The following is a 72,089-nucleotide window of genomic DNA, read 5'->3' on the forward strand; positions in this document are numbered from 1 at the left end:
GAGAGAGAGAGAGAGAAAGAAAGAGAGAGAGAGAGAAAGAAAGAAAGAAAGAAAGAAAGAAAGAGAGAGAGAGAGAGAGAGAGAGAGAGAAAGAGAGAGAAAATAGAGAGAAAGATACAGAGAGAGAAAGAGAGAGAAGGAGAGAGAGAGAATTAGGCCGATACCCACTAATTATCAAAATCCAGAAAAGAGCCGTTAAATTCTACATTCACCTAAAAGGAAGCGATTCCCTAACCTTCCATAACAAAGCCATCACCTACAGAGAGATGAACCTGGAGAAGAGTCCCCTCAGCAAGCTGGTCCTGGGGCTCTGATCACAAACACACACACAGACCCTACAGAGACCCAGGACAACAGCACAATTAGACCCAACCAAATCATGAGAAAACAAAAAGATAATTACTTGACACATTGGAAAGAATTAACAAAAAAACAGAGCAAACTAGAATGCTATTTGGCCCTAAACAGAGAGTACACCGTGGCAGAATACCTGACCACTGTGACTGACCCAAACTTAAGGAAAGCTTTGACTATGTACAGACTCAGTGAGCATAGCCTTGCTATTGAGAAAGGCCGCCGAAGGCAGACATGGCTCTCAAGAGAAGACAGTCTATGTGCTCACTGCCCACAAAATGAGGTGGAAACTGAGCTGCACTTCCTAACCTCCTGCCCAATGTATGACCATATTAGAGACACATATTTCCCTCAGATTACACAGATCCACAAAGAATTCGAAAACAAATCCAATTTTGATAAACTCCCATATCTACTGGGTGAAATTCCACAGTGTGCCATCACAGCAGCAAGATTTGTGACCTGTTGCCACAAGAAAAGGGCAACCAGTGAAGAACAAACACCACTTGTAAATACAACCCATATTTATGCTTACTTATTTTAACTTGTGTGCTTTAACCATTTGTACATTGTTACAACACTGTATATATATAATATGACATGTGTAATGTCTTTATTGTTTTGAAACTTCTGTATGTGTAATGTTTACTGTTAATTTGTATTGTTTGTTTCACTTTTGTGTATTGTCTACCTCACTTGCTTTGTTAACACATGTTTCCCATGCCAATAAAGCCCCTTGAATTGAATTGAATTGAGAGAGAGAGAGAGACACACAGAAAGAGAGAGAGAGACAGAGACAGAGAGACAGAGAGACAGAGAGAGAGAGAGAGAGAGAGAGAGAGAGAGAGAGAGAGAGAGAGAGAGAGAGAGCGAGCGAGCGAGCGAGCGAGCGAGAGAGAGAGAGAGAGAGAGAGAGAGAGAGAGAGAGAGAGAGAGAGAGAGAGAGAGAGAGAGAGAGAGAGAGAGAGAGAGAGAGAGAGAGAGAGAGAGAGAGAGAGAGAGAGAGAGAGAGAGAGGGAGAGAGAGAGCAAATCCTCCTAGCAGGACACATGATGCTATCCTTATAGCAGGACACATGATGCTATCCTTATAGCAGGACACATGATGCTATCCTTATAGCAGGACACATGATGCTATCCTTATAACAGGACACATGATGCTATCCTCCTAGCAGGACACATGATGCTATCCTTATAACAGGACACATGATGCTATCCTTATAGCAGGACACATGATGCTATCCTTATAGCAGGACACATGATGCTATCCTTATAGCAGGACACATGATGCTATCCTTATAGCAGGACACATGATGCTATCCTTATAGTGGGACACATGATGCTATCCTTATAGCAGGACACATGATGCTATCCTTATAGCAGGACACATGATGCTATCCTTATAACAGGACACATGATGCTATCCTCCTAGCAGGACACATGATGCTATCCTTATAGCAGGACACATGATGCTATCCCTATAGCAGGACACATGATGCTATCCTTATAGCAGGACACATGATGCTATCCTTATAGCAGGACACATGATGCTATCCTTATAGCAGGACACATGATGCTATCCTTATAGCAGGACACATGATGCTATCCTCCTAGCAGGACACATGATGCTATCCTTATAGCAGGACACATGATGCTATCCTTATAGCAGGACACATGATGCTATCCTTATAACAGGACACAGACACATGATGCTATCCTTATAGCAGGACACAGACACATGATGCTATCCTTATAGCAGGACACATGATGCTATCCTTATAGCAGGACACATGATGCTATCCTCCTAGCAGGACACATGATGCTATCCTCATAACAGGACACATGATGCTATCCTTATAGCAGGACACAGACACATGATGCTATCCTTATAGCAGGACACATGATGCTATCCTTATAGCAGGACACATGATGCTATCCTCCTAGCAGGACACATGATGCTATCCTCCTAGCAGGACACATGATGCTATCCTCCTAGCAGGACACATGATGCTATCCTCCTAGCAGGACACATGATGCTATCCTTATAGCAGGACACAGACACATGATGCTATCCTTATAGCAGGACACATGATGCTATCCTTATAACAGGACACATGATGCTATCCTTATAGCAGGACATATGATGCTATCCTCCTAGCAGGACACATGATGCTATCCTTATAGCAGGACACATGATGCTATCCTCCTAGCAGGACACATGATGCTATCCTTATAACAGGACACATGATGCTATCCTTATAACAGGACACATGATGCTATCCTTATAACAGGACACATGATGCTATCCTTATAACAGGACACATGATGCTATCCTTATAACAGGACACAGACACATGATGCTATCCTTATAACAGGACACATGATGCTATCCTTATAGCAGGACACATGATGCTATCCTTATAGCAGGACACATGATGCTATCCTCCTAGCAGGACACATGATGCTATCCTCCTAGCAGGACACATGATGCTATCCTTATAACAGGACACATGATGCTATCCTTATAGCAGGACACAGACACATGATGCTATCCTTATAGCAGGACACATGATGCTATCCTTATAACAGGACACATGATGCTATCCTTATAACAGGACACATGATGCTATCCTTATAGCAGGACACAGACACATGATGCTATCCTCATAGCAGGACACATGATGCTATCCTTATAACAGGACACATGATGCTATCCTTATAGCAGGACACATGATGCTATCCTTATAACAGGACACATGATGCTATCCTTATAGCAGGACACATGATGCTATCCTTATAGCAGGACACATGATGCTATCCTTATAGCAGGACACATGATGCTATCCTCCTAGCAGGACACATGATGCTATCCTCCTAGCAGGACACATGATGCTATCCTCCTAGCAGGACACATGATGCTATCCTCCTAGCAGGACACATGATGCTATCCTTATAACAGGACACATGATGCTATCCTCCTAGCAGGACACATGATGCTATCCTTATAACAGGACACATGATGCTATCCTTATAGCAGGACACATGATGCTATCCTCCTAGCAGGACACATGATGCTATCCTTATAGCAGGACACATGATGCTATCCTTATAGCAGGACACATGATGCTATCCTTATAGCAGGACACATGATGCTATCCTTATAACAGGACACATGATGCTATCCTTATAGCAGGACACATGATGCTATCCTTATAACAGGACACATGATGCTATCCTTATAGCAGGACACATGATGCTATCCTTATAGCAGGACACATGATGCTATCCTTATAGCAGGACACATGATGCTATCCTTATAGCAGGACACATGATGCTATCCTTATAGCAGGACACATGATGCTATCCTTATAGCAGGACACATGATGCTATCCTCCTAGCAGGACACATGATGCTATCCTGATAGCAGGACACATGATGCTATCCTTTTAGCAGGACACATGATGCTATCCTTATAGCAGGACACATGATGCTATCCTTATAGCAGGACACATGATGCTATCCTTATAGCAGGACACATGATGCTATCCTTATAACAGGACACATGATGCTATTCTCCTAGCAGGACACATGATGCTATCCTTATAGCAGGACACATGATGCTATCCTGATAGCAGGACACATGATGCTATCCTTATAGCAGGACACATGATGCTATCCTTATAGCAGGACACATGATGCTATCCTTATAGCAGGACACATGATGCTATCCTTATAGCAGGACATATGATGCTATCCTTATAGCAGGACACATGATGCTATCCTTATAGCAGGACATATGATGCTATTCTTATAGCAGGACACATGATGCTATCCTCCTAGCAGGACACATGATGTTATCCTTATAGCAGGACACATGATGCTATCCTTATAGCAGGACACATGATGCTATCCTTGTAGCAGGACACAGACACATGATGCTATCCTTATAGCAGGACACATGATGCTATCCTTATAGCAGGACACATGATGCTATCCTCCTAGCAGGACACATGATGCTATCCTTATAGCAGGACACATGATGCTATCCTCCTAGCAGGACACATGATGCTATCCTTATAACAGGATACATGATGCTATCCTTATAGCAGGACACACGATGCTATCCTTATAGCAGGACACATGATGCTATCCTCCTAGCAGGACACATGATGCTATCCTTATAGTGGGACACATGATGCTATCCTTATAGCAGGACATATGATGCTATCCTTATAGCAGGACACATGATGCTATCCTTGTAGCAGGACACATGATGCTATCCTTATAGCAGGACACATGATGCTATCCTCATAGCAGGACACATGATGCTATCCTCATAGCAGGACACATGATGCTATCCTTATAGCAGGACACATGATGCTATCCTCCTAGCAGGACACATGATGCTATCATTATAGCAGGACACATGATGCTATCCTCCTAGCAGGACACATGATGCTATCCTCCTAGCAGGACACATGATGCTATCCTCCTAGCAGGACACATGATGCTATCCTTATAGCAGGACACATGATGATATCCTTATAGCAGGACACATGATGCTATCCTTATAGCAGGACACATGATGCTATCCTTATAGCAGGACACATGATGCTATCCTCATAGCAGGACACATGATGCTATCCTCATAGCAGGACACATGATGCTATCCTTATAGTGGGACACATGATGCTATCCTTATAGCAGGACACAGACACATGATGCTATCCTTATAGCAGGACACATGATGCTATCCTTATAGCAGGACACATGATGCTATCCTTATAGCAGGACACATGATGCTATCCTCATAGCAGGACACATGATGCTATCCTCATAGCAGGACACATGATGCTATCCTTATAACAGGACACATGATGCTATCCTTATAGCAGGACACATGATGCTATCCTTATAGCAGGACACATGATGCTATCCTTATAGCAGGACACCTGATGCTATCCTTATAGCAGGGCACATGATGCTATCCTTATAGCAGGACACATGATGCTATCCTTATAGCAGGACACATGATGCTATCCTTATAGCAGGACACATGATGCTATCCTTATAGCAGGACACATGATGCTATCCTTATAGCAGGACACATGATGCTATCCTTATAACAGGACACATGATGCTATCCTTATAGCAGGACACATGATGCTATCCTTATAGCAGGACACACGATGCTATCCTTATAGCAGGACACATGATGCTATCCTTATAGCAGGACACATGATGCTATCCTTATAGCAGGACACATGATGCTACCCTTATAGCAGGACACATGATGCTGTCCTTATAGCAGGACACATGATGCTATCCTTATAACAGGACACCTGATGCTATCCTTATAGCAGGACACATGATGCTATCCTTATAGCAGGACACATGATGCTATCCTTATAGCAGGACACATGATGCTATCCTTATAACAGGACACATGATGCTATCCTTATAGCAGGACACATGATGCTATCCTTATAGCAGGACACATGATGCTATCCTTATAGCAGGACACATGATGCTATCCTTATAGCAGGACACATGATGCTATCCTTATAACAGGACACATGATGCTATCCTTATAACAGGACACATGATGCTATCCTCCTAGCAGGACACACGATGCTATCCTTATAGCAGGACACATGATGCTATCCTCCTAGCAGGACACATGATGTTACCCTTATAGCAGGACACATGATGCTATCCTTATAGCAGGACACATGATGCTATCCTCATAGCAGGACACATGATGCTATTATAGCAGGACACATGATGCTATCCTTATAGCAGGACACATGATGCTATCCTTATAGCAGGACACATGATGTTATCCTTATAGCAGGACACATGATGCTATCCTTATAGCAGGACACATGATGCTATCCTCATAGCAGGACACATGATGCTATCCTCCTAGCAGGACACAGACACATGATGCTATCCTTATAACAGGACACATGATGCTATCATTATAGCAGGACACATGATGCTATCCTTATAACAGGACACACGATGCTATCCTTATAGCAGGACACATGATGCTATCCTTATAGCAGGACACATGATGCTATCCTTATAGCAGGAAACATGATGCTATCCTTATAGCAGGACACATGATGCTATCCTTATAGCAGAACACATGATGCTATCCTTATAGCAGGACACATGATGCTATCCTCCTAGCAGGACACATGATGCTATCCTTATAGCAGGACACATGATGCTATCCTTATAGCAGGACACATGATGCTATCCTTATAGCAGGACACATGAAGCTATCCTTATAGCAGGACACATGATGCTATCCTTATAGCAGGACACATGATGCTATCCTTATAGCAGGACACATGATGCTATCCTTATAGCAGGACACATGATGCTATCCTTATAGCAGGACACATGATGCTATTCTTATAGCAGGACACATGATGCTATCCTTATAGCAGGACACATGATGCTATCCTTATAGCAGGACATATGATGCTATCCTCCTAGCAGGACACATGATGCTATCCTTATAGCAGGACACATGATGCTATCCTCCTAGCAGGACACATGATGCTATCCTTATAGCAGGACATATGATGCTATCCTCCTAGCAGGACACATGATGCTATCCTTATAGCAGGACACATGATGCTATCCTCCTAGCAGGACACATGATGCTATCCTTATAACAGGACACACGATGCTATCCTCCTAGCAGGACACAGACACATGATGCTATCCTTATAGCAGGACACATGATGCTATCCTCCTAGCAGGACACATGATGCTATCCTTATAGCAGGACACATGATGCTATCCTTATAGCAGGACACATGATGCTATCCTTATAGCAGGACACATGATGCTATCCTCCTAGCAGGACACATGATGCTATCCTTATAACAGGACACACGATGCTATCCTTATAGCAGGACACATGATGCTATTCTTATAGCAGGACACATGATGCTATCCTCCTAGCAGGACACATGATGCTATCCTTATAGCAGGACACATGATGCTATCCTTATAGCAGGACACATGATGCTATCTTTATAGCAGGACACATGATGCTATTCTTATAGCAGGACACACGATGCTATCCTTATAGCAGGACACATGATGCTATCCTTATAGCAGGACACATGATGCTATCCTTATAGCAGGACACATGATGCTATCTTTATAGCAGGACACATGATGCTATTCTTATAGCAGGACACACGATGCTATCCTTATAGCAGGACACATGATGCTATCCTCCTAGCAGGACACATGATGCTATTCTTATAGCAGGACACATGATGCTATCCTTATAGCAGGACACATGATGCTATCTTTATAGCAGGACACACGATGCTATCCTTATAGCAGGACACATGATGCTATTATAGCAGGACACATGATGCTATCCTTATAGCAGGACACAGACACATGATGCTATCCTTATAGCAGGACACAGACACATGATGCTACCCTTATAGCAGGACACATGATGCTATCCTTATAGCAGGACACATGATGCTATCCTCCTAGCAGGACACATGATGCTATCCTTATAGCAGGACACATGATGCTATCCTTATAGCAGGACACATGATGCTATCCTCCTAGCAGGACACATGATGCTATCCTTATAGCAGGACACATGATGCTATCCTTATAGCAGGACACATGATGCTATCCTTATAGCAGGACACATGATGCTATCCTTATAGCAGGACACATGATGCTATCCTCCTAGCAGGACACATGATGCTATCCTTATAGCAGGACACATGATGCTATCCTTATAGCAGGACACATGATGCTATCCTTATAGCAGGACACATGATGCTATCCTTATAGCAGGACACATGATGCTATCCTTATAGCAGGACACATGATGCTATCCTCCTAGCAGGACACATGATGCTATCATTATAGCAGGACACATGATGCTATCCTTATAGCAGGACACATGATGCTATCCTCCTAGCAGGACACATGATGCTATCCTTATAGCAGGACACATGATGCTATCCTTATAGCAGGACACATGATGCTATTATAACAGGACACATGATGCTATCCTCCTAGCAGGACACATGATGCTATCCTTATAGCAGGACACATGATGCTATCCTCCTAGCAGGACACATGATGCTATCCTTATAGCAGGACACATGATGCTATCCTTATAGCAGGACACATGACGCTATCCTAGACATTACAGAGACAGACAGTAGCAGACATTACAGAGACAGACAGCAGCAGACATTACAGAGACAGACATCAGCAGACATTACAGAGACAGACACAACAACACTGTCTCAGACAGCAGCAGACATTACAGAGACAGACAGCAGCAGACATTACAGAGACAGACAGCAGCAGACATTACAGAGACAGACAGCAGCAGACATTACAGAGACAGACAGTAGCAGACATTACAGAGACAGACAGTAGCAGACATTACAGAGACAGACAGCAGCAGACATTACAGAGACAGACAGCACAATACTGTCTCAGACAGCAGCAGACATTACAAAGACAGACAGCAGCAGACATTACAGAGACAGACAGCAGCAAACATTACAAAGACAGACAGCAGCAGACATTACAGAGACAGACAGCAGCAGACATTATAGAGACAGACAGCAGCAGACATTACAGAGACAGACAGCAGCAGACATTACAGAGACAGACAGCAGTAGACATTACAGAGACAGACAGCAGCAGACATTACAGAGACAGACAGCAGCAGACATTACAGAGACAGACAGCAGCAGACATTACAGAGACAGACAGCAGCAGACATTACAGAGACAGACAGCAGCAGACATTATAGAGACAGACAGCAGCAGACATTACAGAGACAGACAGCAGCAGACATTACAGAGACAGACAGCAGCAGACATTACAGAGACAGACAGCAGCAGACATTACAGAGACAGACAGCAGCAGACATTACAGAGACAGACAGCAGCAGACATTACAGAGACAGACAGCAGCAGACATTACAGAGACAGACAGCAGCAGACATTACAGAGACAGACAGCAGTAGACATTACAGAGACAGACAGCAGCAGACATTACAGAGACAGACAGCAGCAGACATTACAGAGACAGACAGCAGCAGACATTACAGAGACAGACAGCAGCAGACATTATAGAGACAGACAGCAGCAGACATTACAGAGACAGACAGCAGCAGACATTACAGAGACAGACAGCAGCAGACATTACAGAGACAGACAGCAGCAGACATTACAGAGACAGACAGCAGCAGACATTACAGAGGAACTAAATGTCACTCTGTCAGGGAGGAGGGGAAGGAGACACGCTAGAAGTGGATTGAAATCTCCCCTTTGCCAAGTGCAGCTGCTGTCTGGGTGAGGTGTGTGTGTGTGTGTGTGTGTGTGTGTGTGTGTGTGTGTGTGTGTGTGTGTGTGTGTGTGTGTGTGTGTGTGTGTGTGTGTGTGTGTGTGTGTGTGTGTGTGTGCACGTTACTGTGTTTCCCCCTCTCACAAACACCATCGCCATGGCAGCCTTATCAAGCCACACCACACAATCAACAGGAGGACTTTACCGCCTCACCAGTGGCCAGCCCGCCAAACAAATCACAGGCTGCCGTTAGTGTTTTCTTCCTGTGCCATCGCCATGGCAGTGGTCAGTCTCAGAGCCAAATCACTGCTCTACCGCACTGACCATCTGGAGAGACTGTGTGTCCACTGACAAGACCCTCTCTCTGTCTGTCTGTCTGTAGGTAATACTCCTGTCTGTCTGTCTGTCTGTCTGTCTGTCTGTTTGTCACAATCCTTCCTTCCTTCCTGTCTGTCTGTCTGTCATACTCCTTCCTGTCTGTCTGTCTATCTGTCTGTCTGTCTGTAGATAAAACTCCTGTCTGTCTGTCTGTCTGTCGGTAATACTCCTGTCTGTCTGTAGGTAATACTCTGTCTGTCTGTCTGTCTGTCTGTCTGTCTGTCTGTCTGTCTGTCTGTTTGTCACAATCCTTCCTTCCTTCCTGTCTGTCTGTCTGTCATACTCCTTCCTGTCTGTCTGTCTGTCATACTCCTTCCTGTCTGTCTGTCTGTCTGTAGGTAATACTCCTGTCTGTCTGTCTGTCTGTCTGTAACTCCCCTACCACACAGCCAGCACACTGCTTCCCATCGTAGAAACACCTGTTACTGTACACGCACACACACACACACACACACACACACACACACACACACACACACACACACACACACACACACACACACACACACACACACACACACACACACACACACACACACACAAACTGTCTGGATGCTGTCTGGATGAGAGCCCAGCACCTTAATAAGCCTCACGGGGGTAGAATCCCTGGCCCCTGACAGAATCCCTGCCCCCTGCAGAATCTCTGGCCCCCTGCAGAATCCCTGGCCCCCTGCAGAATCCCTGGCCCCCTGCAGAATCCCTGCCCCCCTGCAGAATCCCTGGCCCCCTGCAGAATCCCTGCCCCCCTGCAGAATCCCTGGCCCCCTGCAGAATCCCTGGCCCCCTGCAGAATCCCTGGCCCCCTGCAGAATCCCTGCCCCCCTGCAGAATCCCTGCCCCCTGCAGAATCCCTGCCCCCTGCAGAATCCCTGGCCCCTGACAGCACAGTCTTCGTTGTGGAAACTACAGGAGATCCAGATAAAGGAGGATACAGGAGCAGGCGTTGTGGGAGGATTATGTATATCAAACAGGTGCTGTTAGATTAAAATATGATTATTCTGCCTTTTTGGAACAGTGTAAACAACACTAAATAAATGATAAGTTATACAAGTATCTTCTAATGAAGAAAAGAAACCGATTGGTAAAGCCTTTACTACAGCATTGCAAAGATTAAAAACAGCCAAATCTGTGAAATTGCTTGTTAGAACATGTTGTGCCATTGCGTGAGGCTTGGTGCTCATGGAATCAGTCGGCTATTTAAACAAACACTCAACCGAAGCAGGAACTGTCTTATTGCTGTAGATATATACGGATCATTTCTAAAGTCAGGCCACATTTAACAGTGAGGATATTGATTATAAACCTAATTAAGATAGGGTTTAATCTCTCCTCAGTTTTCTTTAGATAATTAGGCCAAGCCCAATCAGCATGTGACTAGTAGTACAGGAGAACGTTGGTTATGTAATTATTACCCCAAAATGCCCGTTATTCCAGAGTACGATTCGGACGGGATTCGTTTGTTTCCCACCCAAACTTCCCCCTGTAATTATTTATTTCCCCCCCCTACACATTAACAGTTATGACGGAAGCCTGGAAGTGCGTGCTTCTACACCTGCATTACTAGCTGTTTGGGGTTTTAGGCTGGGTTTCTGTACAGCACTTCGAGATATTAGCTGATGTACGAAGGGCTATATAAAATAAACTTGATTTGATCTTGATTTGAAGTGTTTTTTTCAAGGCGTGAAGATATTTCAACCAGTCCAGGTGATACCAAGGCAACACTGATAAATACAGGCTTGGTTCTCAGGTGTTACCAGGGCAACACTGATAAATACAGGCTTGGTTCTCAGGTGATACCAAGGCAACACTGATAAATACAGGCTTGGTTCTCAGGTGATACCAAGGCAACACTGATAAATACAGGCTTGGTTCTCAGGTGATACCAGGGCAACACTGATAAATACAGGCTTGGTTCTCAGGTGATACCATGGCAACACTGATAAATACAGGCTTGGTTCTCAGGTGTTACCAGGGCAACACTGATAAATACAGGCTTGGTTCTCAGGTGATACCAGGGCAACACTGATAAATACAGGCTTGGTTCTCAGGTGATACCAGGGCAACACTGATAAATACAGGCTTGGTTCTCAGGTGATACCAGGGCAACACTGATAAATACAGGCTTGGTTCTCAGGTGATACCAGGGCAACACTGATAAATACAGGCTTGGTTCTCAGGTGATACCAGGGCAACACTGATAAATACAGGCTTGGTTCTCAGGTGATACCAGGGCAACACTGATAAATACAGGCTTGGTTCTCAGGTGATACCAGGGCAACACTGATAAATACAGGCTTGGTTCTCAGGTGATACCAGGGCAACACTGATAAATACAGGCTTGGTTCTCAGGTGTTACCAGGGCAACACTGATAAATACAGGCTTGGTTCTCAGGTGATACCAGGGCAACACTGATAAATACAGGCTTGGTTCTCAGGTGTTACCAGGGCAACACTGATAAATACAGGCTTGGTTCTCAGGGGATACCAGGGCAACACTGATAAATACAGGCTTGGTTCTCAGGTGTTACCAGGGCAACACTGATAAATACAGGCTTGGTTCTCAGGTGTTACCAGGGCAACACTGATAAATACAGGCTTGGTTCTCAGGTGTTACCAGGGCAACACTGATAAATACAGGCTTGGTTCTCAGGTGATACCAGGGCAACACTGATAAATACAGGCTTGGTTCTCAGGTGTTACCAGGGCAACACTGATAAATACAGGCTTGGTTCTCAGGTGTTACCAGGGCAACACTGATAAATACAGGCTTGGTTCTCAGGTGATACCAGGGCAACACTGATAAATACAGGCTTGGTTCTCAGGTGTTACCAGGGCAACACTGATAAATACAGGCTTGGTTCTCAGGTGATACCAGGGCAACACTGATAAATACAGGCTTGGTTCTCAGGTGTTACCAGGGCAACACTGATAAATACAGGCTTGGTTCTCAGGTGTTACCAGGGCAACACTGATAAATACAGGCTTGGTTCTCAGGTGTTACCAGGGCAACACTGATAAATACAGGCTTGGTTCTCAGGTGTTACCAAGGCAACACTGATAAATACAGGCTTGGTTCTCAGGTGTTACCAAGGCAACACTGATAAATACAGGCTTGGTTCTCAGGTGTTACCAGGGCAACACTGATAAATACAGGCTTGGTTCTCAGGTGTTACCAAGGCAACACTGATAAATACAGGCTTGGTTCTCAGGTGTTACCAAGGCAACACTGATAAATACAGGCTTGGTTCTCAGGTGTTACCAGGGCAACACTGATAAATACAGGCTTGGTTCTCAGGTGTTACCAGGGCAACACTGATAAATACAGGCTTGGTTCTCAGGTGTTACCAAGGCAACACTGATAAATACAGGCTTGGTTCTCAGGTGATACCAGGGCAACACTGATAAATACAGGCTTGGTTCTCAGGTGTTACCAGGGCAACACTGATAAATACAGGCTTGGTTCTCAGGTGTTACCAGGGCAACACTGATAAATACAGGCTTGGTTCTCAGGTGATACCAGGGCAACACTGATAAATACAGGCTTGGTTCTCAGGTGATACCAGGGCAACACTGATAAATACAGGCTTGGTTCTCAGGTGTTACCAGGGCAACACTGATAAATACAGGCTTGGTTCTCAGGTGTTACCAAGGCAACACTGATAAATACAGGCTTGGTTCTCAGGTGATACCAGGGCAACACTGATAAATACAGGCTTGGTTCTCAGGTGATACCAGGGCAACACTGATAAATACAGGCTTGGTTCTCAGGTGTTACCAGGGCAACACTGATAAATACAGGCTTGGTTCTCAGGTGATACCAGGGCAACACTGATAAATACAGGCTTGGTTCTCAGGTGATACCAGGGCAACACTGATAAATACAGGCTTGGTTCTCAGGTGATACCATGGCAACACTGATAAATACAGGCTTGGTTCTCAGGTGATACCATGGCAACACTGATAAATACAGGCTTGGTTCTCAGGTGTTACCAGGGCAACACTGATAAATACAGGCTTGGTTCTCAGGTGTTACCAGGGCAACACTGATAAATACAGGCTTGGTTCTCAGGTGATACCAGGGCAACACTGATAAATACAGGCTTGGTTCTCAGGTGTTACCAGGGCAACACTGATAAATACAGGCTTGGTTCTCAGGTGTTACCAGGGCAACACTGATAAATACAGGCTTGGTTCTCAGGTGTTACCATGGCAACACTGATAAATACAGGCTTGGTTCTCAGGTGATACCAAGGCAACACTGATAAATACAGGCTTGGTTCTCAGGTGTTACCAGGGCAACACTGATAAATACAGGCTTGGTTCTCAGGTGATACCAAGGCAACACTGATAAATACAGGCTTGGTTCTCAGGTGTTACCAGGGCAACACTGATAAATACAGGCTTGGTTCTCAGGTGATACCAAGGCAACACTGATAAATACAGGCTTGGTTCTCAGGTGTTACCAGGGCAACACTGATAAATACAGGCTTGGTTCTCAGGTGATACCATGGCAACACTGATAAATACAGGCTTGGTTCTCAGGTGTTACCAGGGCAACACTGATAAATACAGGCTTGGTTCTCAGGTGATACCAGGGCAACACTGATAAATACAGGCTTGGTTCTCAGGTGTTACCAGGGCAACACTGATAAATACAGGCTTGGTTCTCAGGTGATACCAGGGCAACACTGATAAATACAGGCTTGGTTCTCAGGTGTTACCAGGGCAACACTGATAAATACAGGCTTGGTTCTCAGGTGATACCAGGGCAACACTGATGAATACAGGCTTGGTTCTCAGGTGATACCAGGGCAACACTGATAAATACAGGCTTGGTTCTCAGGTGTTACCAGGGCAACACTGATAAATACAGGCTTGGTTCTCAGGTGTTACCAGGGCAACACTGATAAATACAGGCTTGGTTCTCAGGTGATACCAGGGCAACACTGATAAATACAGGCTTGGTTCTCAGGTGATACCAGGGCAACACTGATAAATACAGGCTTGGTTCTCAGGTGATACCAGGGCAACACTGATAAATACAGGCTTGGTTCTCAGGTGATACCAGGGCAACACTGATAAATACAGGCTTGGTTCTCAGGTGATACCAGGGCAACACTGATAAATACAGGCTTGGTTCTCAGGTGATACCAGGGCAACACTGATAAATACAGGCTTGGTTCTCAGGTGATACCAGGGCAACACTGATAAATACAGGCTTGGTTCTCAGGTGTTACCAGGGCAACACTGATAAATACAGGCTTGGTTCTCAGGTGATACCAGGGCAACACTGATAAATACAGGCTTGGTTCTCAGGTGTTACCAGGGCAACACTGATAAATACAGGCTTGGTTCTCAGGTGATACCAGGGCAACACTGATAAATACAGGCTTGGTTCTCAGGTGTTACCAGGGCAACACTGATAAATACAGGCTTGGTTCTCAGGTGTTACCAGGGCAACACTGATAAATACAGGCTTGGTTCTCAGGTGTTACCAGGGCAACACTGATAAATACAGGCTTGGTTCTCAGGTGATACCAGGGCAACACTGATAAATACAGGCTTGGTTCTCAGGTGTTACCAGGGCAACACTGATAAATACAGGCTTGGTTCTCAGGTGTTACCAGGGCAACACTGATAAATACAGGCTTGGTTCTCAGGTGATACCAGGGCAACACTGATAAATACAGGCTTGGTTCTCAGGTGTTACCAGGGCAACACTGATAAATACAGGCTTGGTTCTCAGGTGATACCAGGGCAACACTGATAAATACAGGCTTGGTTCTCAGGTGTTACCAGGGCAACACTGATAAATACAGGCTTGGTTCTCAGGTGTTACCAGGGCAACACTGATAAATACAGGCTTGGTTCTCAGGTGTTACCAGGGCAACACTGATAAATACAGGCTTGGTTCTCAGGTGTTACCAAGGCAACACTGATAAATACAGGCTTGGTTCTCAGGTGTTACCAAGGCAACACTGATAAATACAGGCTTGGTTCTCAGGTGTTACCAGGGCAACACTGATAAATACAGGCTTGGTTCTCAGGTGTTACCAAGGCAACACTGATAAATACAGGCTTGGTTCTCAGGTGTTACCAAGGCAACACTGATAAATACAGGCTTGGTTCTCAGGTGTTACCAGGGCAACACTGATAAATACAGGCTTGGTTCTCAGGTGTTACCAGGGCAACACTGATAAATACAGGCTTGGTTCTCAGGTGTTACCAAGGCAACACTGATAAATACAGGCTTGGTTCTCAGGTGATACCAGGGCAACACTGATAAATACAGGCTTGGTTCTCAGGTGTTACCAGGGCAACACTGATAAATACAGGCTTGGTTCTCAGGTGTTACCAGGGCAACACTGATAAATACAGGCTTGGTTCTCAGGTGATACCAGGGCAACACTGATAAATACAGGCTTGGTTCTCAGGTGATACCAGGGCAACACTGATAAATACAGGCTTGGTTCTCAGGTGTTACCAGGGCAACACTGATAAATACAGGCTTGGTTCTCAGGTGTTACCAAGGCAACACTGATAAATACAGGCTTGGTTCTCAGGTGATACCAGGGCAACACTGATAAATACAGGCTTGGTTCTCAGGTGATACCAGGGCAACACTGATAAATACAGGCTTGGTTCTCAGGTGTTACCAGGGCAACACTGATAAATACAGGCTTGGTTCTCAGGTGATACCAGGGCAACACTGATAAATACAGGCTTGGTTCTCAGGTGATACCAGGGCAACACTGATAAATACAGGCTTGGTTCTCAGGTGATACCATGGCAACACTGATAAATACAGGCTTGGTTCTCAGGTGATACCATGGCAACACTGATAAATACAGGCTTGGTTCTCAGGTGTTACCAGGGCAACACTGATAAATACAGGCTTGGTTCTCAGGTGTTACCAGGGCAACACTGATAAATACAGGCTTGGTTCTCAGGTGATACCAGGGCAACACTGATAAATACAGGCTTGGTTCTCAGGTGTTACCAGGGCAACACTGATAAATACAGGCTTGGTTCTCAGGTGTTACCAGGGCAACACTGATAAATACAGGCTTGGTTCTCAGGTGTTACCATGGCAACACTGATAAATACAGGCTTGGTTCTCAGGTGATACCAAGGCAACACTGATAAATACAGGCTTGGTTCTCAGGTGTTACCAGGGCAACACTGATAAATACAGGCTTGGTTCTCAGGTGATACCAAGGCAACACTGATAAATACAGGCTTGGTTCTCAGGTGTTACCAGGGCAACACTGATAAATACAGGCTTGGTTCTCAGGTGATACCAAGGCAACACTGATAAATACAGGCTTGGTTCTCAGGTGTTACCAGGGCAACACTGATAAATACAGGCTTGGTTCTCAGGTGATACCATGGCAACACTGATAAATACAGGCTTGGTTCTCAGGTGTTACCAGGGCAACACTGATAAATACAGGCTTGGTTCTCAGGTGTTACCATGGCAACACTGATAAATACAGGCTTGGTTCTCAGGTGATACCAAGGCAACACTGATAAATACAGGCTTGGTTCTCAGGTGTTACCATGGCAACACTGATAAATACAGGCTTGGTTCTCAGGTGATACCAAGGCAACACTGATAAATACAGGCTTGGTTCTCAGGTGTTACCAGGGCAACACTGATAAATACAGGCTTGGTTCTCAGGTGATACCAAGGCAACACTGATAAATACAGGCTTGGTTCTCAGGTGTTACCAGGGCAACACTGATAAATACAGGCTTGGTTCTCAGGTGATACCATGGCAACACTGATAAATACAGGCTTGGTTCTCAGGTGATACCAGGGCAACACTGATAAATACAGGCTTGGTTCTCAGGTGTTACCAGGGCAACACTGATAAATACAGGCTTGGTTCTCAGGTGATACCATGGCAACACTGATAAATACAGGCTTGGTTCTCAGGTGATACCAGGGCAACACTGATAAATACAGGCTTGGTTCTCAGGTGTTACCAGGGCAACACTGATAAATACAGGCTTGGTTCTCAGGTGATACCATGGCAACACTGATAAATACAGGCTTGGTTCTCAGGTGATACCATGGCAACACTGATAAATACAGGCTTGGTTCTCAGGTGATACCAGGGCAACACTGATAAATACAGGCTTGGTTCTCAGGTGTTACCAGGGCAACACTGATAAATACAGGCTTGGTTCTCAGGTGATACCAGGGCAACACTGATAAATACAGGCTTGGTTCTCAGGTGTTACCAGGGCAACACTGATAAATACAGGCTTGGTTCTCAGGTGATACCAGGGCAACACTGATAAATACAGGCTTGGTTCTCAGGTGTTACCAGGGCAACACTGATAAATACAGGCTTGGTTCTCAGGTGATACCAGGGCAACACTGATAAATACAGGCTTGGTTCTCAGGTGATACCAGGGCAACACTGATAAATACAGGCTTGGTTCTCAGGTGTTACCAGGGCAACACTGATAAATACAGGCTTGGTTCTCAGGTGTTACCAAGGCAACACTGATAAATACAGGCTTGGTTCTCAGGTGATACCAGGGCAACACTGATAAATACAGGCTTGGTTCTCAGGTGATACCAGGGCAACACTGATAAATACAGGCTTGGTTCTCAGGTGTTACCAGGGCAACACTGATAAATACAGGCTTGGTTCTCAGGTGATACCAGGGCAACACTGATAAATACAGGCTTGGTTCTCAGGTGATACCAGGGCAACACTGATAAATACAGGCTTGGTTCTCAGGTGATACCATGGCAACACTGATAAATACAGGCTTGGTTCTCAGGTGATACCATGGCAACACTGATAAATACAGGCTTGGTTCTCAGGTGTTACCAGGGCAACACTGATAAATACAGGCTTGGTTCTCAGGTGTTACCAGGGCAACACTGATAAATACAGGCTTGGTTCTCAGGTGATACCAGGGCAACACTGATAAATACAGGCTTGGTTCTCAGGTGTTACCAGGGCAACACTGATAAATACAGGCTTGGTTCTCAGGTGTTACCAGGGCAACACTGATAAATACAGGCTTGGTTCTCAGGTGTTACCATGGCAACACTGATAAATACAGGCTTGGTTCTCAGGTGATACCAAGGCAACACTGATAAATACAGGCTTGGTTCTCAGGTGTTACCAGGGCAACACTGATAAATACAGGCTTGGTTCTCAGGTGATACCAAGGCAACACTGATAAATACAGGCTTGGTTCTCAGGTGTTACCAGGGCAACACTGATAAATACAGGCTTGGTTCTCAGGTGATACCAAGGCAACACTGATAAATACAGGCTTGGTTCTCAGGTGTTACCAGGGCAACACTGATAAATACAGGCTTGGTTCTCAGGTGATACCATGGCAACACTGATAAATACAGGCTTGGTTCTCAGGTGTTACCAGGGCAACACTGATAAATACAGGCTTGGTTCTCAGGTGTTACCATGGCAACACTGATAAATACAGGCTTGGTTCTCAGGTGATACCAAGGCAACACTGATAAATACAGGCTTGGTTCTCAGGTGTTACCATGGCAACACTGATAAATACAGGCTTGGTTCTCAGGTGATACCAAGGCAACACTGATAAATACAGGCTTGGTTCTCAGGTGTTACCAGGGCAACACTGATAAATACAGGCTTGGTTCTCAGGTGATACCAAGGCAACACTGATAAATACAGGCTTGGTTCTCAGGTGTTACCAGGGCAACACTGATAAATACAGGCTTGGTTCTCAGGTGATACCATGGCAACACTGATAAATACAGGCTTGGTTCTCAGGTGATACCAGGGCAACACTGATAAATACAGGCTTGGTTCTCAGGTGTTACCAGGGCAACACTGATAAATACAGGCTTGGTTCTCAGGTGATACCATGGCAACACTGATAAATACAGGCTTGGTTCTCAGGTGATACCAGGGCAACACTGATAAATACAGGCTTGGTTCTCAGGTGTTACCAGGGCAACACTGATAAATACAGGCTTGGTTCTCAGGTGATACCATGGCAACACTGATAAATACAGGCTTGGTTCTCAGGTGATACCATGGCAACACTGATAAATACAGGCTTGGTTCTCAGGTGATACCAGGGCAACACTGATAAATACAGGCTTGGTTCTCAGGTGTTACCAGGGCAACACTGATAAATACAGGCTTGGTTCTCAGGTGATACCAGGGCAACACTGATAAATACAGGCTTGGTTCTCAGGTGTTACCAGGGCAACACTGATAAATACAGGCTTGGTTCTCAGGTGATACCAGGGCAACACTGATAAATACAGGCTTGGTTCTCAGGTGTTACCAGGGCAACACTGATAAATACAGGCTTGGTTCTCAGGTGATACCAGGGCAACACTGATAAATACAGGCTTGGTTCTCAGGTGATACCAGGGCAACACTGATAAATACAGGCTTGGTTCTCAGGTGATACCATGGCAACACTGATAAATACAGGCTTGGTTCTCAGGTGTTACCAGGGCAACACTGATAAATACAGGCTTGGTTCTCAGGTGTTACCATGGCAACACTGATAAATACAGGCTTGGTTCTCAGGTGTTACCAGGGCAACACTGATAAATACAGGCTTGGTTCTCAGGTGTTACCATGGCAACACTGATAAATACAGGCTTGGTTCTCAGGTGATACCAGGGCAACACTGATAAATACAGGCTTGGTTCTCAGGTGATACCAGGGCAACACTGATAAATACAGGCTTGGTTCTCAGGTGTTACCAGGGCAACACTGATAAATACAGGCTTGGTTCTCAGGTGATACCAGGGCAACACTGATAAATACAGGCTTGGTTCTCAGGTGTTACCAGGGCAACACTGATAAATACAGGCTTGGTTCTCAGGTGATACCATGGCAACACTGATAAATACAGGCTTGGTTCTCAGGTGATACCATGGCAACACTGATAAATACAGGCTTGGTTCTCAGGTGATACCAGGGCAACACTGATAAATACAGGCTTGGTTCTCAGGTGTTACCAGGGCAACACTGATAAATACAGGCTTGGTTCTCAGGTGTTACCAGGGCAACACTGATAAATACAGGCTTGGTTCTCAGGTTTCTAAACCATCTTCGCTATGGTAACGCCATAATATTTATAATTGAAGAAGTGTGATCCTAATCATTAGGATATTTATAAGCCGATCCGCAGTAGACGTCCTAAATCCCCCCCTCCTTCCCTCCCACCTCCACAATGGATTAGTCCACTGAGACAGACCTCCACAATGGATTAGTCCACTGAGACAGACCTCCACAATGGATTAGTCCACTGAGACAGACCTCCACAATGGATTAGTCCACTGAGACAGACCTCCACAATGGATTAGTCCACTGAGACAGACCTCCACAATGGATTAGTCCACTGAGACAGACCTCCACAATGGATTAGTCCACTGAGACAGACCTCCACAATGGATTAGTCCACTGAGACAGACCTCCTCAATGGATTAGTCCACTGAGACAGACCTCTACAATGGATTAGTCCACTGAGACAGACCTCCATAATAGATTAGTCCACTGAGAGACCTCCACAATGGATTAGTCCACTGAGACAGGCCTATACAATGGATTAGTCCACTGAGACAGACCTCCACAATGGATTAGTCCACTGAGACAGACCTCTACAATGGATTAGTCCACTGAGACAGACCTCCACAATGGATTAGTCCACTGAGACAGACCTCCACAATGGATTAGTCCACTGAGACAGACCTCCACAATGGATTAGTCCACTGAGACAGACCTCCACAATGGATTAGTCCACTGAGACAGACCTCCACAATGGATTAGTCCACTGAGACAGACCTCTACAATGGATTAGTCCACTGAGACAGACCTCTACAATGGATTAGTCCACTGAGACAGACCTCCACAATGGATTAGTCCACTAACAGGCCTCCACAATGGATTAGTCCACTGAGACAGACCTCCACAATGGATTAGTCCACTAACAGACCTCCACAATGGATTAGTCCACTGAGACAGACCTCCACAATGGATTAGTCCACTGAGACAGACCTCTACAATGGATTAGTCCACTGAGACAGGCCTCCGCAATGGATTAGTCCACTGAGACAGACCTCCATAATGGATTAGTCCACTGAGACAGACCTCCACAATGGATTAGTCCACGGAGACAGGCGGCCAATCAGACAGGTGTCTTATACATCATGACATTTGTTTTAATCATTACGATTTGCTGGACTAAAGAAATCTTGGTCGACCAATCAGCCTAACGACCAGTCGACAACATGGGGTCAGCCCTAAACAGGTGTGATTCTAACAACCAACCAAACAATCTCACAACTGACAGGGTCTGATTCAAAAGGCTTTCGGGATGAACACACACACACACACACACACACACACACACACACACACACACACACACACACACACACACACACACACACACACACACACACACACACACACACACACTCACACTCTCTACTACCATTAAGCCACACTCTCAACTACCATAGGACATTCTGAGGCTGAGCTACAGACTGTGGCAGACAGTGACAGTATTCTGATCCAGATAAATGTTGAGAGGTTAAGATTAACATCCAGATTAATGTTGAGAGGTTAAGATTAACATCCAGATTAATGTTGAGAGGTTAAGATTAACATCCAGATTAATGTTGAGAGGTTAAGATTAACATCCAGATTAATGTTGACAGGTTAAGATTAACATCCAGATTAATGTTGACCGGTTAAGATTAACATCCAGATTAATGTTGAGAGGTTAAGATTAACATCCAGATTAATGTTGACAGGTTAAGATTAACATCCCGATTAATGTTGAGAGGTTAAGATTAACATCCAGATTAATGTTGAGAGGTTAAGATTAACATCCAGATTAATGTTGACAGGTTAAGATTAACATCCAGATTAATGTTGAGAGGTTAAGATTAACATCCAGATTAATGTTGAGAGGTTAAGATTAACATCCAGATTAATGTTGACAGGTTAAGATTAACATCCAGATTAATGTTGACAGGTTAAGATTAACATCCAGATTAATGTTGGGAGGTTAAGATTAACATCCAGATTAATGTTGAGAGGTTAAGATTAACATCCAGATTAATGTTGAGAGGTTAAGATTAACATCCAGATTAATGTTGAGAGGTTAAGATTAACATCCCGATTAATGTTGAGAGGTTAAGATTAACATCCAGATTAATGTTGAGAGGTTAAGATTAACATCCAGATTAATGTTGAGAGGTTAAGATTAACATCCAGATTAATGTTGAGAGGTTAAGATTAACATCCAGATTAATGTTGAGAGGTTAAGATTAACATCCAGATTAATGTTGAGAGGTTAAGATTAACATCCAGATTAATGTTGAGAGGTTAAGATTAACATCCAGATTAATGTTGAGAGGTTAAGATTAACATCCAGATTAATGTTGAGAGGTTAAGATTAACATCCAGATTAATGTTGAGAGGTTAAGATTAACATCCAGATTAATGTTGAGAGGTTAAGATTAACATCCAGATTAATGTTGGGAGGTTAAGATTAACATCCAGATTAATGTTGACAGGTTAAGATTAACATCCCGATTAATGTTGACAGGTTAAGATTAACATCCAGATTAATGTTGACAGGTTAAGATTAACATCCAGATTAATGTTGACAGGTTAAGATTAACATCCAGATTAATGTTGAGAGGTTAAGATTAACATCCAGATTAATGTTGACAGGTTAAGATTAACATCCAGATTAATGTTGACAGGTTAAGATTAACATCCAGATTAATGTTGACAGGTTAAGATTAACATCTAGATTAATGTTGGGAGGTTAAGATTAACATCCAGATTAATGTTGAGAGGTTAAGATTAACATCCAGATTAATGTTGGGAGGTTAAGGTTAACATTTCATACATAATCGCTGACATGTGCCTCATGCCAGGAGAAGATTCTATCAGTTTATAGTCATTGATTATCAATAGGTCTTTGGTTGATAACAGTGGGGACGGTAGGGAGTTAGAGAAACAGAGAGAGCGATAGAGAGAGAGAGAATACGGAAGGAGAGTGATGGAGAGAGAGATAGAGAAATATAGAGAGAGAGAGATTGCGGAAGGAGAGTGATGGAGAGAGAGATGGAGAGAGATAGAGAGATTGCAGAATGAGAGTGATGGAGAGAGAGATCCTTCCTTACCTTCACAGATCCTGTCTAGTCTCTGTCTCTTCACTTTGTGTTTGTCTGTCAGAGCCATGTCTGTGCGTCTGTCTGTCTGTCTGTTGACACGGTGACTCCTCTCCTTCCTCTGCCAGTGACGGGTGGCACTGTGACTCCTCTCCTCCTCTGCCAGTGATGGGTGGCACGGAGGCCCTCTCCTCCTCTGCCAGTGATGGGTGAAACGGAGGCCCTCTCCTCCTCTGCCAGTGATGGGTGAAACGGAGGCCCTCTGCTCCTCTGCCAGTGATGGGTGGCAGGGTGGCCCTCTCCTCCTCTGCCAGTGATGGGTGGCAGGGTGGCCCTCTCCTCCTCTGCCAGTGATGGGTGGCAGGGCGGCCCTCTGCTCCTCTGCCAGTGACGGGTGGCACGGAGGCCCTCTCTTCCTCTGCCAGTGATGGGTGACACGGTGACTCCTCTCCTTCCTCTGCCAGTGACGGGTGGCACTGTGACTCCTCTCCTCCTCTGCCAGTGATGGGTGGCACGGCGGCCTTCTCCTCCTCTGCCAGTGACGGGTGGCACGGCGGCCCTCTCCTCCTCTGCCAGTGACGGGTGGCACGGCGGCCCTCTCCCCCTCTGCCAGTGATGGGTGGCAGGGCGACCCTCTGCTCCTCTGCCAGTGACGGGTGGCACGGAGGCCTTCTCCTCCTCTGCCAGTGACGGGTGGCACGGCGGCCCTCTCCTCCTCTGCCAGTGATGGGTGGCACGGCGGCCCTCTCCTCCTCTGCCAGTGATGGGTGGCAGGGCGACCCTCTGCTCCTCTGCCAGTGACGGGTGGCACGGAGGCCCTCTCCTCCTCTGCCAGTGACGGGTGGCACGGTGACTCCTCTCCTTCCTCTGCCAGTGACGGGTGGCACGGCGGCCCTCTCCTCCTCTGCCAGTGACGGGTGGCACAGCGGCCCTCTCCTCCTCTGCCAGTGATGGGTGGCACGGCGGCCCTCTCCTCCTCTGCCAGTGATGGGTGGCACAGCGGCCCTCTCCTCCTCTGCCAGTGATGGGTGGCACGGCGGCCCTCTCCTCCTCTGCCAGTGACGGGTGGCACAGCGGCCCTCTCCTCCTCTGCCAGTGATGGGTGGCACAGCGGCCCTCTCCTCCTCTGCCAGTGACGGGTGGCACGGCGGCCCTCTCCTCCTCTGCCAGTGACGGGTGGCACAGAGGCCCTCTCCTCCTCTGCCAGTGATGGGTGAAACGGAGGCCCTCTCCTCCTCTGCCAGTGATGGGTGGCACCGCAGACAGAAAGACAGAGGGATGAGGAACCCCTAGCTACTGTAGCACATGGTTAACAGTCCTCCCCGGGGAATACCGCCTCGACACACACCTGCAACACAACACACACTAGGTTAAACACACTGTCTTGAAACACCTGCAACACAACACACACTAGGTTAAACACACTGTCTTGAAACACCTGCAACACACACACACACTAGGTTAAACACACTGTCTTGAAACACCTGCAACACACACACACACACTAGGTTAAACACACTGTCTTGAAACACCTGCAACACACACACACACTAGGTTAAACACACTGTCTTGAAACACCTGCAAAGTAACTAGGGACGCCATGATACCAGTATCACAATATTTTCTCCGTGGGGAAAAACTATTTTGTCCTTTAATAACCTGCTGTATTTAAAATACTGTGTGATACAGCTTGGAGAATAAATCAATGTGACTCTGGAGGACAACAGAACGGTGTTTGTTTCCAACATTAAAGGCGGTTTTATTAAAGACGTTTAATCCATTTTGTGTTTTGTTTCATTTTTCCCAGGATACTACCGAGTATCGTCATACTGGTATCTGAGCCAGCCAGCCAGACATCCAGGAAGACATCCAGTCACTCAGCCAGCCAGCCAGCCAGTCATCCAACCAGCCAGCCAGTCAGCCAGCCAGTCAGCCAGCCAGACAGTCAGCCAGCCAGTCATCCAGCCAGTCAGCCAGACATCCATCCAGCCAGCCAGCCAGCCAGCCAGACATCCAGCCAGACATCCAGTCACTCAGTCAGTCAGCCAGTCAGACATCCAGTCAGACAGCCAGCCAGCCAGCCAGACATCCAGCCAGACATCCAGTCACTCAGTCAGCCAGCCAGACATCCAGCCAGACATCCAGTCACTCAGCCAGCCAGCCAGTCAGCCAGCCAGTCAGCCAGACATCCATCCAGCCAGCCAGCCAGACATCCAGCCAGTCAGCCAGACATCCATCCAGCCAGTCAGCCAGACATCCATCCAGCCAGCCAGCCAGCCAGCCAGCCAGACATCCAGCCAGACATCCAGTCACTCAGCCAGCCAGCCAGTCAGCCAGCCAGTCATCCAACCAGCCAGCCAGCCAGACATCCAGCCAGTCAGCCAGACATCCAGTCAGCCAGCCAGTCAGCCAGACATCCAGCCAGACATCCATCCAGTCAGCCAGCCAGCCAGACATCCATCCAGCCAGCCAGTCAGCCAGACATCCAGTCAGCCAGCCAGCCAGTCAGCCAGCCAGTCAGCCAGTCCACTGTTGCAAGAGACTACCAGGACCAACACTGTAATGACAGCTTCCAGCCATTAGAGGGCAGTAAAATCTACTCACACATCAGCAGCACATTAACCTACTCTGATTCACTGAAGAAGAAGAACTCTGGGACTCCACTAGAGCCAGGAAAGAACAATCAATTAGACCATGTCTCCCAAACCACACTTGATTCATATTGAAACAATGAAAAACACACTTGATTCATATTGAAACAATGAAAAACACACTTGATTCATATTGAAACAATGAAAAACACACTTGATTCATATTGAATCAATGAAAAACACACTTGATTCATATTGAATCAATGAAAAACACACTTGATTCATATTGATTCAATGAAAAACACACTTGATTCCCTTCCATAAACGGCGTTTCACCACGTTCCTGTTGTTCATTAAGAGTTAAACACGTGGACAACATTACCTCATCTGTTCATTAAATTACAATAGAATCACAACCACACCACTGTGACTACATGTTATATTACAAGATCAAATGTCAACCCTGCTATTCAAGTCCCAGAGCCAGCAGAGAGGGAGAGGAGGGTGGGTGTGTGTGTGTGTGTGTGTGTGTGTGTGTGTGTGTGTGTGTGTGTGTGTGTGTGTGTGTGTGTGTGTGTGTGTGCGTGCGTGCGTGCGTGCGTGCGTGCGTGCGTGCGTGTGTGGAGAGAGAGAGAGGGGGCAGAAGGCGTCCTTGTAGAAAATGCTGAGATCATTAAAACTGATGCCTGAGTTTTCCAACAGTCAAAAACAGTCAAGCAAAGCCCTTCCAGAATCTAATCATCATTCCTTTGTATTGACTTTGGAGGAAGAGCAAGAGGAGCATGGAGATGAGGAGGAAGAGGAGGATGAGGAAGGAGAGGAGGAGGATGGAGAGGTGGAGGAAGAGGAGATGGTGGAGGAAGGAGACACACACACCCAGCCCTCAGTCAGAAAAGTCACTTTCATTGAATTGTCCCTCCCTCCCTCCCTCCCTCCCTCCCTCCCTCCCTCCCTCCCTCCCTCCCTCCCTCCCTCCCTCCCTCTGTTTAGCTTCCTTCGTTCCCCAGAACGGCCTCATCAGTTATTGGCCTTCTGCCAGTCCTGTCAAGGGACTTGGGGTAGGATGTGTGTGATACCCCAGGAACCAGCGAGGCCAAGAGGGAGACCCAGGGAGGTGCGATGTCCCCCCTCCTCCCCCAAACCCTGTGCTCTCCACCTCCTTCTCCTCTTCTCTCTTTCTCCTTCCTTCTCCTCCCCCAAACCCTCTCCACCTCCTTCTCTTCTTCTCTCTCTCCTTCCCCCTCCTCCCCCAAACCCTCTCCACCTCCTTCTCTTCTTCTCTCTCTCTCCTTCCCCCTCCTCCCCCAAACCCTCTCCACCTCCTTCTCTTCTTCTCTCTCTCTCCTTCCCCAAACCCTCTCCACCTCCTTCTCTTCTTCTCTCTCTCTCCTTCCCCCTCCTCTCTCCCTCAGGCTCTAAGGATGGGAACAGAGAGGGCCTCTAAGAGGGTTTATCTCCAATGCTAACAAAATAATAAAGTGTAAAAACCTATACACAGGCCTGCCTGGTAAAACAGACACAGCCAAACTTTGTGTTGTCATGGAAACCTTAGTAGCAAAGCTGTGTTCACAACAGTAATAACATTATTAAAAACAAAGAGAGCAGCAGAGAGAGAAAGAGAGAGAGAGAGAGCCTATCACAGAGAGAGAGAGAGAGACTATCACACAGAGAGAGAGAGACTATCACAGAGAGAGAGAGAGAGCCTATCACAGAGAGAGAGAGAGCCTATCACAGAGAGAGAGAGAGCCTATCACAGAGAGAGAGAGAGAGAGAGAGCCTATCACAGAGAGAGAGAGAGAGACTATCACAGAGAGAGAGAGAGAGAGAGAGACTATCACATAGAGAGAGAGAGAGAGAGCCTATCACAGAGAGAGAGAGAGAGAGACTATCACAGAGAGAGAGAGAGAGAGAGCCTATCACAGAGAGAGAGAGAGAGAGAGAGAGAGAGACTATCACAGAGAGAGAGAGAGCCTATCACAGAGAGAGAGAGAGAGACTATCACAGAGAGAGAGAGAGAGAGAGAGAGAGAGAGAGAGAGAGAGAGAGAGAGAGAGAGAGAGAGAGAGAGAGAGAGAGAGAGAGTCAAATGTCTACTGTTTGCTGACGGTCTGGTACTTCTGTCACCAACCAAGGAGGGACTACAGCAGCACCTAGATCTTCTGCACAGATTCTGTCAGACCTGGGCCCTGACAGTAAATCTCAGTAAGACCAAAATAATGGTGTTCCAAAAAAGGTCCAGTCGCCAGGACCACAAATTCCATCTAGACACCGTTGCCCTAGAGCACACAAAAAACTATACATACCTCGGCCTAAACATCAGCACCACAGGTAGCTTCCACAGAGCTGTGAACGATCTGAGAGACAAGGCAAGAAGGGCATTCTATGCCATCAAAAGGAACATAAATTTCAACATACCAATCGGGATCTGGCTAAAAATACTTGAATCAGTCATAGAGCCCATTGCCCTTTATGGTTGTGAGGTCTGGGGTCCGCTCACCAACCAAGATTTCACAAAATGGGGCAAACACCAAATTGAGACTCTGCATGCAGAATTCTGCAAAAATATCCTCCGTGTACAATGCAGAACACCAAATAATGCATGCAGAGCAGAATTAGGCCGATACCCACTAATTATCAAAATCCAGAAAAGAGCCGTTAAATTCTACAACCATCTAAAAGGAAGCGTATCCCTAACCTTCCATAACAAAGCCATTACCTACAGAGAGATGAACCTGGAGAAGAGTCCCCTAAGCAAACTGGTCCTAGGGCTCTGTTCACAAACACAAACACACCCCACAAAGCCCCAGGACAACAGCACAATTAGACCCAACCAAATCATGAGAAAACAAAAAGATAATTACTTGACACATTGGAAAGAATTAACAAAAAAACAGAGCAAACTAGAATGCTATTTGGCCCTAAACAGAGAGTACACAGTGGCAGAATACCTGACCACTGTGACTGACCCAAACTTAAGGAAAGCTTTGACTATGTACAGACTCAGTGAGCATAGCCTTGCTATTGAGAAAGGCCGCCGTAGGCAGACATGGCTCTCAAGAGAAGACAGGCTATGTGCACACTGCCCACAAAATGAGGTGGAAACCGAGCTGCACTTCCTAACCTCCTGCCCAATGTATGACCATATTAGAGACACATATTTCCCTCAGATCACACAGATCCACAAAGAATTCGAAAACAAATCCAATTTTGATAAACTCCCATATCTACTGGGTGAAATTCCACAGTGTGCCATCACAGCAGCAAGATTTGTGACCTGTTGCCACAAGAAAAGGGCAACCAGTGAAAAACAAACACCATTGTAAATACAACCCATATTTATGCTTACTTATTTTAACTTGTGTGCTTTAACCATTTGTACATTGTTACAACACTGTATATATTTAATATGACACTCGTAATGTCTTTATTGTTTTGAAACTTCTGTATGTGTAATGTTTACTGTTAATTCGTTTTGTTTGTTTCACTTTTGTGTATTGTCTACCTCACTTGCTCTGGCAATGTTAACACATGTTTCCCATGCCAATAAAGCCCCTTGAATTGAATTTAATTTAATTGAGTGGGGGGCCAGAGAGAGAGCGAGGGGCAGAGAGAGAGGGGGGGGGGGGGCAGAGAGCGTGGGGCAGAGAGAGAGAGGGGGGGGGGCAGAGAGAGAGGGGGGGGCAGAGAGAGAGAGAGAAAGAGAGTGGGGGCCAGAGAGAGAGAGAAAGAGAGTGGGGGGGGCAGAGAGAGAGTGGGGGGCCAGAGAGAGAGCGAGGGGCAGAGAGAGAGGGGGGGGGGCAGAGAGAGAGAGAAAGAGAGTGGGGGTGGGGGGGGGGCAGAGAGAGAGTGGGGGGCCAGAGAGGGGGAGAAAGAGACAGAGAGAGTAACATAACTTCTTTCCAAGCGATTAATATGCTCTTCTTTAATAAGAGTATAATTTGTTTTGTTTAGCTGATATAGAGACGCCCCGTCAGGGTCTAATTACTAGACTGATTACAGACTTTATTAGGATGTGTTGCTACGCCACAGGAGGGAGGAGTGATACATACACACAGAAGAGGATCTCTCACTGTCACAGATCCATTAATGGTAACAATTACCAAAGACTGGAATGAGCTGGTGACCTCTAACCTCAGATGACTGGACTCAGAAGGATTGGATTAAAACACAATAAATTGATGTTTGTAAACACCTCCCTCTGAGAGTAAAGCATATAGAAGCAATGACAATGTGTAGAAGACTGACTGAGAGATAGAAGCAATGACAGTATAGAAGACTGACTGAGAGAGATAGAAACAATGACAGTATAGAAGACTGACTGAGAGAGATAGAAGCAATGACAGTATAGAAGACTGACTCAGAGAGATAGAAGGAATGACAGTATAGAAGACTGACTCAGAGAGATAGAAGGAATGACAGTATAGAAGACTGACTCAGAGAGATAGAAGCAATGACAGTGTAGAAGACTGACTTAGAGAGATAGAAGCAATGACAGTGAAGAAGACTGATTGAGAGAGATAGAAGCAATGACAGTATAAAAGACTGACTCAGAGAGATAGAAGCAATGACAGTGTAGAAGACTGACTGAGATAGATAGAAGCAATGACAGTATAGAAGACTGACTTAGAGCAGAGATAGAAGTATAGAAGACTGACTTAGAGAGATAGAAGCAATGACAGTATAGAAGACTGACTTAGAGCAGAGATAGAAGTATAGAAGACTGACTCAGAGAGATAGAAGCAATGACAGTATAGAAGACTGACTCAGAGAGATAGAAGCAATGACAGTATAGAAGACTGACTTAGAGAGATAGAGAGTGTGTGTGTGTGTGTGTGTGTGTGTGTGTGTGTGTGTGTGTGTGTGTGTGTGTGTGTGTGTGTGTGTGTGTGTGTGTGTGTGTGTGTGTGTGTGTGTGTGTGTGTGTGTGTGTGTGTGTGTGTGTAGGAGAGGAGTGTCCTGTGTTGCCTTGGGCCTCATGCTGCTGAAGGGGTGACTTCTGTTCTGCCGTCACACTGTTGGACATCACCATATATTCCAAGACTAAATATATAACAGTGAAACATATGCTGATGTCATATCTGGTGAGCTTCCAGGTATTCTGGGAAAATATTATCCTAAATGTCTCAAGGTAAAATCTATGTGGCCAGTTTCATGGACATAGATTAGGTCTAGAACGAGACTAAAAAGTTATTGCTTCTGTGTCCGAGAAACTGGTCCATGCTGTATACTATTTACTGGTTACCATAGTAATGTTCATCTGGGATGGTATTCATGATGAAAAGCTGTGTGTTTCTGTAACTGATGGTATTCAACAGTTCCACAGACTGTGAATCAGTCCACAGCTGATTCACAGCTTCCTGGTCCACTTAGAGCCAGCAGATTCACAGCTTCCTGGTCCACAAAGAGCCTGCTGATTCACAGCTTCCTGGTCCACAAAGAGCCAGCTGATTCACAGCTTCCTGGTCCACAAAGAGCCAGCTGATTCACAGCTTCCTGGTCCACAAAGAGCCAGCTGATTCACAGCTTCCTGGTCCACAAAGAGCCTGCTGATTCACAGCTTCCTGGTCCACATAGAGCCAGCTGATTCACAGCTTCCTGGTCCACATAGAGCCAGCTGATTCACAGCTTCCTGGTCCACAAAGATCCAGCTGATTCTCAGCTTCCTGGTCTATAAAGAGCCAGCTGATTCACAGCTTCCTGGTCCACAAAGAGCCAGCTGATTCTCAGCTTCCTGGTCCACAAAGAGCCTGCTGATTCACAGCTTCCTGGTCCACAAAGAGCCAGCTGATGCACAGCTTCCTGGTCCACAAAGAGCCAGCTGATTCACAGCTTCCTGGTCCACAAAGAGCCAGCTGATTCACATCTTCCTGGTCCACAAAGAGCCAGCTGATTCACAGCTTCCTGGTCCACACAGAGCCAGCTGATTCACAGCTTCCTGGTTCAGCAGAGAAGTGGTGGTTCCACTCCTTCTGTACTGTGTGTATCAGCAACTACACCTCTAAATCAGACTGTGCGCCCACACACACACACACACACACACACACACACAGTCCAACAGTGAGACAGCCAACTGGGTTCTGTCCTGTACTAACTCACATTGGGAGAACATCAAGCCGAACAATGTGTTGAGAAAGACCAGATCACAGAGAGAAACACAGAGGAATACACACAAGAGGTGAGCAGTGGGCGGTACACACACACACACACACACACACACACCATGCCCACACACACACACACACACCATGCCCACACACCATGCCCACACACACACCATGCCCACACACACACACACACACACACACACACACACACAATGCACACACGCGCACACACACACACATACACAAATACACACACCATGCCCACACACACCTGGCTGGTGCCATTTTCCAGCTTGAGAATGTTTTTAAGGCAGCTTTATTTTGGACAGGCAGAAGACTGTTAGAGCCAATAAGTGACATCATATGAGTGTTTTCTATCAGAGACCCTTCTCTTTAACTGACTCTGTGCTTCCCAGGCCTCTTCCTCCCTCACCACACACTGCCTTCAAATCAAAGGTTGTTGGTCACGTGAACACGGTACAGTGGAAATGCCTGCTCGCTAACTCTCCTCAACAACGCAGCGCAATAACAATAACAATATCAATAACAATATCAATAACAATAACAATATCAATAACAATATCAATAACAATATCAATAACAATATCAATAACAATATCAATATCAATAACAATATCAATAGCAATATCAATAACAATATCAATATCAATAACAATATCAATAACAATATCAATAACAATATCAATAACAATATCAATATCAATAACAATATCAATATCAATAACAATATCAATAACAATAACAATAACAATATCAATATCAATAACAATAACAATATCAATAACAATATCAATAACAATATCAATCAAGAACACTCAATAGAACAGTCCCAAACTAACAAGGATGTAGATAACAGGATATACATTATGAGGACTAATACTGGAGCAGGATGTAGATAACAGGATATACAGTATGAGGACTAATACTAGAGCAGGAAGTAGATAATAGGATATACAGTATGAGGACTAATACTGGAGCAGGATGTAGATCACAGGATATACAGTATGAGGACTAATACTAGAGCAGGATGTAGATAACAGGATATACAGTATGAGGACTAATACTAGAGCAGGATGTAGATAACAGGATATACAGTATGAGGACTAATACTAGAGCAGGATGTAGATAACAGGATATACAGTATGAGGACTAATACTAGAGCAGGAAGTAGATAACAGGATATACAGTATGAGGACTAATACTAGAGCAGGAAGTAGATAACAGGATATACAGTATGAGGACTAATACTAGAGCAGGAAGTAGATAACAGGATATACAGTATGAGGACTAATACTAGAGCAGGAAGTATATAACAGGATATACAGTATGAGGACTAATACTAGAGCAGGAAGTAGATAACAGGATATACAGTGTGAGGACTAATACTAGAGCAGGAAGTATATAACAGGATATACAGTATGAGGACTAATACTAGAGCAGGAAGTAGATAACATAATATACAGTATGAGGACTGATACTAGAGCAGGAAGTAGATAACAGAATATACAGTATGAGGACTAATACTAGAGCAGGAAGTAGATAACAGGATATACAGTGTGAGGACTAATACTAGAGCAGGAAGTAGATAACAGGATATACAGTATGAGGACTAATACTAGAGCAGGAAGTAGATAACAGGATATACAGTATGAGGACTAATACTAGAGCAGGAAGTAGATAACAGGATATACAGTATGAGGACTAATACTAGAGCAGGAAGTAGATAACAGGATATACAGTATGAGGACTAATACTAGAGCAGGAAGTAGATAACAGGATATACAGTATGAGGACTAATACTAGAGCAGGAAGTATATAACAGGATATACAGTATGATGACTAATACTAGAGCAGGAAGTAGATAACAGGATATACAGTATGAGGACTGATACTAGAGCAGGAAGTAGATAACAGGATATACAGTATGAGGACTGATACTAGAGCAGGAAGTAGATAACAGAATATACAGTATGAGGACTAATACTAGAGCAGGAAGTATATAACAGGATATACAGTATGAGGACTAATACTAGAGCAGGAAGTAGATAACAGGATATACAGTATGAGGACTAATACTAGAGCAGGAAGTAGATAACAGGATATACAGTATGAGGACTAATACTAGAGCAGGAAGTAGATAACAGGATATACAGTATGAGGACTAATACTAGAGCAGGAAGTATATAACAGGATATACAGTATGAGGACTAATACTAGAGCAGGAAGTATATAACAGGATATACAGTATGAGGACTAATACTAGTGTCACGTTCCTGACCTTATTTCCTTTGTTTAGTCTTGTTTAGTTGGTCAGGATGTGAGCTGGGTGGGCATTCTATGTTATGTGTTTCTATGTTTGTTTTAGGGTTGTCAACTAGCCTGATATGGTTCTCAATCAGGGGCAGGTGTTTTACGTTTCCTCTGATTGGGAACCACATTTAGGTAGGCTGTTCTCACTGTTTGTTTGTGGGTGATTGTTCCTGTTCATTGCGTTCTTCGTTGTCTGTATGTTCACATGTTCAGGTCTGTAGCGTCGTTAGTTTCATTTTCTGTTTATTGTTTTGTTCGTGTTGTTAAGTGTTTCCAATAAATATGGAAACATACCACGCTGCGCTTTGGTCCTCCTCTCTTCCACCTAACGACGAGCGTTACAACTATAGCAGGATGTAGATAACAGGATATACAGTATGAGGACTAATACTTGAGCAGGATGTAGATAACAGGATATACAGTATGAGGACTAATACTAGAGCAGGAAGTAGATAACATAATATACAGTATGAGGACTGATACTAGAGCAGGAAGTAGATAACAGAATATACAGTATGAGGACTAATACTAGAGCAGGAAGTAGATAACAGGATATACAGTGTGAGGACTAATACTAGAGCAGGAAGTAGATAACAGGATATACAGTGTGAGGACTAATACTAGAGCAGGAAGTAGATAACAGGATATACAGTATGAGGACTAATACTAGAGCAGGAAGTAGATAACAGGATATACAGTATGAGGACTAATACTAGAGCAGGAAGTAGATAACAGGATATACAGTATGAGGACTAATACAGGAAGTAGATAACAGAATACACAGTATGATTAGGAATGTGGTATAGCAGCTTAAATACCTGGTACCAAGTCAACAGGCAAACATGATGCAGTTACATTGAGATACTGTGTGAACACATTTCAGTTCATTACTACGGCTCCTGCCTTGGGACAAACAGCGTCATTATGTACATGCTGGATCTCTATGGCAAGACACATAATTCACCCGAGTTTTTTTGTCAAAATCGGGACAGTGCTGTCTGAGATATCGCGTGTCACTAATGTACAGACACAGATCCACAATCCCCTCCCTGTTTTCACCGTGGGGGACAATAATAAATAGTAACAGCAGTGGTGAATGTGTGTGTGTGTGTGTGTGTGTGTGTATCAGTGTGTGTGTGTGTGTGTGTGTCAGTGTGTGTGTTAGTATCTGTGTGTGTGTGTGTGTGTGTGTGTCAGAGCTTCTCTCTGTTTCCTTCAGTGTGATGGCTACAAAGATCTCTGCTCACCACACACACACACACACACACACACACACACACACACACACACACACACACACACACACACACACACACACACACACACACACACACACACACACACACACACACACACACACACACACACACTTTCTCCAACTCGGGGTTGGCATACTTTCTCACCATGGGGGGAAGGAGCCTGAATCATGGGGATGTGTACTGACTCTCTCACCATGGGGGGAAAGCCTGAATCATGGGGATGTGTACTGACTCTCTCACCATGGGGGGAAAGCCTGAATCATGGGAATGTGTACTGACTCTCTCACCATGGGGGGAGCCTGAATCATGGGGATGTGTACTGACTCTCTCACCATGGGGGGGAAAAGCCTGAATCATGGGAATGTGTACTGACTCTCTCACCATGGGGGGGAAAAGGCTGAATCATGGGAATGTGTACTGACTCTCTCACCATGGGGGGAGCCTGAATCATGGGAATGTGTACTGACTCTCTCACCATGGGGGGAGCCTGAATCATGGGAATGTGTACTGACTCTCTCACCATGGGGGGAGCCTGAATCATGGGGATGTGTACTGACTCTCTCACCATGGGGGGGAAAAGCCTGAATCATGGGAATGTGTACTGACTCTCTCACCATGGGAGGAGCCTGAATCATGGGAATGTGTACTGACTCTCTCACCATGGGGGGAGCCTGAATCATGGGAATGTGTACTGACTCTCTCACCATGGGGGGGAAAAGCCTGAATCATGGGAATGTGTACTGACTCTCTCACCATGGGGGGGAAAAGCCTGAATCATGGGAATGTGTACTGACTCTCTCACCATGGGGGGGGGGGGGGGGGGGGGGGGGGGAGCCTGAATCATGGGAATGTGTACTGACTCTCTCACCATGGGGGAAGGAGCCTGAATCATGGGAATGTGTACTGACTCTCTCACCATTGGGGGGAGGAGCCTGAATCATGGGAATGTGTACTGACTCTCTCACCATGGGGGGAAAGCCTGAATCGTGGGGATGTGTACTGACTCTCTCACCATGGGGGGAGGAGCCTGAATCGTGGGAATGTGTACTGACTCTCTCACCATGGGGGGAGGAGCCTGAATCATGGGAATGTGTACTGACTCTCTCACCATGGGGGGAGGAGCCTGAATCATGGGAATGTGTACTGACTCTCTCACCATGGGGGGAGGAGCCTGAATCATGGGAATGTGTACTGACTCTCTCACCATGGGGGGAGGAGCCTGAATCATGGGAATGTGTACTGACTCTCTCACCATGGGGGGAGGAGCCTGAATATTGGGAATGTGTACTGACTCTCTCACCATGGGGGGAGGAGCCTGAATCATGGGAATGTGTACTGACTCTCTCACCATGGGGGGGAGGAGCCTGAATCATGGGAATTTGTACTGACTCTCTCACCATGGGGGGGGGGGGGAGCCTGAATCATGGGAATGTGTACTGACTCTCTCACCATGGGGGGGGGGAGCCTGAATCATGGGAATGTGTACTGACTCTCTCACCATGGGGGGAGGAGCCTGAATCATGGGAATGTGTACTGACTCTCTCACCATGGGGGGGGGGGGGGGAGCCTGAATCATGGGAATGTGTACTGACTCTCTCACCATGGGGGGAGGAGCCTGAATCATGGGAATGTGTACTGACTCTCTCACCATGGGGGGGAGGAGCCTGAATCATGGGAATGTGTACTGACTCTCTCACCATGGGGGGAGGAGCCTAAATCATGGGAATGTGTACTGACTGAAAACACAGCTGAGGGTTCAGGTCAATGCTGTTATCTGCAGCACACAGACACACTCCTATAGCAGATCTGTGTGTTATTAGATCTGTGTGTTATTAGATCTGTGTGTTATAGGATCTGTGTGTTATTAGATCTGTGTGTTATAAGATCTGTGTGTTATTAGATCTGTGTGTTATTAGATCTGTGTGTTATTAGATCTGTGTGTTATTAGATCTGTGTGTTATTAGATCTGTGTGTTATTAGATCTGTGTGTTATTAGATCTGTGTGTTATTAGATCTGTGTGTTATGAGATCTGTGTGTTATGAGATCTGTGTGTGTTATAAGATCTGTGTGTTATTAGATCTGTGTGTTATTAGATCTGTGTGTTATAAGATCTGTGTGTTATTAGATCTGTGTGTTATTAGACCTGTGTGTGTTATAAGATCTGTGTGTCATTAGATCTGTGTGTTATTAGATCTGTGTGTGTTATAAGATCTGTGTGTTATACGATCTGTGTGTTATACGATCTGTGTGTGTTATAAGATCTATGTGTTATAAGATCTGTGTGTTATAAGATCTGTGTGTTATAAGATCTGTGTGTTATAAGATCTGTGTGTGTTATTAGATCTGTGTGTTATTAGATCTGTGTGTTATAAGATCTGTGTGTTATAAATAAATATTGTTTTCACTAAAGAGAACATGAGAAGAGACCCAGCGGTGTCCTCTATTTCAACCCCGCAGATCAAGAGGTCACCAGGCCTTTAATACAAGTGAAAAGTCACACACACACACACACCCACACACCCACACACCCACACACACACACACACACACACACACACACACACACACACACACACACACACACACACACACACACACACACACACACACACACACACACACAAACACACACACACACACACAGAAACACAGAAACACACACACACACACACACACACACACACACACACACACACACACACACCACCAAGTCTGTTCTCCTGCCTGCCTGACACTGAATGTATTCCGACACAAAACCGGCCTCACATCAGCATACACAGAGCACTGTGTATACGTAGGAAGACCCAGAGTTACTTCTGCTGCAGAGGATAAGTTCATTAGAGTTACCAGCCTCACATCAGCATACACAGAGCATTGTGTATACGTAGGAAGACCCAGAGTTACTTCTGCTGCAGAGGATAAGTTCATTAGAGTTACCAGCCTCAGATTGCAGCCCAAATAAATGCTTCACATAGATCAAGTAACAAACACATCTCAACATCCACTGTTCTGAGGAGACTGTGTGAATCAGGTCGTCGTGGTCGAATTGCTGCTAAGAAACCACTACTAAAGGACACCAATAAGAAGAAGAGAATTCCTTGGGCCAAGAAACACGAACAATGGACATTAGACTGGTGGAAATCTGTCCTTTGGTCTGATGAGTCCTAATTTGAGATTTTTGGTTCCAACCGCCGTGTCTTTGTGAGACGCAGAGTAGTTGAACGGATGATCTCCGCATGTGTGGTTCCCACCATTAAGCATGGAGGAGGAGGTGTGATGGTGCTTTGCTGGTGACACGGTCTGTGATTTATTTAGAAATCAAGGCACACTTAACCAGCATGGCTACCACAGCATTCTACAGCGATACGCCATCCCATCTGGTTTGCGCTTAGTGGGACTATCATTTGTTTTTAAACAGGACAGTGACCCAAAACACACCTCCAGGCCGTGTAAGGGCTATTTTACCAAGATGGAGAGTGATGACCTGGCCTCCACAATCACCCGATCTCAACCCAATCGAGATGGTTTGGGATGACTTGGACCTCAGAGTGAGAGAAACGCAGACAACAAGTCCTCAGCATATGTGGGAACTCCTTCAAGACTGTTGGAAAAGCATTCCAGGTGAAGCTGGTTGAGAGAATGCCGAGAGTGTGCAAAGCTGTCATCAAAACAAAGGCAGGCTACTTTGAATAATTTAAAATGTTAAATATATTTTGATTTGTTTAACACTTTTTTTGGTTACTACATGATTCTATATGTGTTATTTCATAGTGTTGATGTCTTCACTATTAGTCTACAATGTAGAAAATAGTAATAATAAAGAAAAAACATTGAATGAGTAGGTGTGTCCAGACTTTTGACTGGTACTGTATGTTTACATCGCCAAAGCAAGTGAAATGTCATATACAGTGTTGTAACGATGTGCAAATAGTTAAAGTACAAAAGGGAAAATAAATAAACATAAATATGGTTTGAATTTTACAATGGTGTTTGTTCTTCACTGGTTGCCCTTTTCTTGTGGCAACAGGTCACAAATCTTGCTGCTGTGATGGCACATTGTGGTATTTCACCCAGTAGATATGGGAGGTTTTCACAATTGGATTTGTTTTCAAATTATTTGTGAATCTGTGTAATCTGAGGGAAATATGTGTCTCTCATATGGTCTCTCTCACTCTCGCTTGTGCGTGAAGAGGTGGGGGAGGACGAGGAGGAGGAAGTGGGGGAGGCAGAGGAGGAAGAGGTGGGGGAGGACGAGGAGGAGGAAGTGGGGGAGGAGGAGGTGGAGGAAGGAGGAGGAGGTGGGGGAGGCGGAGGTGGAGGAAGTGGAGGAAGGAGGAGGAGGTGGGGGAGGCGGAGGTGGAGGAAGGAGGAGGAGGGAGAGGAGGAAGAGATGGGGGAGGTAGAGGAAGAGGAGGAAGAGATGGCGGAGCAGGAGTAGGTGGAGGAAGGAGGAGGAGGTGGGGGAGGCGGAGGTGGAGGAAGGAGGAGGAGGAAGAGATGGCGGAGGAGGAGTAGGTGGAGGAAGGAGGAGGAGGAAGAGGAGGAAGAGATGGTGGAGGAGTAGCAGGTGTAGGTGCCTCTAGGTTTATCTCCTGTCATTAGAGTAAAGCCCGTCTCCCTTTCTCTGCAGCCCCATAAAGGTGTCAGACTGAGTTCTGATTTGTCCCGCCCCCAGCCCAGCTCCTGTCCTAACTATCGCAGCCCTCCAATTAATGTTGTTCTCCATCCTTGTAAATGTGTAATCTGTAAATGTGTAATCTGAGGGAAATATGTGTCTCTCATATGGTCTCTCTCACTCTCGCTTGTGCGTGAAGAGGTGGGGGAGGACGAGGAGGAGGAAGTGGGGGAGGCAGAGGAGGAAGAGGTGGGGGAGGACGAGGAGGAGGTGGAGGAAGGAGGAGGAGGTGGGGGAGGCGGAGGAAGTGGGGGAGGAGGAGGTGGAGGAAGGAGGAGGAGGTGGGGGAGGCGGAGGTGGAGGTGGAAGAAGGAGGAGGAGGGAGAGGAGGAAGAGATGGTGGAGGAGTAGCAGGTGTAGGTGCCTCTAGGTTTATCTCCTGTCATTAGAGTAAAGCCCGTCTCCCTTTCTCTGCAGCCCCATAAAGGTGTCAGACTGAGTTCTGATTTGTCCCGCCCCCAGCCCAGCTCCTGTCCTAACTATCGCAGCCCTCCAATTAATGTTGTTCTCCATCCTTGTAAATGTAATGAGATTCACTGCTGAGGCAGAGGCGCCCCAGAAAACTGCTGACTCGGGTTAATTCACACTTCCTTAATAATACCGAAAGCTGCATACATGGTGGCAAAAAAACTAAACAATGAGGAAGATGGATGATCTGGCCAGATGAGGGCATTTAAACGAGGAGGAAGATGGATGATCTGGCCAGATGAGGGCATTTTAAACAAGAAGGAAGATGGATGCTCTGGCCAGATGAGGGCATTTAAAACAAGGAGGAAGATGGATGCTCTGGCCAGATGAGGGCATTTAAAACAAGGAGGAAGATGGATGATCTGGCCAGATGAGGGCATTTAAAACAAAGAGGAAGATGGATGATCTGGCCAGATGAGGGCATTTAAAACAAAGAGGAAGATGGATGATCTGGCCAGATGAGGGCATTTTAAACAAGAAGGAAGATGGATGCTCTGGCCAGATGAGGGCATTTAAAACAAGGAGGAAGATGGATGCTCTGGCCAGATGAGGGCATTTTAAACAAGGAGGAAGATGGATGATCTGGCCAGATGAGGGCATTTAAAACAAGGAGGAAGATGGATGCTCTGGCCAGATGAGGGTTTAAAACAAGGAGGAAGATGGATGCTCTGGCCAGATGAGGGCATTTTAAACAAGGAGGAAGATGGATGATCTGGCCAGATGAGGGCATTTAAAACGAGGAGGAAGATGGATGATCTGGCCAGATGAGGGTTTAAAACAAGGAGGAAGATGGATGCTCTGGCCAGATGAGGGCATTTTAAACAAGGAGGAAGATGGATGATCTGGCCAGATGAGGGTTTAAAACAAGGAGGAAGATGGATGCTCTGGCCAGATGAGGGCATTTAAAACAAGGAGGAAGATGGATGATCTGGCCAGATGAGGGCATTTAAAACAAGGAGGAAGATGGATGATCTGGCCAGATGAGGGCATTTAAAACAAGGAGGAAGATGGATGATGATCTGGCCAGATGAGGGCATTTAAAACAAGGAGGAAGATGGATGATCTGGCCAGATGAGGGCATTTAAAACAATGAGGAAGATGGATGATCTGGCCAGATGAGGGCATTTAAAACAAGGAGGAAGATGGATGATCTGGCCAGATGAGGGCATTTTAAACAAGGAGGAAGATGGATGATCTGGCCAGATGAGGGAATGTTAAACAAGGAAGAAGATGGATGCTCTGGCCCGATGATGGACTCCCGAGTGGCGCAGCGGTCTATAGTACTGCATCTCAGCTTGAGGCGTCATTACAGACACCCTGGTTCGATTCCAGGCCGTATCACAACCGGTCGTCCCATAGGGCGGCGACCAATTGGCCCAGCGTCGTCTGGGTTTGGCCGGGGTAGGCCGTCATTGTAAATGAGAATTTGTCCTTAACTGACTTGTCTAGTTAAATAAAGGTTAAATAAATTTAACAAGGTCTGTTTTGTTAGTGTTTTAATTAGTATTATGGACAAACCAGAAAGCACATACTAAGCAAAGTAACCATCAACAATACATTATTAGACTGAACACAACCGTAAAGGCAACAAGCAACAATTTCTAAGATGTTCATGAATTATGAGGAAATCAGTCAATTTAAATAAATACATTGGGCCCTGATCTATGGATTTCACATGACTGGGAATACAGGAAGGCATCTGTTGTTCACCATCCTTCCCTATTGTCATAATACCAATGAAGAAGAACCATATACCTATTGTTATAATACCAATGAAGAAGAATCATATACCTATTGTTATAATACCAATGAAGAAGAACCATATACCTATTGTCATAATACCAATGAAGAAGAACCATATACCTATTGTCATAATACCAATGAAGAAGAACCATATACCTATTGTTATAATACCAATGAAGAAGAATCATATACCTATCCTTCCCTATTGTTATAATACCAATGAAGAAGAATCATATACCTATCCTTCCCTATTGTTATAATACCAATGAAGAAGAACCATATACCTATTGTTATAATACCAATGAAGAAGAATCATATACCTATCCTTCCCTATTGTTATAATACCAATGAAGAAGAACCATATACCTATTGCTATAATACCAATGAAGAAGAATCATATACCTATCCTTCCCTATTGTTATAATACCAATGAAGAAGAATCATATACCTATCCTTCCCTATTGTTATAATACCAATGAAGAAGAATCATATAGCTATTGTTATAATACCAATGAAGAAGAATCATATACCATCCTTCCCTATTGTTATAATACCAATGAAGAAGAATCATATACCTATTGCTATAATACCAATGAAGAAGAATCATATACCTATCCTTCCCTATTGTTATAATACCAATGAAGAAGAATCATATACCTATCCTTCCCTATTGTTATAATACCAATGAAGAAGAATCATATACCTATTATTATAATACCAATGAAGAAGAATCATATACCATCCTTCCCTATTGTTATAATACCAATGAAGAAGAATCATATACCTATCCTTCCCTATTGTCATAATACCAATGAAGAAGAATCATATACCTATTGTTATAATACCAATGAAGAAGAATCATATACCATCCTTCCCTATTGTCATAATACCAATGAAGAAGAATCATGTACCTATTGTTATAATACCAATGAAGAATCATATACCTAGCATTCCCTATTGTTATAATACCAATGAAGAATCATATACCTATTGTTATAATACCAATGAAGAAGAATCATATACCTATCCTTCCCTATTGTCATAATACCAATGAAGAAGAATCATATACCTATTGTTATAATACCAATGAAGAAGAATTATATACCATCCTTCCCTATTGTCATAATACCAATGAAGAAGAATCATATACCTATTGTTATAATACCAATGAAGAAGAATCATATACCTATCCTTCCCTATTGTTATAATACCAATGAAGAAGAATCATACCTATTCTTCCCTATTGTTATAATACCAATGAAGAAGAATCATATACCATCCTTCCCTATTGTTATAATACCAATGAAGAAGAATCATATACCTATTATTATAATACCAATGAAGAAGAATCATATACCTATTATTATAATACCAATGAAGAAGAATCCTATACCATCCTAGAGTAGAACTATCAACTGATCTGGAGTAGAACTATCAACTGATCTGGAGCAGAACTATCAACTGATCTGGAGCAGAACTATCAACTGATCTGGAGTTGAACTATCAACTGATCTGGAGTAGAACTATCAACTGATCTGGAGCAGAACTATCAACTGATCTGGAGCAGAACTATCAACTGATCTGGAGCAGAACTATCAACTGATCTGGAGCAGAACTATCAACTGATCTGGAGCAGAACTGTCAACTGATCTGGAGCAGAACTATCAACTGATCTGGAGCAGAACTATCAACTGATCTGTAGTAGAACTATCAACTGATCTGGAGCAGAACTATCAACTGATCTGGAGTAGAACTATCAACTGATCTGGAGCAGAACTATCAACTGATCTGGAGCAGAACTATCAACTGATCTGGAGTAGAACTATCAACTGATCTGGAGCAGAACTATCAACTGATCTGGAGTAGAACTATCAACTGATCTGGAGTAGAACTATCAACTGATCCTACAGGGATCCTGTGGCTGATCCATCCCTGTGTGTGTGAGAGAGAGAGAATGGAGTGGGGCTTCAAGCGGCTAATGACATAACGATCACAAGGAGAGGAGAGGCAATCTGGAGGGATGGAGGCCTGGCTGAGGGGAGAGGAGGCATCCTAGAGGGATGGTCTGGCTGAGGGGAGAGGAGGCATCCTAGAGGGATGGTCTGGCTGAGGGGAGAGGAGGCATCCTAGAGGGATGGTCTGGCTGAGGGGAGAGGAGGTATTGTAGAGGGATGGCCTGGCTGAGGGGAGAGGAGGCATCCTAGAGGGATGGTCTGGCTGAGGGGAGAGGAGAAGTGGAGACTGAAGCGTCTTCTAATATTACCTTCATCGTGAACTACTTTTAACCAGAGCCCTACAGGAAATATCACATTTACAACAAGTATTCAGACCCTTTACTCAGCACTCTATTGAAGCACCTTTGGCAGCGATTACAGCCTCAGGTCTTCATGGGTATGACGCTACAAGCTTAGCACAGCTGTATTTGGGGAGTTTCTCCCGTTCTTCTCTGCAGATTCTCTCATGCTCTGTCAGGTTGAATGGGGAGCATCGCTGCACAGCTATTTACAGGTCTCTCCAGAGACGTTCGATCGGGTTCAAGTCCGGGCTCTGGCTGGGCCACTCAAGGACATTCAGAGACTTGTCCAGAAGCCACTCCTGTGTTGTCTTGCCTGTGTGCTTAGGATCGTTGTCCTGTTGGAAGGTGAACCTTCACCCCAGTCTAAGGTCCTCTGGAGAAGGTTTTCTGTTTATACTTTTGCTCCGTTCATCAGTGAGGAAGAGGCGAAGCGAGACGGATAACTGGGCCCAAAATATGTCTTTTCCAGCAGGTGACATTTTTCCTTCTTTGTTTTTTCACCAAGCGAGGAGTTTTTGTACAGAGGTCAACGAGAGAGAGTGTCGAATTTGGTCCAACAAAAAAAATGCAATGGCTTATTTGCTACATGTGGCTTAGAAGTTTGGTAGTTAGGTTGTTACCAGTGTTCTGACATGTGACATCCTGGCAACTTTCATAAACAACACTTTATATGGGCGTTGTGGCTAATCGTTCACACACCTAACTGCCCTCTCATTGGCTGGAATGGTCCCACCTGATCTGGCCTCCATCCCCGACTGCCTTCTATCTACTGAAGACCTTTCTTTGAACGGCCACTGGAGAATCTGGTGAATATAACGGAAGACCGTGTGCTTCAATGCTCTGTTGACTCTTCACATAGGAATGAATGGCGTCACGTGATCGATGGCTTGGTCCCATTCACATATATACAGTCATTGGAACAATGGCTACTAGTTCATATATACAGTCATTGGTACAATGGCTGCTAGTCCATATATACAGTCATTGGTACAATGGCTACTAGTTCATATATACAGTCATTGGTACAATGGCTGCTAGTCCATATATACAGTCATTGGTACAATGGCTGCCAGTCCATATATACAGTCATTGGTACAATGGCTGCCAGTCCATATATACAGTCATTGGTACAATGGCTGCTACTTCATATATACAGTCATTGGTACAATGGCTGCCAGTCCATATATACAGTCATTGGTACAATGGCTGCCAGTCCATATATACAGTCATTGGTACAATGGCTGCGAGTTCATATATACAGTCATTGGTACAATGGCTGCTAGTTCATATATACAGTCATTGGTACAATGGCTGCCAGTCCATATATACAGTCATTGGTACAATGGCTGCCAGTCCATATATACAGTCATTGGTACAATGGCTGCTAGTTCATATATACAGTCATTGGTACAATGGCTACTAGTTCATATATACAGTCATTGGTACAATGGCTGCTAGTCCATATATACAGTCATTGGTACAATGGCTGCTAGTCCATATATACAGTCATTGGTACAATGGCTGCTAGTCCATATATACAGTCATTGGTACAATGGCTGCTAGTCCATATATACAGTCATTGGTACAATGGCTGCCAGTCCATATATACAGTCATTGGTACAATGGCTGCCAGTCCATATATACAGTCATTGGTACAATGGCTGCTAGTCCATATATACAGTCATTGGTACAATGGCTGCTAGTTCATATATACAGTCATTGGTACAATGGCTGCTAGTTCATATATACAGTCATTGGTACAATGGCTGCCAGTCCATATATACAGTCATTGGTACAATGGCTGCCAGTCCATATATACAGTCATTGGTACAATGGCTACTAGTTCATATATACAGTCATTGGTACAATGGCTGCTAGTCCATATATAGAGTCATTGGTACAATGGCTGCCAGTCCATATATACAGTCATTGGTACAATGGCTGCCAGTCCATATATACAGTCATTGGTACAATGGCTGCTAGTCCATATATACAGTCATTGGTACAATGGCTGCGAGTTCATATATACAGTCATTGGTACAATGGCTGCTAGTTCATATATACAGTCATTGGTACAATGGCTGCCAGTCCATATATACAGTCATTGGTACAATGGCTGCCAGTCCATATATACAGTCATTGGTACAATGGCTGCTAGTTCATATATACAGTCATTGGTACAATGGCTACTAGTTCATATATACAGTCATTGGTACAATGGCTGCCAGTCCATATATACAGTCATTGGTACAATGGCTGCTAGTTCATATATACAGTCATTGGTACAATGGCTGCTAGTCCATATATACAGTCATTGGTACAATGGCTGCTAGTCCATATATACAGTCATTGGTACAATGGCTGCCAGTCCATATATACAGTCATTGGTACAATGGCTGCCAGTTCATATATACAGTCATTGGTACAATGGCAACTAGTCCATATATACAGTCATTGGTACAATGGCTGCCAGTTCATATATACAGTCATTGGTACAATGGCTGCTAGTTCATATATACAGTCATTGGTACAATGGTTGCCAGTCCATATATACAGTCATTGGTACAATGGCTACTAGTTCATATATACAGTCATTGGTACAATGGCTGCCAGTCCATATATACAGTCATTGGTACAATGGCTGCCAGTCCATATATACAGTCATTGGTACAATGGCTGCCAGTCCATATATACAGTCATTGGTACAATGGCTGCCAGTCCAGCCATTATTGACTTGAATGGAGTCGAACCTATTTATAATGGCAGCACATGCGGTCAGGAGCGAATCTTTGCTATTTCAACGGTTATTACGATGACCATGGTCATTTTGGCCAATTACCGTCATCTGAAATTCCACGACCGTCACAACCAAAGGTTTTAAGGGAAGGGGGTTAAAGGGGGGGGGTACCTAGTCAGTTGTACAACGGAATACATTCAAACCCGAAATGCGTCTTCTGCTGAATCACATTTATATATATATACACTAGATGACTGATAGGGGGCGCTGTTTTCCAGCCACCACGCCTCCATCTTGGCACTCCCCCTCCGATGTAAAAAAATATTTTGGAAGCTATAAAATTCAGATATTAATTATTATTAATGACAAAAAAAAAATTTTTTTTTTTTTTTTTTTTTTTAAATGCTTCAATTATTTACATTTTAGAAAGTACTAATGTGACTGTCCCCATTACAAACAACAACAATATTTAAATACATGTAATTTTGTCCTTGAAACATTTCAATGAAATAATGTAGAATTCCATTCATTCCTATGGAGGACTGCTTCTTCTGGGGAGCTCCAATATGGCCGCCCGGTGGCGTCAAAGCCTCTCATTGGTCAATACATAGCATCAGCAATCCCAGGGTTTTATATACATCCTTGGTCCCATCCCTGTGTGTGTGTGTGTGTGTGTGTGTGTGTGTGTGTGTGTGTGTGTGTGTGTGTGTGTGTGTGTCTAGGGTCTGTAGACAGTGAAGTGCTGTGACGTATGTTAAAAGGCTCCAGCGAGCATCTCTCTTTGACCTACATGAGTGTCCGCTATGCTACGTGGTCCATTCCCATTTTGTGTTAGTGCCTGGCGAGGAGCCAATACCATCTGGGTTCACCTGGGATATACAACTATCGTCATGGCCAGGGGGGTCAGTCTGCTCTGAGAGTGACAGAGAGCAGACCCTAGTCAGGCCTAAGAGGCCCCACTACACAGCACACAGAAGGAGAAAGGAACAGACAGAGGAACAGAGAGATAGAGAGAGACAGAGAGACAGAGAGAGAGAGAGAGAGAGAGAGAGAGCGAGAGAGAGAGAGAGTGAGAGAGAGAGAGAGACAGAAATACAGAGAGAGAGAGAGACAGAGAGACAGAGAGACAGAGAGAGACAGAAAGACAGAGAGAGAGAGAGACAGAAAGACAGAGAGAGAGACAGAGAGAGAGACAGAGAGAGAGACAGAGAGACAGAGAGAGAGAGAGAGACAGAGAGACAGAGAGAGAGACAGAAAGACAGAGAGAGAGAGAGAGACAGAAAGACAGAGAGAGAGACAGAGAGAGAGACAGAGAGAGAGACAGAGAGAGAGAGAGAGACAGAGAGAGAGAGAGAGAGAGAGAGAGAGACAGACAGAGAGAGAGAGAGAGACAGAAAGGCCGCCGAAGGCAGACCTGGCTCTCAAGAGAAGACAGGCTATGTGCACACTGACCACAAAATGAGGTGGAAACTGAGCTGCACTTCCTAACCTCCTGCCAAATATATGACTATATTAGAGACACATATTTCCCTCAGATTACACAGACCCACAAAGAGTTCAAAAACAAATCCAATTTTGATAATCTCCCATATGTACTGGGTGAAATTCCACAGTGTGTCATCACAGCAGCAAGATTTGTGACCTGTTGCCACAAGAAAAGGGCAACCAGTGAAGAACAAACACCATTGTAAATACAACCCATATTTATGCTTATTTATTTACTATTTGTACATCATTACAAAACTGTATATAGACATAATATGACATTTTAAATGTCTTTATTCTTTTGGAACTTTTGTAAGTGTAATTTGTATTTATGTTTATTATCTATTTCACTTGCTTTGGCAATGTAAACATATGTTTACCATGCCAATACAGCCCTTCAATTGAAATTATAATTGAATTGAGAGAGAAACACAGAGAGAGACAGAGAAACAGAGAGAGAGAGAGAGAGAGGGGGAGAGAGAGAGAGAGAGAGAGACAGAGCGAGAGAGAGAGAGAGAGAGAGACAGAGCGAGAGAGAGAGAGACAGAGAGAGACAGAGAAACAGAGAGAGAGAGAGACAGAGAGAGAGAGACAGAGAGACTGATAAGAGAATTTTGTTCTCCAGGTACATAACCCAATTTAATTATATTACTCAGTCTGCAAACCAGAATTGGTAAGATCCTGGTCGAATGAAACAGACGGAGGCCCAGCTACAATAGATAGTCAAAAAGGTTTATTCAGAGAACGCTCTAAAGTCAGGAATACGAAACAATTCATTTTATACTGACTTCTCACGCCCACACATTCACACAACCATACACACACAGACACAGACACAGACACAGACACACAGACACACACAGACACAGACACACACAGACACAGACACAGACACACACACACACACACACACAGTCCTGTCTGTCCCCTTGGGTCCAAAATCTCAGGACAGCGTTGACAGTGTGAAAGATACAGATCAATCCACTTCAGCACATAGTCTTGTCTGTCCCCTTGGGTCCAAGCTCTCAGGACAGCGTTGACAGTGTGAAAGATACAGTTCAATCCACTTCTGCTGACGTCTAACCCACAGAGAACGAGAACAACTAAAGAGCTGCGTTATGAATGGCTGCCGTGGACTCTAGCAGCAAGGTAGCCTTTATGATGTGAGCCTGCCAACAAGCCCTCTCTCTTCCAGGGGGGGGGGGGGGAGGGATGAGGGAGAGGGGATTGGAGGCATTTTGGTGGGGTTACACAGTGTCACGGGGGGTGGGTAGTGTTTTGGAGGTGAAGGACGATGGCAGCCCCTCTCCTCTACAGGTTAACGAAGCCACTGAACGGTTGTGAGAGGGGGCTGGTTGTAGGTCAACCCAGGTTAATTACACAGCAACACCACTGACAGCCAGCACCAGGTTAAGCAAAACCAGGACAGCTAGCCAGGTAGCTAGCAACTGCAGAGTCAGGCCAAAACAGCCAGGTAGCTAGCCACTGCAGAGTCAGGCCAAAACAGAAAGTTAGCTAGCTACTACAGAGTCAGGCCAAAACAGACAGGTAGCTAGCCACTGCAGAGTCAGGCCAAAACAGAAAGGTAGCTAGCTACTGCAGAGTCAGGCCAAAACAGACAGGTAGCTAGATACTGCAGAGTCAGGCCAAAACAGACAGGTAGCCAGGTAGCTAGATACTGCAGAGTCAGGCCAAAATAGACAGCTAGCCAGGTAGCTAGCTACTGCAGAGTCAGGCCAAAACAGACAGGTAGCCAGGTAGCTAGTTACTGCAGAGTCAGGCCAAAACAGACTGGTAGCCAGGTAGCTAGCCACTGCAGAGTCAGGCCAAAACAGACAGGTAGCCAGGTAGCTAGCCACTGCAGAGTCAGGCCAAAACAGACAGGTAGCTAGCTACTGCAGAGTCAGGCCAAAACAGACAGGTGGCTAGCTACTGCAGAGTCAGGCCAAAACAGACAGGTAGCTAGATACTGCAGAGTCAGGCCAAAACAGACAGGTAGCTAGATACTGCAGAGTCAGGCCAAAACAGACAGGTAGCTAGCTACTGCAGAGTCAGGCCAAAACAGACAGGTAGCTAGTTACTGCAGAGTCAGTGTTACGTTCCCCAGTTTCTGTGTTCTGTTTTGTATTTGAGTGTGTGTTTCAGGAGATGGCTTCCTGAAGTACTCCCCAACCAGCTGATTGGTCAACCCCAGGCTAATTGGTGATTGGAGCTGACCCCGCCCCCTCGTCAAGAAGCAGCTGACTCTAATCACCATTGCCACCTGAAGATAAAAGCCAGTGTTCTGCCCAAGAGAAGGGAGATTGAGAGAGAGAGGAGAGAGCTAACCCAATTTGTAAGTCGCTCTGGATAAGAGCGTCTGCTAAATGACTTAAATGTAATGTAAATGTAGATAAGGAGTAGAGATTTGGAGATTGAGAGAGAGAAAAATTAGATTGTGATATAGTGTGGGTTGTGTATCAGAAAGTGTGGTATGTACTGCTGTTGTTGGTAGCAGTTTTTCTATGTCCTGTGTTTGTGAAATCGTTAATAATTACTCTGTTTCATTTGTTCCCAGGGGGGAAGGAGAAGGCACTTTGGGAGTGCTTAGGCAAGAGGCCCGAGGGCATACATATACCCGTAGTATATTTACTGTCTAGGCACACTAGGTAAGACCTGGGCGGACCACACCCTGTATTTTGGTTAGGGCACCAGGCGGTGTTAAGTTAGGTAAGTTAAGTGGGTAGGCAGGTTAGATAGGAGAGGGGGAACTTTGATATTTACTTTCTTTGCTTTGGTTCCGTCCAGCCCCTTTTCCCCATATTACCGTGTAAGAAAATAAATTTGAGTAAATGGTAAATTCTGCTTTTGTGTCATCCTTACTCGCACCTACAGTCCATACCTCTTGCACTTCAGAGAGTTGAGTTATAGCAGGGAGTTGCGTTCCCTCTTCTCAGAGGCGTGCGTAACAGTCAGGCCAAAACAGACAGATAGCTAGTTACTGCAGAGTCAGGCAAAAACAGACAGGTAGCTAGATACTGCAGAGTCAGGCCAAAACAGACAGGTAGCTAGATACTGCAGAGTCAGGCCAAAACAGACAGGTAGCTAGATACTGCAGAGTCAGGCCAAAACAGACAGGTAGCTAGATACTGCAGAGTCAGGCCAAAACAGACAGGTAGCTAGATACTGCAGAGTCAGGCCAAAACAGACAGCTAGCCAGGTAGCTAGCCACTGCAGAGTCAGACCAAAACAGACAGGTAGCCAGGTAGCTAGCCGCTGCAGAGTCAGGCCAAAACAGACAGCTAGCCAGGTAGCTAGCCACTGCAGAGTCAGGCCAAAACAGACAGGTAGCCAGGTAGCTAGCCACTGCAGAGTCAGGCCAAAACAGACAGCTATCAAGATAGCTAGCCACTGCAGAGTCAGGCCAAAACAGCCAGGTAGCTAGCCACTGCAGAGTCAGGCCAAAACAGACAGCTAGCCAGGTAGCTAGATACTGCAGAGTCAGGCCAAAACAGACAGCTATCCAGGTAGCTAGATACTGCAGAGTCAGGCCAAAATAGACAGGTAGCTAGCCACTGCAGAGTCAGGCCAAAACAGCCAGGTAGCTAGATACTGCAGAGTCAGGCCAAAACAGACAGGTAGCTAGATACTGCAGAGTCAGGCCAAAACAGACAGCTAGCCAGGTAGCTAGCCACGGCAGGGTCAGGCCAAAACAGACAGCTATCCAGGTAGTTAGCAACTGGAGTCAGGCCAAAACAGACAGGTAGCCAGGTAGCTAGCCACTGCAGATTCAGGCCAAAACAGACAGCTAGCCAGGTAGCTAGCTACTGCAGAGTCAGGCCAAAACAGAAAGGTAGCCAGGTAGCTAGCCACTGCAGAGTCAGACAAAAACAGACAGGTAGCTAGCCACTGCAGAGTCAGGCCAAAACAGACAGGTAGCTAGCCACTGCAGAGTCAGGCCAAAACAGACAGGTAGCCAGGTAGCTAGCCACTGCAGAGTCAGACCAAAACAGACAGGTAGCTAGCCACTGCAGAGTCAGGCCAAAACAGACAGCTAGCCAGGTAGCTAGCCACTGCAGGGTCAGGCCAAAACAGACAGCTATCCAGGTAGCTAGCAACTGGAGTCAGGCCAAAACAGACAGGTAGCCAGGTAGCTAGCCACTGCACAGTCAGGCCAAAACAGACAGCTAGCCAGGCAGCTAGCCACTGCAGAGTCAGGCCAAAACAGACAGCTAGCCAGGTAGCTAGCAACTGCAGAGTCAGGCCAAAACAGACAGCTATCCAGGTAGCTAGCCACTGCAGAGTCAGGCCAAAACAGACAGGTAGCCAGGTAGCTAGCCACTGCAGAGTCAGGCCAAAACAGACAGCTAGCCAGGTAGCTAGATACTGCAGAGTCAGGCCAAAACAGACAGCTATCCAGGTAGCTAGATACTGCAGAGTCAGGCCAAAACAGACAGGTAGCTAGCCACTGCAGAGTCAGGCCAAAACAGACAGGTAGCCAGGTAGCTAGATACTGCAGAGTCAGGCCAAAACAGCCAGGTAGCCAGGTAGCTAGATACTGCAGAGTCAGGCCAAAACAGACAGGTAGCTAGCCACTGCAGAGTCAGGCCAAAACAGCCAGGTAGCTAGATACTGCAGAGTCAGGCCAAAACAGACAGGTAGCTAGATACTGCAGAGTCAGGCCAAAACAGACAGCTAGCCAGGTAGCTAGCCACTGCAGGGTCAGGCAAAAACAGACAGCTATCCAGGTAGTTAGCAACTGGAGTCAGGCCAAAACAGACAGGTAGCCAGGTAGCTAGCCACTGCAGAGTCAGGCCAAAACAGACAGCTAGCCAGGTAGCTAGCTACTGCAGAGTAAGGCCAAAACAGAAAGGTAGCTAGGTAGCTAGCCACTGCAGAGTTAGGCCAAAACAGACAGCTATCCAGGTAGCTAGCCACTGCAGAGTCAGACCAAAACAGACAGGTAGCTAGCCACTGCAGAGTCAGGCCAAAACAGACAGGTAGCCAGGTAGCTAGCCACTGCAGAGTCAGACCAAAACAGAGAGCTAGCCAGGTAGCTAGCTACTGCAGAGTCAGGCCAAAACAGAAAGGTAGCTAGGTAGCTAGCCACTGCAGAGTCAGGCCAAAACAGACAGCTATCCAGGTAGCTAGCAACTGGAGTCAGGCCAAAACAGACAGGTAGCTAGCCACTGCAGAGTCAGGCCAAAACAGACAGGTAGCCAGGTAGCTAGATACTGCAGAGTCAGGCCAAAAGACAGGTAGCCAGGTAGCTAGATACTGCAGAGTCAGGCCAAAACAGACAGGTAGCTAGCCACTGCAGAGTCAGGCCAAAACAGACAGGTAGCTAGCCACTGCAGAGTCAGGCCAAAACAGCCAGGTAGCTAGATACTGCAGAGTCAGGCCAAAACAGACAGGTAGCCAGGTAGCTAGCCACTGCAGAGTCAGGCCAAAACAGACAGCTAGCCAGGTAGCTAGCTACTGCAGAGTCAGGCCAAAACAGAAAGGTAGCTAGGTAGCTAGCCACTGCAGAGTTAGGCCAAAACAGACAGCTATCCAGGTAGCTAGCCACTGCAGAGTCAGACCAAAACAGACAGGTAGCTAGCCACTGCAGAGTCAGGCCAAAACAGACAGGTAGCTAGCCACTGCAGAGTCAGGCCAAAACAGACAGGTAGCCAGGTAGCTAGCCACTGCAGAGTCAGACCAAAACAGACAGGTAGCTAGCCACTGCAGAGTCAGGCCAAAACAGACAGCTAGCCAGGTAGCTAGCCACTGCAGGGTCAGGCCAAAACAGACAGCTATCCAGGTAGCTAGCAACTGGAGTCAGGCCAAAACAGACAGGTAGCCAGGTAGCTAGCCACTGCAGAGTCAGGCCAAAACAGACAGCTAGCCAGGTAGCTAGCTACTGCAGAGTCAGGCCAAAACAGAAAGGTAGCTAGGTAGCTAGCCACTGCAGAGTCAGGCCAAAACAGACAGCTATCCAGGTAGCTAGCTACTGCAGAGTCAGACCAAAACAGACAGCTAGCCAGGTAGCTAGCCACTGCAGAGTCAGACCAAAACAGACAGGTAGCTAGCCACTGCAGAGTCAGGCCAAAACAGACAGGTAGCCAGGTAACTAGCTACTGCAGAGAAAGGCCAAAACAGACAGGTAGCCAGGTAGCTAGCCACTGCAGAGTCAGACCAAAACAGACAGGTAGCCAGGTAACTAGCTACTGCAGAGAAAGGCCAAAACAGACAGGTAGCCAGGTAGCTAGCCACTGCAGAGTCAGACCAAAACAGACAGGTAGCTAGCTACTGCAGAGTCAGACCAAAACAGACAGGTAGCCAGGTAGCTAGCCACTGCAGAGTCAGGCCAAAACAGACAGGTAGCCAGGTAGCTAGACCACTGCAGAGTCAGGCCAAAACAGACAGGTAGCCAGGTAGCTAGCCACTGCACAGTCAGGCCAAAACAGACAGCTAGCCAGGTAGCTAGCCACTGCAGAGTCAGGCCAAAACAGACAGGTAGCCAGGTAGCTAGCAACTGCAGAGTCAGGCCAAAACAGACATCTATCCAGGTAGCTAGCCACTGCAGAGTCAGGCCAAAACAGACAGGTAGCCAGGTAGCTAGCCACTGCAGAGTCAGGCCAAAACAGACAGCTAGCCAGGTAGCTAGATACTGCAGAGTCAGGCCAAAACAGAGCTATCCAGGTAGCTAGATACTGCAGAGTCAGGCCAAAACAGACAGGTAGCTAGCCACTGCAGAGTCAGGCCAAAACAGACAGGTAGCCAGGTAGCTAGATACTGCAGAGTCAGGCCAAAACAGAAAGGTAGCCAGATAGCTAGATACTGCAGAGTCAGGCCAAACAGACAGGTAGCTAGCCACTGCAGAGTCAGGCCAAAACAGACAGGTAGCTAGCCACTGCAGAGTCAGGCCAAAACAGCCAGGTAGCTAGATACTGCAGAGTCAGGCCAAAACAGACAGGTAGCTAGATACTGCAGAGTCAGGCCAAAACAGACAGCTAGCCAGGTAGCTAGCCACTGCAGGGTCAGACAAAGACAGACAGCTATCCAGGTAGTTAGCAACTGGAGTCAGGACAAAACAGACAGGTAGCCAGGTAGCTAGCCACTGCAGAGTCAGGCCAAAACAGACAGCTAGCCAGGTAGCTAGCTACTGCAGAGTCAGGCCAAAACAGAAAGGTAGCTAGGTAGCTAGCCACTGCAGAGTTAGGCCAAAACAGACAGCTATCCAGGTAGCTAGCCACTGCAGAGTCAGACCAAAACAGACAGGTAGCTAGCCACTGCAGAGTCAGGCCAAAACAGACAGGTAGCTAGCCACTGCAGAGTCAGGCCAAAACAGACAGGTAGCCAGGTAGCTAGCCACTGCAGAGTCAGACCAAAACAGACAGTTAGCCAGGTAGCTAGCTACTGCAGAGTCAGGCCAAAACAGAAAGGTAGCTAGGTAGCTAGCCACTGCAGAGTCAGGCCAAAACAGACAGCTATCCAGGTAGCTAGCAACTGGAGTCAGGCCAAAACAGACAGATAGCTAGCCACTGCAGAGTCAGGCCAAAACAGACAGGTAACCAGGTAGCTAGCCACTGCAGGGTCAGGCCAAAACAGACAGCTATCCAGGTAGCTAGCAACTGGAGTCAGGCCAAAACAGACAGGTAGCCAGGTAGCTAGCCACTGCAGAGTCAGGCCAAAACAGACAGCTAGCCAGGTAGCTAGCTACTGCAGAGTCAGGCCAAAACAGAAAGGTAGCTAGGTAGCTAGCCACTGCAGAGTCAGGCCAAAACAGACAGCTATCCAGGTAGCTAGCTACTGCAGAGTCAGACCAAAACAGACAGCTAGCCAGGTAGCTAGCCACTGCAGAGTCAGACCAAAACAGACAGGTAGCTAGCCACTGCAGAGTCAGGCCAAAACAGACAGGTAGCCAGGCAACTAGCTACTGCAGAGAAAGGCCAAAACAGACAGGTAGCCAGGTAACTAGCTACTGCAGAGAAAGGCCAAAACAGACAGGTAGCCAGGTAGCTAGCCACTGCAGAGTCAGACCAAAACAGACAGGTAGCTAGCTACTGCAGAGTCAGACCAAAACAGACAGGTAGCCAGGTAGCTAGCCACTGCAGAGTCAGGCCAAAACAGACAGGTAGCCAGGTAGCTAGCCACTGCAGAGTCAGGCCAAAACAGACAGGTAGCCAGGTAGCTAGCCACTGCACAGTCAGGCCAAAACAGACAGCTAGCCAGGTAGCTAGCCACTGCAGAGTCAGGCAAAAACAGACAGGTAGCCAGGTAGCTAGCAACTGCAGAGTCAGGCCAAAACAGACAGCTATCCAGGTAGCTAGCCACTGCAGAGTCAGGCCAAAACAGACAGGTAGCCAGGTAGCTAGCCACTGCAGAGTCAGGCCAAAACAGACAGCTAGCCAGGTAGCTAGATACTGCAGAGTCAGGCCAAAACAGACAGCTATCCAGGTAGCTAGATACTGCAGAGTCAGGCCAAAACAGACAGGTAGCTAGCCACTGCAGAGTCAGGCCAAAACAGACAGGTAGCCAGGTAGCTAGATACTGCAGAGTCAGGCCAAAACAGACAGGTAGCCAGGTAGCTAGAAACTGCAGAGTCAGGCCAAAACAGACAGGTAGCTAGCCACTGCAGGGTCAGGCCAAAACAGACAGGTAGCTAGCCACTGCAGAGTCAGGCCAAAACAGCCAGGTAGCTAGATACTGCAGAGTCAGGCCAAAACAGACAGGTAGCTAGATACTGCAGAGTCAGGCCAAAACAGACAGCTAGCCAGGTAGCTAGCCCCTGCAGGGTCAGGCAAAAACAGACAGCTATCCAGGTAGTTAGCAACTGGAGTCAGGACAAAACAGACAGGTAGCCAGGTAGCTAGCCACTGCAGAGTCAGGCCAAAACAGACAGCTAGCCAGGTAGCTAGCTACTGCAGAGTCAGGCCAAAACAGAAAGGTAGCTAGGTAGCTAGCCACTGCAGAGTTAGGCCAAAACAGACAGCTATCCAGGTAGCTAGCCACTGCAGAGTCAGACCAAAACAGACAGGTAGCTAGCCACTGCAGAGTCAGGCCAAAACAGACAGGTAGCTAGCCACTGCAGAGTCAGGCCAAAACAGACAGGTAGCCAGGTAGCTAGCCACTGCAGAGTCAGACCAAAACAGACAGCTAGCCAGGTAGCTAGCTACTGCAGAGTCAGGCCAAAACAGAAAGGTAGCTAGGTAGCTAGCCACTGCAGAGTCAGGCCAAAACAGACAGCTATCCAGGTAGCTAGCAACTGGAGTCAGGCCAAAACAGACAGGTAGCTAGCCACTGCAGAGTCAGGCCAAAACAGACAGGTAGCCAGGTAGCTAGATACTGCAGAGTCAGGCCAAAAGACAGGTAGCCAGGTAGCTAGATACTGCAGAGTCAGGCCAAAACAGACAGGTAGCTAGCCACTGCAGAGTCAGGCCAAAACAGACAGGTAGCTAGCCACTGCAGAGTCAGGCCAAAACAGCCAGGTAGCTAGATACTGCAGAGTCAGGCCAAAACAGACAGGTAGCTAGATACTGCAGAGTCAGGCCAAAACAGACAGCTAGCCAGGTAGCTAGCCACTGCAGAGTCAGACCAAAACAGACAGGTAGCTAGCCACTGCAGAGTCAGGCCAAAACAGACAGGTAGCCAGGTAGCTAGATACTGCAGAGAAAGGCCAAAACAGACAGGTAGCCAGGTAGCTAGCCACTGCAGAGTCAGACCAAAACAGACAGGTAGCCAGGTAACTAGCTACAGCAGAGAAAGGCCAAAACAGACAGGTAGCCAGGTAGCTAGCCACTGCAGAGTCAGACCAAAACAGACAGGTAGCTAGCTACTGCAGAGTCAGACCAAAACAGACAGGTAGCCAGGTAGCTAGCCACTGCAGAGTCAGGCCAAAACAGACAGGTAGCCAGGTAGCTAGCCACTGCAGAGTCAGGCCAAAACAGACAGGTAGCCAGGTAGCTAGCCACTGCAGAGTCAGGCCAAAACAGACAGGTAGCCAGGTAGCTAGCCACTGCAGAGTCAGACCAAAACAGACAGGTAGCTAGCCACTGCAGAGTCAGGCCAAAACAGACAGCTAGCCAGGTAGCTAGCCACTGCAGGGTCAGGCCAAAACAGACAGCTATCCAGGTAGCTAGCAACTGGAGTCAGGCCAAAACAGACAGGTAGCCAGGTAGCTAGCCACTGCAGAGTCAGGCCAAAACAGACAGCTAGCCAGGTAGCTAGCTACTGCAGAGTCAGGCCAAAACAGAAAGGTAGCTAGGTAGCTAGCCACTGCAGAGTCAGGCCAAAACAGACAGCTATCCAGGTAGCTAGCTACTGCAGAGTCAGACCAAAACAGACAGCTAGCCAGGTAGCTAGCCACTGCAGAGTCAGACCAAAACAGACAGGTAGCTAGCCACTGCAGAGTCAGGCCAAAACAGACAGGTAGCCAGGTAGCTAGATACTGCAGAGAAAGGCCAAAACAGACAGGTAGCCAGGTAGCTAGCCACTGCAGAGTCAGACCAAAACAGACAGGTAGCCAGGTAACTAGCTACTGCAGAGAAAGGCCAAAACAGACAGGTAGCCAGGTAGCTAGCCACTGCAGAGTCAGACCAAAACAGACAGGTAGCTAGCTACTGCAGAGTCAGACCAAAACAGACAGGTAGCCAGGTAGCTAGCCACTGCAGAGTCAGGCCAAAACAGACAGGTAGCCAGGTAGCTAGCCACTGCAGAGTCAGGCCAAAACAGACAGGTAGCCAGGTAGCTAGCCACTGCAGAGTCAGGCCAAAACAGACAGGTAGCCAGGTAGCTAGCTACTGCAGAGTCAGGCCAAAACAGACAGGTAGCCAGGTAGCTAGCCACTGCAGAGTCAGACCAAAACAGACAGGTAGCTAGCTACTGCAGAGTCAGACCAAAACAGACAGGTAGCCAGGTAGCTAGCCACTGCAGAGTCAGACCAAAACAGACAGGTAGCTAGCCACTGCAGAGTCAGGCCAAAACAGACAGGTAGCCAGGTAGCTAGCCACTGCAGAGTCAGGCCAAAACAGACAGGTAGCCAGGTAGCTAGCTACTGCAGAGTCAGGCCAAAACAGACAGAGAAAGACGATAGTCAAAACTAAACATGCCCGCATCAGCAGGATTCCCAACATTCAATTACTTGTCAGAGTCAAGTGGTCTGATCTCTTGCCTAGTTAAATAAAGGTTAAATAAAAAAAATCTCTCTCTCTCTACAAAGTTTTAGGGCCCTGGTTTGAGGAAGCTGTCAACCTGCTTGACAGAACCTGACATTTCCAAAGGTCTGTGAGGAGGATCGTTTGTGACAGCTTCAAATTACAGTCTGGGAGGAATGGAGGGATGGAGGGACTATACATGTCACTTCCTGGTGGTGACGGGGAGGGATGGAGGGACTATACATGTCACTTCCAGGTGGTGACGAGGAGGGATGGAGGGACTATACATGTCACTTCCAGGTGGTGACGGGGAGGGATGGAGGGACTATACATGTCACTTCCAGGAGGTGACGAGGAGGGATGGAGGGACTATACATGTCACTTCCAGGAGGTGACGAGGAGGGATGGAGGGACTATACATGTCACTTCCAGGAGGTGACGAGGAGGGATGGAGGGACTATACATGTCACTTCCAGGTGGTGACGGGGAGGGATGGAGGGACTATACATGTCACTTCCAGGAGGTGACGAGGAGGGATGGAGGGACTATACATGTCACTTCCAGGAGGTGACGGGGAGGGATGGAGGGACTATACATGTCACTTCCAGGAGGTGACGAGGAGGGATGGAGGGACTATACATGTTACTTCCAGGAGGTGACGAGGAGGGATGGAGGGACTATACATGTCACTTCCAGGAGGTGACGAGGAGGGATGGAGGGACTATAGATGTCACTTCCAGGAGGTGACGAGGAGGGATGGAGGGACTATACATGTCACTTCCAGGAGGTGACTAGGAGAGATGGAGGGACTATACATGTCACTTCCAGGAGGTGAGGGGGAGGGATGGAGGGACTATACATGTCACTTCCAGGAGGTGACGAGGAGGGATGGAGGGACTATACATGTCACTTCCAGGAGGTGACGAGGAGGGATGGAGGGACTATACATGTCACTTCCAGGAGGTGACGAGGAGGGATGGAGGGACTATACATGTCACTTCCAGGAGGTGAATGCAGTGCCTCCTTTTAAAAAAAATGACATTACGTGGGGATTTCTCACAATGGAAAAATATTTCCTGCCTGAGCCCTCTCTCTCTGTCCACCTCAGATTGACACCGCTGGCGGCAGACAGTTGAGGTTTTGGGGGGCAGTGCCAATATCGCATGAACACAAAAATACCCCAGAAATGAAGTCAAAGACATTTGAGATATTTGCTGGACTATCTGAGTATTTCTACATTATTACGGCTGTTTACAGCCCCTCTCTCTGTGTCTTCAAGAGAGGGAACTCTACATTATTACAGCTGTTTACAGCCCCTCTCTCTGTCTTCAAGAGAGATAACTCTACATTATTACAGCTGTTTACAGCCCCTCTCTCTGTCTTCAAGAGAGATAACTCTACATTATTACAGCTGTTTACAGCCCCTCTCTCTGTCTTCAAGAGAGATAACTCTACATTATTACAGCTGTTTACAGCCCCTCTCTCTGTCTTCAAGAGAGATAACTCTACATTATTACAGCTGTTTACAGCCCCTCTCTCTGTCTTCAAGAAAGATAACTCTACATTATTACAGCCCCTCTCTCTGTCTTCAAGAGAGATAACTCTACATTATTACAGCTGTTTACAGCCCCTCTCTCTGTCTTCAAGAGAAATAACTCTACATTATTACAGCTGTTTACAGCCCCTCTCTCTGTCTTCAAGAGAGATAACTCTACATTATTACAGCCCCTCTCTCTGTCTTCAAGAGAGATAACTCTACATTATTACAGCTGTTTACAGCCCCTCTCTCTGTCTTCAAGAGAGATAACTCTACATTATTACAGCCCCTCTCTCTGTCTTCAAGAGAGATAACTCTACATTATTACAGCTGTTTACAGCCCCTCTCTCTGTCTTCAAGAGAGATAACTCTACATTATTACAGCCCCTCTCTCTGTCTTCAAGAGAGATAACTCTACATTATTACAGCTGTTTACAGCCCCTCTCTCTGTCTTCAAGAGAGATAACTCTACATTATTACAGCCCCTCTCTCTGTCTTCAAGAGAGATAACTCTACATTATTACAGCCCCTCTCTCTGTCTTCAAGAGAGATAACTCTACATTATTACACCCCCTCTCTCCGTCTTCCAGAGAGATAACTCTACATTATTACAGCCGTTTACAGCCCCTCTCTCTGTCTTCAAGAGAGATAACTCTACATTATTACAGCTGTTTACAGCCCCTCTCTCTGTCTTCAAGAGAGATAACTCTACATTATTACAGCCGTTTACAGCCCCTCTCTCTGTCTTCAAGAGAGATAACTCTACATTATTACAGCTGTTTACAGCCCCTCTCTCTGTCTTCAAGAGAGATAACTCTACATTATTACAGCTGTTTACAGCCCCTCTCTCCGTCTTCAAGAGAGATAACTCTACATTATTACAGCCCCTCTCTCCGTCTTCAAGAGAGATAACTCTACATTATTACAGCCCCTCTCTCTGTCTTCAAGAGATATAACTCTACATTATTACAGCCCCTCTCTCTGTCTTCAAGAGAGATAACTCTATATTATTACAGCTGTTTACAGCCCCTCTCTCTGTCTTCAAGAGAGATAACTCTACATTATTACAGCCCCTCTCTCTGTCTTCAAGAGAGATAACTCTACATTATTACAGCCGTTTACAGCCCCTCTCTCTGTCTTCAAGAGAGATAACTCTACATTATTACAGCTGTTTACAGCCCCTCTCTCTGTCTTCAAGAGAGATAACTCTACATTATTACAGCCCCTCTCTCCGTCTTCAAGAGAGATAACTCTACATTATTACAGCTGTTTACAGCCCCTCTCTCTGTCTTCAAGAGAGATAACTCTACATTATTACAGCTGTTTACAGCCCCTCTCTCTGTCTTCAAGAGAGATAACTCTACATTATTACAGCTGTTTACAGCCCCTCTCTCTGTCTTCAACAGAGATAACTCTACATTATTACAGCCCCTCTCTCCGTCTTCAAGAGAGATAACTCTACATTATTACAGCCCCTCTCTCTGTCTTCAAGAGAGATAACTCTACATTGTTACACCCCCTCTCTTCGTTTTCAAGAGATATAACTCTACATTATTACAGCCCCTCTCTCTGTCTTCAAGAGAGATAACTCTACATTATTACAGCTGTTTACAGCCCCTCTCTCCGTCTTCAAGAGAGATAACTCTACATTATTACACCCCCTCTCTCCGTCTTCCACAGAGAGAACTCAACTACCTTCCGTAGACAGGACAGGGATGTCCAGAATGCAGCGACATTCAGACGGCAGGAAAACGTAAGGACCGAAGGATCTCAACCTCCCTCGCTAAGTATTCCATGTTAGAGGGTGGAGATCCTTCAGTCCTTCTGTATTCCATGTTAGAGGGTGGAGAGGTGGAGATCTCTTCAGTCCTTCTGTATTCCATGTTAGAGGGTGGAGAGGTGGAGATCTCTTCAGTCCTTCTGTATTCCATGTTAGAGGGTGGAGATCCTTCAGTCCTTCTGTATTCCATGTTAGAGGGTGGAGAGGTGGAGATCCTTCAGTCCTTCTGTATTCCATGTTAGAGGGTGGAGAGGTGGAGATCCTTCAGTCCTTCTGTATTCCATGTTAGAGGGTGGAGAGGTGGAGATCCTTCAGTCCTTCTGTATTCCATGTTAGAGGGTGGAGAGGTGGAGATCTCTTCAGTCCTTCTGTATTCCATGTTAGAGGGTGGAGAGGTGGAGATCTCTTCAGTCCTTCTGTATTCCATGTTAGAGGGTGGAGAGGTGGAGATCCTTCAGTCCTTCTGTATTCCATGTTAGAGGGTGGAGAGGTGGAGATCCTTCAGTCCTTCTGTATTCCATGTTAGAGGGTGGAGAGGTGGAGATCCTTCAGTCCTTCTGTATTCCATGTTAGAGGGTGGAGAGGTGGAGATCTCTTCAGTCCTTCTGTATTCCATGTTAGAGGGTGGAGAGGTGGAGATCTCTTCAGTCCTTCTGTATTCCATGTTAGAGGGTGGAGAGGTGGAGATCTCTTCAGTCCTTCTGTATTCCATGTTAGAGGGTGGAGAGGTGGAGATCCTTCAGTCCTTCTGTATTCCATGTTAGAGGGTGGAGAGGTGGAGATCTCTTCAGTCCTTCTGTATTCCATGTTAGAGGGTGGAGAGGTGGAGATCTCTTCAGTCCTTCTGTATTCCATGTTAGAGGGTGGAGAGGTGGAGATCCTTCAGTCCTTCTGTATTCCATGTTAGAGGGTGGAGAGGTGGAGATCTCTTCAGTCCTTCTGTATTCCATGTTAGAGGGTGGAGATCCTTCAGTCCTTCTGTATTCCATGTTAGAGGGTGGAGAGGTGGAGATCTCTTCAGTCCTTCTGTATTCCATGTTAGAGGGTGGAGAGGTGGAGATCTCTTCAGTCCTTCTGTATTCCATGTTAGAGGGTGGAGATCCTTCAGTCCTTCTGTATTCCATGTTAGAGGGTGGAGATCTCTTCAGTCCTTCTGTATTCCATGTTAGAGGGTGGAGATCCTTCAGTCCTTCTGTATTCCATGTTAGAGGGTGGAGATCTCTTCAGTCCTTCTGTATTCCATGTTAGAGGGTGGAGATCCTTCAGTCCTTCTGTATTCCATGTTAGAGGGTGGAGAGGTGGAGATCTCTTCAGTCCTTCTGTATTCCATGTTAGAGGGTGGAGAGGTGGAGATCTCTTCAGTCCTTCTGTATTCCATGTTAGAGGGTGGAGAGGTGGAGATCTCTTCAGTCCTTCTGTATTCCATGTTAGAGGGTGGAGATCCTTCAGTCCTTCTGTATTCCATGTTAGAGGGTGGAGAGGTGGAGATCTCTTCAGTCCTTCTGTATTCCATGTTAGAGGGTGGAGAGGTGGAGATCTCTTCAGTCCTTCTGTATTCCATGTTAGAGGGTGGAGAGGTGGAGATCCTTCAGTCCTTCTGTATTCCTGCCGTCCGTCAGTCGTCGAGGAGAACGTGGCTGCTTCCAGACCATCCCCGTCTCGTCCGCAGAAAGTCAACCGCCGAGCAGAAGTACGTGGAGTGCTGACAGGAAATAACAGTTTGACCGCTGAATGGTACTGTTACATAAGTGAAAATCACTCTGACAGAAAACCACTTTTCACTTATCGTAGTTATTTTACCGTGCACACACACACACACACACACACACACACACACACACACACACACACACACACACACACACACACACACACACACACACACACACACACACACACACACACACACACACAGACCACACACCACAGACACACACACACACACACACACACACACACACACACACACACACACACACACCACAGACCACACACACACACACACACACACACACACACACACACACACACACACACACACACACACACACACACACACACACACACAGACCACAGACCACACACACAGACCACACACCACAGACCACACACCACAGACCACACACACACACACACACACACACACACACACACACACACACACACACACACACACACACACACACACACACACAGAGAATAATAATGAGGAAGACAGAATGTAGGTAGAGCCCATCTACATCTTCCTAATATTGAGTTTTACCCCATTTTGCCCTCAGAACAGCCTCAATCTCCTGGTCTCCCGAGTGGCGCAGCGCTCTAAGGCACTGCATCTCAGTGCAAGAGGCATCACTACAGACCCTGGTTCGAATCCAGGCTGTATCATAGCGCTCTAAGGCACTGCATCTCAGTGCAAGAGGCATCACTACAGACCCTGGTTCGAATCCAGGCTGTATCATAGCGCTCTAAGGCACTGCATCTCAGTGCAAGAGGCATCACTACAGACCCTGGTTCGAATCCAGGCTATATCATAGCGCTCTAAGGCACTGCAGCTCAGTGCAAGAGGCTTCACTACAGACCCTGGTTCGAATCCAGGCTGTATCACAGCGCTCTAAGGCAATGCAGCTCAGTGCAAGAGGCATCACTACAGACCCTGGTTCGAATCCAGGCTGTATCACAGTGCTCTAAGGCACTGCAGCTCAGTGCAAGAGGCTTCACTACAGACCCTGGTTCGATTCCGGGCTGTACCACAAACGGCCGTGATTGGGTAGTCCCATAGGACGGCGCACAATTGGCCCGGTGTCGTCCGGGTTTTGCCTGGGTAGGCTGGTCATTGTAAATAAGAAATTGTTCTTAACTGACTTGCCTCGATAAATAAAATGTAAAAAAATATCTTAACATTTCATCTCTTAGTTGACTTCAGGCGTCCCAGTTAGTGTACACTACGCTGCCACAGGGGATATCAAGTTGAACCATTGAGACTTAAGACAGTTACATTTCTGTAGGTAGAGTTCTAATCTCTCCACACCTAAATTAAAGTCTGGCTTCTCCAAACACTGCATCTATTTCAACACAGAGGCAAGTCTGGCTTCTCCAAACACTGCATCTATTTTAACACAGAGGCAAGTCTGGCTTCTCCAAACACTGCATCTATTTTAAACACAGAGGCAAGTCTGGCTTCTCCAAACACTGCATCTATTTTAAACACAGAGGCAAGTCTGGCTTCTCCAAACACTGCATCTATTTTAACACAGAGGCAAGTCTGGCTTCTCCAAACACTGCATCTATTTTCACACAGAGGCAAGTCTGGCTTCTCCAAACACTGCATCTATTTTAAACACAGAGGCAAGTCTGGCTTCTCCAAACACTGCATCTATTTTAACACAGAGGCAAGTCTGGCTTCTCCAAACACTGCATCTATTTTAAACACAGAGGAAAGTCTGGCTTCTCCAAACACTGCATCTATTTTAACACAGAGGCAAGTCTGGCTTCTCCAAACACTGCATCTATTTTAAACACAGAGGCAAGTCTGGCTTCTCCAAACACTGCATCTATTTTAACACAGAGGCAAGTCTGGCTTCTCCAAACACTGCATCTATTTTAACACAGAGGCAAGTCTGGCTTCTCCAAACACTGCATCTATTTTAAACACAGAGGCAAGTCTGGCTTCTCCAAACACTGCATCTATTTTAAACACAGAGGCAAGTCTGGCTTCTCCTAACACTGCATCTATTTTAACACAGAGGCAAGTCTGGCTTCTCCAAACACTGCATCTATTTTAACACAGAGGCAAGTCTGGCTTCTCCAAACACTGCATCTATTTTAAACACAGAGGCAAGTCTGGCTTCTCCAAATACTGCATCTATTTTAAACACAGAGGCAAGTCTGGCTTCTCCAAACACTGCATCTATTTTAACACAGAGGCAAGTCTGGCTTCTCCAAACACTGCATCTATTTTAAACACAGAGGCAAGTCTGGCTTCTCCAAACACTGCATCTATTTTAAACACAGAGGCAAGTCTGGCTTCTCCAAACACTGCATCTATTTTAACACAGAAGCATTTCCCATAATGACACTAAGCATTGGGAGGTTGTGCTGAGTAGTTCCCCTGATGAATGGTACAGTTACACTCTATTACACTCAATTATGAATGGGGCGATGATGACTGTAGTGTTTTGTGTGATGATTCCATCTGTGTGTGTGTGTGTGTGTGTGTGTGTGTGCGTGTGTGTGTGTGTGTGGTCTTGATCTTCTATCCTTGTGGGGACCTAAAATCCCCAAAGTCCCCACAAGGATAGTAAAACAAGAAAAATTCTCCCTCGTTGGGACATTTCCCAAATCCCCACGAGGACAAAGGTTGTTTTAAGCTTAAGGGATAGGATTTGTGTTAGAATTAGGGTTAGGATTTGTGTTGGAATTAGGGTTAGGTTTAGGATTTGTGTTAGAATTCGGGTTAGGTGTAGGGTTAGTTTTAAGGTTTCCTGGAGAGCGTGTCCCCTCTACCTATATTAGTGCTGAATTATTTTTATTCTGTTTATATTGTAATGTGATTTTATAATCTCAATGCGACTCCCTGATTAAATAAAAGGTTAAATACAAATAAAAGGAAAATAGGATTTTGAATGGAAATACATTTTAGGTTCCAACGAGGATAGAAGAACGAGAACATCAACCCAGTCACCCATCATACCCCCATCGCCCATCATACCCCCATCGCCCATCATACCCCCATCGCCCATCATACCCCCATCGCCCATCATACCCCCATCGCCCATCATACCCCCATCGCCCATCATACCCCCATCGCCCATCATACCCCCATCGCCCATCATACCCCCATCGCCCATCATACCCCCATCGCCCATCATACCCCCATCGCCCATCATACCCCCATCGCCCATCATACCCCCATCGCCCATCATACCCCCATCGCCCATCATACCCCCATCGCCCATCATACCCCCATCGCCCATCATACCCCCATCGCCCATCATACCCCCATCACCCATCATACCCCCATCACCCATCATACCCCCATCACCCATCATACCCCCATCACCCATCATACCCCCATCACCCATCATACCCCCATCACCAATCATACCCCCATCACCCATCATACCCCCATCACCCATCATACCCACTCTCTGGATGGGGCCAGGGCTGGGGCTCTGGACGGGCCAGGGTTGGGGCTCTGGATGGGGCCAGGGTTGGGCTCTGGATGGGGCCAGGGTTGGGCTCTGGATGGGGCCAGGGTTGGGCTCTGGATGGGGCCAGGGTTGGGCTCTGGATGGGGCCAGGGTTGGGCTCTGGATGGGGCCAGGGCTCTGGATGGGGCCAGGGCTCTGGATGGGGCCAGGGTTGGGGCTCTGGATGGGGCCAGGGTTGGGCTCTGGATGGGGCCAGGGTTGGGCTCTGGATGGGGCCAGGGTTGGGCTCTGGATGGGGCCAGGGTTGGGCTCTGGATGGGGCCAGGGTTGGGCTCTGGATGGGGCCAGGGCTCTGGATGGGGCCAGGGCTCTGGATGGGGCCAGGGTTGGGGCTCTGGATGGGGCCAGGGCTCTGGATGGGGCCAGGGTTGGGGCTCTGGATGGGCCAGGGTTGGGGCTCTGGATGGGGCCAGGGTTGGGGCTCTGGATGGGTCCAGGGCTCTGGATGGGGCCAGGGTTGGGGCTCTGGATGGGGCCAGGGTTGGGGCTCTGGATGGGGCCAGGGTTGGGGCTCTGGATGGGGCCAGGGTTGGGGCTCTGGATGGGGCCAGGGTTGGGGCTCTGGATGGGGCCAGGGTTGGGGCTCTGGATGGGGCCAGGGTTGGGGCTCTGGATGGGGCCAGGGCTCTGGATGGGGCCAGGGTTGGGGCTCTGGATGGGGCCAGGGCTCTGGATGGGGCCAGGGTTGGGGCTCTGGATGGGGCCAGGGCTCTGGATGGGGCCAGGGCTCTGGATGGGCCAGGGTTCTGGATGGGGCCAGGTTTGGGGCTCTGGATGGGGCCAGGTTTGGGGCTCTGGATGGGGCCAGGGTTGGGGCTCTGGATGGGGCCAGGGTTGGGGCTCTGGATGGGGCCAGGGTTGGGGCTCTGGATGGGGCCAGGGTTGGGGCTCTGGATGGGGCCAGGGCTGGGGCTCTGGATGGGGCCAGGGTTGGGGCTCTGGATGGGGCCAGGGCTCTGGATGGGGCCAGGGTTGGGGCTCTGGATGGGGCCAGGGCTCTGGATGGGGCCAGGGTTGGGGCTCTGGATGGGGCCAGGGTTGGGGCTCTGGATGGGGCCAGGGTTGGGGCTCTGGATGGGGCCAGCGTTGGGGCTTTGGATGGGGCCAGGGCTCTGGATGGGGCCAGGGTTGGGGCTCTGGATGGGGCCAGGGCTCTGGACGGGGCCAGGGTTGGGGCTCTGGATGGGGCCAGGGTTGGGGCTCTGGATGGGGCCAGGGCTCTGGACAAGCCAGGGCTCTGGACGGGGCCAGGGCTCTGGATGGGGCCAGGGTTGGGGCTCTGGATGGGGCCAGGGCTCTGGACGGGGCCAGGGCTCTGGACGGGGCCAGGGCTCTGGATGGGGCCAGGGTTGGGGCTCTGGACGGGGCCAGGGCTCTGGACGGGGCCAGGGTTGGGGCTCTGGATGGGGCCAGGGTTGGGGCTCTGGATGGGGCCAGGGTTGGGGCTCTGGATGGGGCCAGGGTTGGGGCTCTGGATGGGGCCAGGGTTGGGGCTCTGGATGGGGGCCTGGGTTGGGGCTCTGGATGGGGCCAGGGTTGGGGCTCTGGATGGGGCCAGGGCTGGGGCTCTGGATGGGGCCAGGGTTGGGGCTCTGGATGGGGCCAGGGCTCTGGATGGGCCAGGGTTGGGGCTCTGGATGGGGCCAGGGCTCTGGATGGGGCCAGGGTTGGGGCTCTGGATGGGGCCAGGGCTCTGGATGGGGCCAGGTTTGGGGCTCTGGATGGGGCCAGGGTTGGGGCTCTGGATGGGGCCAGGTTTGGGGCCGGGGCTCTGGATGGGGCCAGGGTTGGGGCTCTGGATGGGGCCAGGGTTGGGGCTCTGGATGGGGCCAGGGTTGGGGCTCTGGATGGGGCCAGGGTTGGGGCTCTGGATGGGGCCAGGGTTGGGGCTCTGGATGGGGCCAGGTTTGGGGCTCTGGATGGGGCCAGGGTTGGGGCTCTGGATGGGGCCAGGGTTGGGGCTCTGGATGGGGCCAGGGTTGGGGCTCTGGATGGGGCCAGGGCTCTGGATGGGCCAGGGTTGGGGCTCTGGATGGGCCAGGGTTGGGGCTCTGGATGGGGCCAGGGTTGGGGCTCTGGATGGGGCCAGGGTTGGGGCTCTGGATGGGGCCAGGGTTCTGGATGGGGCCAGGGTTCTGGATGGGGCCAGGGCTGGGGCTCTGGATGGGGCCAGGGTTCTGGATGGGGCCAGGGTTGGGGCTCTGGATGGGGCCAGGGTTGGGGCTCTGGATGGGGCCAGGGTTGGGGCTCTGGATGGGGCCAGGGTTGGGGCTCTGGATGGGGCCAGGGTTGGGGCTCTGGATGGGGCCAGGGTTGGGGCTCTGGATGGGGCCAGGGTTGGGGCTCTGGATGGGGCCAGGGTTGGGGCTCTGGATGGGGCCAGGGTTGGGGCTCTGGACGGGGCCAGGGTTGGGGCTCTGGACGGGGCCAGGGTTGGGGCTCTGTACGGGGCCAGGGTTGGGGCTCTGGATGGGGCCAGGTTTGG

The sequence above is a fragment of the Salvelinus fontinalis genome, chromosome 37 (genome assembly GCF_029448725.1).
Source record: "Salvelinus fontinalis isolate EN_2023a chromosome 37, ASM2944872v1, whole genome shotgun sequence".
In the NCBI taxonomy this organism is placed as follows: domain Eukaryota; kingdom Metazoa; phylum Chordata; class Actinopteri; order Salmoniformes; family Salmonidae; genus Salvelinus; species Salvelinus fontinalis.